This window comes from Schistocerca gregaria, unplaced genomic scaffold (genome assembly GCF_023897955.1).
Source record: "Schistocerca gregaria isolate iqSchGreg1 unplaced genomic scaffold, iqSchGreg1.2 ptg000198l, whole genome shotgun sequence".
Taxonomy (NCBI): domain Eukaryota; kingdom Metazoa; phylum Arthropoda; class Insecta; order Orthoptera; family Acrididae; genus Schistocerca; species Schistocerca gregaria.
In genome coordinates this window covers 1623907-1695995 of record NW_026061736.1, presented here as the reverse complement: position 1 = coordinate 1695995, position 72089 = coordinate 1623907, and positions in this window count along the sequence as shown.

Below are 72089 nucleotides of genomic sequence, written 5' to 3'. Positions count from 1 at the left end.
TCCTGCTCTGAACTCGGTCTGGTAGTCCTGTCACACTTCCTGTTGTCGGCTGTGTTTACATCGGACGCTGAGTGGCATAGTGTAGCCGGCAACATTAGAACGCTGTGAGGGGGAAGTGTTTACCTCCGACTAGTAGCTGTCCCCCCTACCCAGGTGAAGTAGCTTTACAGTTACCAAAGACATTTGAAATCAGCCTTTGCGACTGTATGCAGTCGACGGTTGTTAATCGTTTGTTTCAACCTGTTCCCAAATGCCTCGAGAAAACCGAAGCAACTTCTTCACTAATCGAGGCGACTGTCATATGAAAACGACCCGCAGACATTCTATAATTAGAAGTCAACGCCTAGCTTACACCAGATAATTCTGTCTGTTTCATCAGTTGTTTTAACAGTGCACGAAATACCACAGCATATTATTAATCCGTTGCAAATAAATTTCTGTGTGTGCAGTTCAGGTCTGGGCCGTAGAGTTTTCGTGAAAACGTCGGGATAAAATCGTAACATGTGTTTCATATTAATATGAAATTTAGTTAACAATATCTTTATTACAGTGGTAACACTCACAATTTTGGACTTTTCAGTGGCTGGGGTACGATATAGCCTTTGAGTACGTTATCGCGTTGCGCAATTTCTTCCTTTTTTTCCGACTCTGAGGGAGCTGTCACCTTCTCTCAGCGCTGCCCTATTTAGGCTTCTGGGAGGGCTTTTCTCACGTTTTCTGTAATTTAGAGCATATTTACAAGTCCAGAGACGAACTCTTCCTATGTGTCGTAGGTTTAAACTCAATATAGATTTTCGTTTACATTCCAGCGAATATTTTTATTTTCTGTTACTCCTAGCGGCGCTCCCTAAGCTGTTCATCGCAATGACACACAAATGAGAATCCTAGCTAACAGCTTCACCAGTTTATAATTTTACATAAAGATGATTCCTAACAATGACCCGCATATGCCAATACAGGCAATAAGTGACAACCACGTGGACTTAACCTTTGTTTGCGCACTGTCAGTCTCGTAATTAATAGTGATTCAAATCTGACGCCATTTTGTCACACAAGGAACTTCGACCACGGAGAAAGCAGACGTTTTTCACTTTAGGATATTTTCCAGGAAGTTTCCGACATTCGTAAAACAGAAACGAGTTTCGACGCTGTGGAATGCAACGAGAAGTAGCAGGTAACGAATTGTTTCGGGATTCCACCATCCAAGCTGCAAACGATCATCGAGCGGAAAGATAATGTTGCTCATAAGTATTAAAAAGCGGGAGCAAGCAGACCGGGCGAGACGAAAGTTTATAGTATTGCCTTACTCAATGCAGGGTACAAAAGGTATTTGTCGGAGGTTGTAGCTTAACGGAACGCTAAATCATTAACGGTTAGTCTGGGAACCGAAGTCTCAGATACAAATAAGAAGTGACACGCTAAATCCAAAGGCATAAGGTGGTTTATAAGAAATTTAGTTCACAAAATGCATCCATTCGTAACAGTTTGTTCAGTATTGAAAAATGAATGAAGCTGAATGTATGTATTTTCGAACATTTGTGTGTACCTTCCATTTCAAATACTAAAGCAAATAACATGTAAGAAAACTGGAAATACGTTAGTAAAAAGAAAATAAAAATTTTATTTCGATTTTTCCTGATTTCATCTAAAGTCGAGTTAAATAGAATTAATTATTCGAACTTCGAATTGTGCAGACTCGATTGTAACGGTCCCTTGCGCTTCGAATTTTCTAGAGTCAGGAGTAATGTCTAAAAAGTAAAAACAAATCTTTTTGTACTACTATCCACGTTGCAGTGGAAGCTGGTTTGGTTGTCCTTTTTAGTATATCAGTATGATCATAGAGTCATAATCTACGTACGCAACGCTGTTACGGCATAAACGTACGTTTATTTTTACCAAAATCGCGTAAGAATGCGCTTTTGCCATGCATCCCAACTCCCTAAATCCGCCATCAGGCAAAAGAAAGTGAATACTCTTTCCTTTGTTTTCACCCTTCATCGATGACAATTGATAATGACTTGGCAGCAGAGACCTGTTTAGCTTGAGTGAGTGCTTAAACGGAAGGCATTGACGAATAAAAATACAAAACAGATATATACGTAACGTCACGTAACCATGAAGAAAAGCAGACTTGGTTTATTTTACCATATAAGTTAATTCTTTTAGAATCTCATAAGTGGAATTAACAATTTCGGTCGCTTTCTACATCTAGGAACGTTCTTTATAATAGATAAGTCTCTGATATTCACTTACAGCATTGTTGTGTCTTTTCCCCTTGCATTTGTGAATTGTCTTCTCAGACTGCAGATTTCTGAGCAGCACTGGTGCCATTAGCCTAAATTTATGTTGGTCTACAGCGCTGAGGTTGATCCCTCACCTGTGGTCGAGTGAGAGATCATTCCAAAGTGTGGCAGGCAGCGAACGACTTTGCGAGGGGCTGATCGTAGGGCCTCCAGAGGAAGCTTCTTGGAACGCAAATTCTGGGCGTTCACAGAAGGTGAATTTGCTGGTAGTTCGGAACTCCAATAATAGGCGAGTAATTGGGCCCCCTTAATAACATGGCTGCCAAGGAGGGGAAGGACGGCAGTGTGCACAAGGTGAGGGAGTCATTCCTGATTTGTAAAGAGTGTTCCGGATGCCATGAAGAGTACAGGGCGCAGCCAATAGCAGGTGGTGGCCCCAGTCGGTTCCAATGGCGTGTGTCGCTTTGGATTGGAGGAGATTCTCTCTGGTTTTGTTTAGCGGATATGGTTAAGCGAGTTTAAGGCGGAGCTCACAATCTGCACCATCATCGACAGAACTGACTGTGGTCCTTCGGTGCAGAGCCGAGTGAAAGGTATGAACCATAGGCTCGGGTGGTTATCTTACTGTGTAGGCCTCAGAGTCCTTGACTTGTGCCATAGGGTAGTGGGTTTCTGGATTCCGCTTAATAGGTCAGGAGTCCACTACACACAGGCAGCGGGGGCGGATTTGTAGGTTAGAGGGTCTCAGGAAAACATAGAAATGTCGTCTGTCTAAAAGGGGGTAGGTAACACACAGTAAGGTGGTTGTAGAAACGATCGGTGTTGTAAATTATCGTAACTGTGTTGGGAAAGAACCAGAGCTCCAGGCCCTAATAGAAAGAACTGAAGCTCTCAAACAGTTATAGGTACGGAAAGCTGGCTAAAGCCGGAAATAAGTTAAGCCGAAATTTTTTCAAACGACCTAACAACGTTCAGAAGGGATAGATTAAACATAGTTGGTGCTGGAGTATTTATTGCTGTCAGAAGTAGTTTACCTTGTAGTGAAACTGAAGTAGATAGTTCCTGCGAAATAGTTTGGGTAGAGGCTGTACTTGTCAATCGGACTAAACTGGATCGTTTTACCGACCCCGACTGAGAGGATATGGTTGCTGAACAGTTCAAAGAAAACGTCAGTCTCATTTCAAAAGGTACCCCACTCACACAATTATAGTCGGTGGTGATTTCAATGTATCCTCGATATGGTGGAAAATTTACACGTTTAAAGCCGGCGGCAGGCTTAAAACGTCACCTGAAATAGTACTGAATGCTTTCTAAAAAAATTATTTTGAACAATTAGTTCGTGAGCCCACTCGAAGCATAAATGGTTACGAAAGCGTACTTGACCTCATAGCAGCAAATATTCCTGGATGAATAGGTAGTATCATGACGAATACAGGGATTAGCGACCACAAGTCAGTTGCCCGTACACTGAATAGTGTAACACCTACAACCATCAAAAAGAAACTTAAAGTACATCTGTTTAAAAAAAGCTGACAATGCTCTTAACGATTTTTAAGGAAACAGCCTCCACTCCTTCCGATCTGATCATGTAAGCGTAGAAAAGATGTGGAATGATTTCAGAGAAATAGTATCGATTGCAATTGAGAGATATATATACCACATAGATTAATAAGTGATGGTACTGATCCCCCATGGACAAAACGGGTGAAATCGCTGTTGCAGAAGTAACGAAAAAGCATGCCAAATCTAAAAGAATCCAAAATCCGGAAGACTGGCAATGTTTTGCAGAAGTTCTAAATATAGCGGTTACTACAGTGCGAGATGCTCTTGATAATTTCCGCAACAAAACTCTGTTTCGAAATCTGGCGAAAAACCCAGAGATTCTGTTCATGCATAGAGTACACCAGTGTCAAGACGCAATCCGTACCTTCACTGCGCGAAAGTAACGGTGGAGTTACTGATGACAGTGCCACTAAAGTAGAGTTAAGAAACGTGGTTTTCCGAAAGTCCTTCAGCAAAGAATACGAAGTAAGCCTTCCCGAAGCCCAGTCAACAGAAAGTGCCAAAATGAGAAGCATATGTCCTCGGTGTAGCAAAGCAGCTTAAATCACTTATTAAAGGCAAGGTTTCCGTTCCAGATTGTATATCAGTCAAGTTCCTCTGAGTGTGCTGATACAATAGCTCCATGTTTAGTAATTATATACAACCGCTCACAGAAAGATCCGTACCTAAAGACTGGAAAATTGCTCAGGCCACACCAATTTCTTAAAGTACTGCCTTTTGTGATGTTTAACAATACTGTTGGCAAGCGTACTTGTTATACAAATGGGCACGGCATAGGCTTACGGTCGTAAAATATATTTCAGCGTTAAACTGGAAATAGTTGTAGGAGAGTATCAGAAGTAATAACCTAATGACATCTTTAATTTCTTGTACATTAGGTTTTTGTCTTGGAGAAGATTCTCATCAGTAATTTTAATAGTCTCAAAAATGTGAATGTTAGCAAGTAAATTAACTACGTTAAAGGATACGAAATTACCATCATTAGGAATTGGAAATGTTTTTAATTTTAGCTGTTAGTTAAAGGGAATTTTTGACAGTGTAGTTTTCTTCAAAGACATAATACTCTTTAAATGGTGTATGAGATTTTTTGCCGATTTCATAGAAGCGCCGTCTGTATAGTTAACACTGTGGACAGGAAGCGAAGGCGGTGTGCAGTCGGAGGCGATGCTGGGTTCGTAGCGGTGGGCACCAATTGTCGGCTACGACGGGACTGCCCGGGAGGCACACTCACGTGGCCGCACGTGTCACGGTGGATGCAGCAGAAGGTCCATAGCAGCAGTGACCCTGTCGCGGATGCGTGCACCACCTGTTCTAGTGTCTCGTGTACACGAAGGACCTCTGCGGACCGAGCTGCAACTTTCTTAGCTCGCTGGACTGTGCAGTTACTGATATACAGGGGCTATGCTCTATGCAGCCTGCCTGGCAGAGGTGTGTTGCAGGGTGGCATTAGAGCCTGACGGCTTCCGCGACTGGACAAATGAACTGGCGATAAAAAAAAATCACAGCAACAAACGAACAAAAAATCATGTAGAGTAATGAAATTTCGGGAATACGTCTGTCTATGTAGGATATTTAAGTAATTAACATTGCAGCATCACAGGGCAACGTAAGCGCGAAATAAGCCGTTGCAAAAGTGACATGCTGGTAAGTTAATAACAGATGTAACGATCAGAATGTTGAATGCAAGCATTGAAACGGGCACGCATTGTGTTGTAATGGTGTGCGATGTCAGTTTTGTGTCGCAAATGCCGGTGGTTTGGGGGTCAGTGAAATGCATGCTACTGGGCGCCTTGGCTCGGGGCTGTCCCTGAAGTAATCGATTTTTAATCCGTTATGTCGCCGACTGCTGTTCGAATTGCTACTGCAGAAGAAATGTGATGTGCCAGAGACGTACGCCAGACACGACTGCCTTCCCTCTTGGTAGCGCCACGTGACCGGTCGGAGCTCGAGCTTTTTGCGACCGTACATTCTCGCGGTCACCGCTGCCAGTATACAGTGCTAAATTTCTGCCAAGTCTCCTGCGAAATCGCTGGAGGAACATCCAGCTTCTCGTGTCCCTATTACACGACCTCGTTCAAACTCATTAAGATGATCGTAATGGCGCCTCTGTCTCCTCAAAGGCATTCTTGGCTAAGATCAAACCATCACGTCCAATCTAGAAGGTAACTAACGCTCACAACCGCCACGGCGTGTATTTACAGTAGACCTGATCTGCACCCTCACAGTGCCCCTACTAACACCATTCTTATGCGACTGGCGCGAAATTTAAATCGACACCATTTTTAAATTGTAGAAACACGCCTACCAACTTTCGTTTATCTCTCACAACTGCTTGTGGTGTTGCGATTTTTTCCGTAGCTGTATGTTCAAGAATTCTGCAGCAAATGGATGTCAACGATATTGGACTGTAATTTTGCAGGTCCGTCCTATTACTGTTCTTATACACTACTGGCCATTAAAATTGCTACAGATGATTAACGGGTATTCATTGGACAAATATATTATACTAGAACTGACATGTGATTACATTTTCACGCAATTTGGGTCCATAGATCCAGAGAAATCAGTACCCAGAACAACCACCCCTGGCCGTAATAACGGCCTTGATACGCCTGGGCATTGAGTCAAACAGAGCTTGGATGGCGTGTACAGGTACAGCTGCCCATGCAGCTTCAACACGATACCACAGTTCATCAACAGTAGTGACTGGAGTATTGTGACGAGCCCGTTGCTCGGCTACCATTGACCAGGCCTTTTCAGTTGGTGAGAGATCTGGAGAATGTGCTGGCCAGGGCATCAGTCGAAAATTTTCTGTATCCAGAAAGGCCAGTACAGGACCTGTAACATGTGGTAACTATTTGCCTGAAATTCTTTACATTGTATGCTATAGCATACAACTGTAGCTATTGTTATTTTCCTGGTTACCTTACTCGCTCACCTACTCGGTTTAAACTGCCGAGAGAAATATCGCAATCACTATTATTGTAGTAATTCCTAACTTGTTGGCATTCTTCGTTAATTTTATAGCGAACTGCTTTTCGTCCCCTGACACATCGTATCTATTCTCGACGGCACCCCTTCACAACGAATACTCTCCGCTCCTCTCTACTCCGTACTGTAACTGGGTTTTCTCTGTTTGTGATGGTCATCTGTCAGGATGAGCACTACTGCAAAGGGCATTTGATTCTAAAGCATTATGTCAGGGTGAAGAACACTAAATAAATTACTTTTTCTCTCTTAACAACATTTTTGCAGGGTGGGTTCATCCTTGCCTCAGGTATGAGGTAGAATGAAACAGCAGTTTTACATAAGATAACTTTTATTCAAAGTTTTGTACAAGGGTTTCTGGCTGGGATACTGGCAACTGTGTCGTTTGCGAAGCCTTCTGCTTGCGTGAGCGGCGGCGTCTGATTACGCACGGCGGTGTGTATCTCGTGTCGCCGTTTCGCCCAGTTGACTGGAGACGCGCATCGCGAGGTGGTCCGTTTAATTATTGAGGAAGAAGTCGTGAATCGGACGGTGACGACTCGGATGTGCGCTGTCTCCTTCCCGTCCTCACGAGTCACTCGGGTACATAAAAATCTGGCCTCAATTACCTTCTGTCTTCTGGCGCCGAGGCTGCTGCTTGCTATTCCATTACAGCGGCGGACTCGGTGCTTCTGTGTACGATGTAGTATCTTCCTGCATGACGGTCTTGAGCACCGACTGTACCGGAACTGAACTGAAAGCTACTCCTGTCGGGCCCACTGCGTCTCGCGTACTTATTCACTTCACTTCACTGGAGGTGAACAACATCGCTGTCGTTGCCTCTTTTGTCACGTCGAAAAGCTTCGCGAAGAATCTTCTTAACGTCGGTCATTGGCTCTCGGAATGTAGGCGAGAGCCTTTGATCACGTGTGACAATTGAGGAACACGTGAGCCGGACGGGCGATGCCCTGACGGCTGAATCGACAGCTTCTGCTTACGTGGGGGAGGACGATAGCTTCTCCTGAATGTGCTGACTTCGCGGTCATTGCCTCTTCTGCTCTGCCCGTTGTTTGCCAGAGTGTAACTCTTCTAAGCTAAACGAAGTTTCTCATTAATTTTAAATTTCTACTTCACTTCACCTTGATTTCACTAATTTATTTCCCTATCTTAAGTACCACTCAACAGTATTTACGCCGATCTCCGTGCACTGTTTTAGGAAAGTGTAATGCCGTCACTACACGGACGGTGTTGTGAACGTCAGTCTTGAGCGTGCCAAGTTGAAAGTGCTGCCGAACGCTCTGACTTGTGCATACAGCATGTGCGTGTCAACGTGGTACACGCGACCGCAGCGGCAGCATCTGGGTCACACATCACCCGGTTGTCCGCCCCGGTAGCTGAGTGGTCAGCGTGACAGACGGGTTCGATTCCTGGCTGGGTTGGAGATTTTCTCTGCTCAGGGACTGGGTGTCGTGTTGTCCTAATCGTCATCATTTCATCTCCAACTACGCGCATGTCACCGAAGTGGCGTCAAGTCGAAAGACCTGCACCAGGCGAGCGGTCGGGAGGCCCTAGTCACACGTTTCTCTCTATCACCCACTTTACAAAATGCATGGGCGTAAAATTCTTAAGCTAGCGCTATTAAAACGCGCCTTTCCTCTCTTGTCCACGTGAGAGTCACGTTGTTCTGCGTGTAGTGTCCACGGACATGTTATAAGGCAGAAAGAGAAGCTCCGTAACAAATAGCGCGATTCAAAGTCTTACTTTATATTTGTTCCTATTCAGCAGCAGAATCTTCACAACATGTGAAATAAAAAAGAATTGTTTTACACTTTCTTGTTATATCTTACTGCATGTAGTGCAATCTGTCTTATAGATTAAACCATTCGAACAAACTCCATCCTCAGATGGAACGTACATATGTAACATCGAATATTAGAGAATATACTTTCTTTTCGGTGCAATAAAAGTATCAGATCCTAACAGAAAAAGCGAAGACTAGTAATAAAAATATTCGGATCCACTGAGGCGCAAACAAGAATCACATTACCAGCTACCTCATCATTTCGCTCTACCGACTGTGACTTTCGAATGGCCATACATTGAATCTGACCGACTGAAAGTTTTAATGGTAGATACGTTATTAACTGACACTGAAATATGACAGATTGTATCAACGACAATGCGTTTCTTATGGATCCTCACTGTGCCCGTTTACAGTCTGTCCCCACTCTGGCTACCCAGCCACGTCACCGGGCGCCTCCACAGGCTGTCTCACGACGCAGTACCGCCCTGCCTCGGCGCGCGCTTTAAATCGGCAGCGACGCCGTCTGCATACACGGCCCGGCAGCGTTAATTTTTAGACGAGTGTTTTAGTACCGTAAAGAATACAAAAGACGATAGCTTCTTCCGAAACATAACGCTATAGAGTAAATAATATTAACATATGAACGTAAGTCGGGATTTTACTACAAACATGGAACCGAATGCCTGTTCATGTGAATGTACGTTCCTCTACTTCTACCCCATAAAGCGCAATGAAACTGTAGAATTTAAGAATTATTCTCACTTTGTGTTTCTACTAAAGGATAGAAGTTTCCTTTGAAGGATTGCGTTGAAACTTAACAGGTCTTGCAACACGATGAATGTTTAAAAAGTAACAAGAAATTTACAATTTCTTGTGTTGTACTAGTCCGATTTGCACTACATTTTTTGTCACTGCCTTCGTAAACGTACGTGAAAAGTATGTGGACAATGTTATACGCATTGGCTATTTGCTCTATTATCAGCTGTCAAAAAGGATACATGTGTTTTGGTAGCATCAACGATTATTTGTTTTGTGTAAAAACAGATTAGAGAATCTTTCTTACATAAAGAGTATGGAATTTTAGAAAAGTTAAATATTCCTTTTGGCGAGCCTGTTACGAGTAAAACTGGAGTTTTTTGTTTCACGACAATTTGTAGTTTCCGTAATGTCGGCACTATTTTTTGGTTTAAGTAAAAGTCGTCCATCGTTTGTGGAAGGATCGATTTTATGAAATTGTCTACGACGACGGGTTTCCTCCCAAAATTACTAGTTTTCCTTCGTGGCGATCCCTGTAAACCACGCGGTTTATTTTTGCTTTCCTTCCTTAGGCGTGACAGACGTTTGCATAAATTGGAGCCCTTTGCTTGGAACGGGTAACAGTTCTTTTCGTGTCACCTCCTTAACACACGCTCGTTACATATACATCTACATCCATTCTCTGCAAGCTAGCTGACGGTGTGTGGCGGAGGGTACCTTGAGTATCTCTATCAGTTGTCCCTTCTATTCCAGTCTCGTATTGTTCGTGGAAAGAAGGATTGTCGGTGTGCCTCTGTGTGACCTCTAATCTCTCTGATTTTATCCTCATGTCTCTTCGCGAGACCTACGTAGGAGGGAGCAATATACTGCTTGACTCCTCGGTGAAGGTATGTTCTAGAAACTTCAACAGAAGCCCATACAGAGCTACTGAGCGTCTCCGTGCAGAGTCTTCGAGTTTATCTGTCATCTCTGTAACGCTTTCGCGATTACTAAATCGTCCTGTAACGAAGCGCGCGGCTCTCCGTTGGATCTTCTCTATCTCTTCTATCAACCCTATCTGGTGCGGATCCCACACTGCTGAGCAGTATTGAAGCAGTGGGCGAACAAGGGTACTGTAACCTACTTCCTTTGTTGTCGGATTGCATTTCCTTAGGATTCTTCCAATGAATTTCAGTCTGGCATCTGCTTTACCGACGATCAACTTCATATGATCATTGCATTTTAAATCACTCCTAATGCGTTCTCCCAGTTGCTGACCTGCTATATTGTAGCTAAATGATAAGGGATTTATCTTTCTATGTATTCGCAGCACATTACACTTGTCCACATTGAGATTCAATTGCCATTCCCTGCAACATGCGTCAATTCGTTGCAGATCCTCCTGCATTTCGGTACAATTTTCCATTGTTAAAACCTCTGGATATACTACAGCGTCATCCGCAAAAAGCCTCAGTGATCTTCCGATGATATCCACAAGGTCATTTATGTATATTGTCAATAGCAACGGTCCTATTACACTCCCCTGCGGCACACCTGAAATCACTCTTACTTCGGAAGACTTCTCTCCATTGAGAATGACATGCTGCGTTCTGTCATGTAGGAACTCTTCAATCCAATCACACAATTGGTCTGATAGTCCGTATGCTCTTACTTTGTTCATTAAACGATTGTGGGGAACTGTATCGAAAGCCTTGCGGAAGTCAAGAAACACGGCATCTACCTGTGAACCCGTGTCTATGCCCTTCTGAGTCTCATGGACGAATAGCGAGAGCTGGGTATCACACGACCGTCTTTTCCGAAACCCGTGCTGATTCCTACAGAGTAGATTTCTAGTCTCCAGAAAAGTCATTATACTCGAACATAATACGTGTTCCAAAATTCTACAACTGATTGACGTTAGAGATATAGGTCTATAGTTCTGCACATTTGTTTGAAGTCCCTTCTTGAAAACGTGGATGACCTGTGCCCTTTTCCAATCGTTCGGAACGCTACACTGCTTCAAGAAGGGGGCAAGTTCCTTCGCGTACTCTGTGTAAAATCGAACTGGTATCCCATAAGGTCCAGCGGCCTTTCCTCTTTTGAGCGATTTTAATTGTTTCTCTATCCCTCTGCCGTCTCTTGCGACATCTACTATTTTGTCATATGTGCGACAGTGTAGAGAAGGAACTACAGTGCAGTCTTCCTCTGTGAATTAGCCATTTAGTAGTTCGGCCTTCAGTCTGTTTCAGTACCATTTTGGTCACAGATTGTCTGAACATTTCGTTTTGCTCCACCTACTGCTTTGACATAAGACCAAAATTTCTTAGGGTTTTCTGCCAATCAGTACATAGAGCTTTACTTTCGAATTCATTGAATGCCTCTCGCATAGCCCTCCTCACATTACATTTCGCTTCGCGTAATTTTTGTTTGTCTGCAAGGCTTTGGCTATGTTCATGTTTGCTGTGAAGTTCCCTTTGCTTCCGCAGCAGTTTTCAAACTCGGTTGTTGTACCACGGTGGCTCTTTTCCATTTCTTGCGATCTTGCTTGGCACATACTCATCTAACGCATATTGTACGATGGTTTTGAACTTTGTCCACTGATCCTCAACACTATCTGTACTTGAGACAAAACTTTTGTGTTGAGCCGTCAGGTACACTGTAATCTGCTTTTTGTCACTTTTGCTAAACAGAAAAATCTTCCTACCTTCTTTAATATTTCTACTTACGGCTGTAATCAGTGATGCAGTAACCGCTTTATGATCGCTAATTCCGTGTTCTGCGTTAACTGTTTCGGGTCTGTTTGTCGCCAGAAGGTCCAATATGTTATCGCCACGAGTCGGTTCTCTGTTTAACTGCTCAAGGTAGTTTTTCAGATAAAGCCCTTTAAAAAAATTTCACTGGATTCTTTGTCCCTGCCACCCGTTATAAACGTTTGAGTCTCCCAGTCTAACGGGTGATCAAAAAGTCAGTATAAATTGGAAAAAGTGATAAACCATGGAATAATGTAGATAGAGAGGTAAAAATTGAGACACATGCTTGGAATGACATGGGGATTTATTAGAAAAAACAAATTAACAAAATGTCTGACAGATCTCTTATGCGCGTCGTTTGGTGATGATCGTGTGCTCAGCCGCCACTTTCGTCACGCTTGGCCTCCTAGGTCCCCAGACCTCAGTCCGTGCTATTATTGGCCTTGGGGTTACCTGAAGTCGCAAGTGTATCGTGATCGAGCGACATCTCTAGGGATGCTGAAAGACAACATCCAACGCCAATGCCTCACCACATACTCCGGACATGATTTACAGTTCTTTTCACAACATTATTCCTCGATTACAATTACTGTTGAGGAATGATGGTGGACATATTGAGCATTTCCTGTAACGAACATCATTTTAGCTTTGTCATGCTATTCTGATCTGATAAAGCGCCACCTGTCGGACATTTTTTCAGCTTTTGTATTTTTTTTTTTTTTTAATTCTAATCAAATCCCATGTCATTCCAAGCATGTGTGTCAATTTGTACCTCCCTATCTACATTATTCCGTGATTTATTCAGTTTTCAAATTTATACTGACTTCTTGGTCACCTGGTGTATCTGGCAAATTAAAATCTCCACCCAAAACTAGAACATGGTGGGGAAATGTACTCCGCAAATAGCTCCTCTTCGTCTTCTGCAATTTTCTTGCAATGCGACGCTGTTATCCAGCACTTCCAGATACCGAAGTATGTCAGTGACTGATGCTGGCAACAAGGATCTCACGAACAGAAACGACGTATTGTACACCACTGCACGCCGATCTACGCCGCTAGACAAGTAACAGGCAACTGATTTTGGGTGCCCCTGTAGGCCAGTGGCAGGGTTCTCCCGGAAAAGGCCGCTTCCCCCACCAAAAGCGCTGCTCGCTCTTGAGTTTACAGACAGACTATACCTTGAAACCAACACCAACTGAAAGCCAGTATGGTGTATGGCGAGTCTGTACTGAAGAAAGATGGCGTGCATATGGCGTACAAGGCGTTCTTCCATCTCTTTGGTCAATGTTCGAACACACTTTCAGAATATCTGTCTTGCTTGATATTGCGCTGCACGTTTGGAAAGACTCCCCAGCGTGCGTTTTCCATGCTATGACGATATAAACTCGGCCTTCTCAAAGCTCTACGTTCGAATGAACAGTCCGGGTGCCGATGGCATAACCGACACGTGCCCTTAGCGCCAGGATGTCACCCAGAACAAGTCCGGCCCAAAGGGCCTCCCCTAAACAGCCGCCAGTTCCGCAAACTGGAAGCTGTATCAAAGTTGTTACCGTATCGTCACAGTCCAACACATGTTAGACTGTGTTGAAATTCAAGTTTTTCTGGATATTAATATAATATGAATGTGCTTGAAGGTCTCTCGGGCATGCAGCTGTAGGCAGTATCTATCTTACCCCTGGTGAGACAAGACTCTACATCCTTACATTTGTCCTCTATCCATCCCTGCTTAGCCATTTTGTACTTCCTGTCGATTTCATTTTTGAGACGTTTGTATTCCTTTTTGCCTGCTTCACTTACTGTATTTTCATATTTTCTCCTTTCTTCAGTTAGATTCAATATCTCTTCTGTTACCCAAGGATTTCTACTAGCCCTCGTCTTTTTACCTACTTGATCCTCTGCTGCCTTCACTATTTCATCTCTGAAAGCTACCCATTCTTCTTCTACTGTATTTCTTTCCCCCATTACTGTCAATTGTTCCTTTATGCTCTCACTGAAACTCTGTACAACCTCTTGTTCTTTCTCTTTATCCAGGTCCCATCTCCTTAAATTCCCACCTGTTTGCAATTTTAATCTACTGGTCATAACCAATAGATTGTGGTCAGAGTCCACATTTGCCCCTGGAAATGTCTTACAATTTAAAACCTGGTTCCTTAATCTCTGCCTTACCATTATATAATCTATCTGATACCTTTTAGTATCTCCAGGGTTCTTCCATGTATACAACCTCCTTTCATGATTCTGAAACCAAGTGTTAGCTACGATTAAGTTGTGCTGTGTGCAAAATTCTACCAGGCAGCTTCCTCTTTCATTTCTTAACCCCAATCCATATTCACCTACTACGTTTCCTTCTCTTCCTTTTCCCACTATCGTGTTCCAGTCACGGCGTAGCGTGCCATCATCATCAGATTACTCCTGTTGACTGACGTCCTATGCCGGCGGGCGGTGTGGTATATATACCTGTCGCCTCTCCCCTCCAACGACTCCGCGTATGGACCGAGGGATGTGCAGGCCGCGGTGGTCTTTCAAATTTCAACGCTTTTTTCATCAAAAGTGCAACAATGCTATTTGCTATTAAAGGTTTGAAAGCTACTGGAGTATGGCCCACGGACCAGTCCGTATTCACCGATGCAGATTTCCTGCCGGAAGACAAAACTGACATCGGAATTGAGAGGCCGTCAGATAAAGAGGTTATTGTATCTGGAGCTGAACAGGTAAAAAAGACGACGCCAACAGGTTGGGTGATCAAGCTGGCAGGTTTCAGCGAATTGTAACTATGAACTGCCGCCTAAGAATGACGAAGTTATTGAGGCTAATTGTTCTAGTCCTGCAACTGCTAGATCGTACATTTATGGGTGCACTTAAGACTCACTACAGCGAGAATATTTGGCAGTGGATGCTCCATGAAAGCAAACTTGTTGGATCCTATGATATAGTGTGTTTCTTTGGCAAGGGAAGGAAATACAGTAGAAGGATGAAGTAGTGAAGGCAGCAGAGGATCAAATAGGTAAAAAGACGAGGGCTATTAGAAATCCTTGGATAACAGAAGAGATATTGAATTTAATTGATGAAGGGAGAAAATATAAAAATGCAATAAATGAAGCAGCCAACAAGGTACACAGACGTCTCAAAAATGAGATCGACAGGAAGCGCAAAATGGCTAAGCAGACATGGATGGCTAGAGGACAAATGTAAGGATGTAGAAGCTTATCTCACTAGGGGGTCTTTGGCAAAGTTCTTTTCCTCTCTTTTCTTTAATAATGACTTCTAACTCTTTTTTGTACAGCAAATCAGTTGAAACAATGGTCTTTCCCCTCATCCATTCTCGGGAATACGAACATCAGGGCAACATAAGAACCTCCTGCACTCAGCAAACAGACGACCATTACTAGAGACCCACACTCAGCAGCAGTCAGAGAACAAATTTGGCGTTTACCTCTGCTTGCAGTATCAGTCTGAACTACACTAAGGCCTGTTTCCTCAACGTTCCATACACGATCTTCTGGATATTTATGTTTCCAGAATTCAGCTTATAGCAAGTCGTAGAATGAGTTAACTCTCTCATGCGAAAAGCGTTTTGCTCGAGCATATGATGTTCCAGTTGGCTTTCTAATCGAAAGCTTATCTTGATGACGTCGAAGAAAATGGCCAAGACAAGCCCTTCCATTCACAACTGCAAGTTGGTAGGCCATTTTTCTAACATCCATACTAGTAAAAGCATAGAATTTGGCCTCCATATAGTGTATGTAAACCACTAGTTCTCTTTCCAGGGCAGCTGGTTTTCTTCCAAACTTTTTAGTTTCAACATCTGTCAGGTATTAGCCTCATACACATACTGGCACAGAGTTGTTTTTGGGACAGCGCAATGTTTGCTTTTTTAACTCCCATGATTTTTACTACAACAGCAGACACTGCCTCTCGCATTTTGTTTTTATCCCACACCTGCCTTTTACGGGTTCATTTAGGTGCCAGATTAGTCCTAGGCATCTGAAAACAGAAATAAAAACATTTTACGGTCTGCTTATAATATGGACCCTGAGGTCCACATTACAGTCACTTACACCTTGTAAACTAGTGTAGACAGCTTAAAAATGCAATAATACCATACTTTTAATCTATTTGAAACTGTTGCCAATACTTAGATGCAACCTACTAAGTATTAACCAATAATGGTATGTTAATACACTACTAGAGTTCAGCTAAATATTATTAAGATATTAAGGGGGGGGGGTGCATATTACCACCACTTACTCTACATGGTAGTGCAAAGCAGGTGAAACATTTGGATAAAGGTGTACTTGCATTCACGTTGCTTGTAACAGCAAATCTGTTTGACAGGCTCATTGTCATTGTGAAAGAAAAACTAATAAGCAAAATGAAAACATCCACCATAAGCACGAATCCAGTATTTTGATGAATAAGGACTCAACTAGAAAGGTAGGCAGAGGTTGGAAATCACTTGAAGTTTACCTTGTGGAAGAAAATATTATCCACTGTAACTCCAAATTAGTGTGCACTGACTGTAAAGTAAGAATTCATAGATATTACTATGCATGTATTGATTATAGCACTAAGTTAAATACGTGCAAGCATATACATAATGTTTATGAAGTAGAGAGTATAGAAGAAAAACCGTTTGAAATTTCTGAATTTCCAGATGTACTACTTATGAATGTTGGAGAGGAAAATTCTGAAGCCAGTTTGTTCCTGTGACACAGAGGTACTGGCAGAAATTGTTTCTGGTATTTCAGTTACTGAAGTTTAGCTGGCCAACAAAATGGTAACTTCACTGAAGGCTAGTGTAGGTGCTGTTCATGCCAGTAGTGGCGTCTCTTTCAATAGCCCACAAAGGAGTCACAAGAGAAAACTTGCAGTACAGAGGAGACTGTTTTGAGCAAAGAAAACAAATTCCTCAAGCTGCATACTCATGGCAGTTCCTGATACAGAAGGAACTGTGAACACTTCTGGATGAAGGTTTACACCACATTAGCTAGTGTGTTGATCTCACATTCAGGAACATGATGGCTTTATTCCGTGTCCTGCGATCCAGTTTTAGGTTTTCCATTATTTCCCTAGATCAATCAAGGCAAATTCTGGGATGGTTCCTTTGAAAGGCCAAGGCCAATTTTCTCCCCCATCCTTGAAACAGTCAGAGCTTATGCTCTGTCTCTGACGGCCTCACTGTTGACAGAATGTCAGATGTCGATATTCCTTCCTTCTTCACTGGCCTCTGGTGCGGCAGTTCTGCTGACACATGGGACCACCAGAAACTGCTGCGGCTTGTGCCAGCAGCCTAGAATGCTGGCATCACTGGGTCAGCCCCCTCCCAAGCCGTGCTGGGCAGTGATGACTGTGACTGAGGCTCAGCGCACTGCTGGTGATGGCCACACATTTGACAACTGTCCCAACGTGACAACAGAGTGAGTTGCAATCGTCAACTTGTAATATATATTTATTTTTGATCTAGCTAGATGGGTAACACTAGTGCAACTGTTAAACAGATTAAATATTTTCATATTCTAGCAAGGAATACACTAACATCTGATTGTGAACAATCAATTTTCCTGATAATGTAACTCATTTACCAAAAAATAAATTTGGTGAATAAATAATAATTTCAATATCAGTACAAACACATGCAGTTGGAATTAGGAATGAGTAATTATGAATTAGCAATATAACCCAACTGAAAGCCTTTCACGTTCCAATTTGCAGTATAATTTTACTTTTTAAAAAGTTATCTGTAACCAAATAACTCATATTCCAGAATTTTCTGTTTTTAGCGGGCCATTATTTCCTAAATTTAAGCATATAATTTTGTAGTTCTAATTTACCAGGGCACAAAAGTGGCTGTTTTTATTTGGAAACAAGTAATAATTTCAAACTTGTCATTAATGCTAGTAACACCCTGACACAGATGCTAAGAGAGCAGATACCAAGTCTCACTGCTTGCCTGCTGGCTGCAGATGTTGATTGATTGTCTGAATGAGGAGAGGAACGAAACAGTGACATCATTTGTCCCAAGATCCAAAGTGGCAGAGACTGTGGGAGCAGCAAACCAACAGCACAATCTATTTGATGGCGAAGCAAAACAGGCAAATGAAGATGGAACACTGGGGTGGCAGGAAGATTAAAGAACTGGAGGGAGGAAGGGGGAGATCATAAGACACCCCAATGGTGCTATGTGTGACATGGTGCTGGAATCACTGCTAACCCACCCCAGTTCCCACTTCATACCATGATTGCGACACAATGGGGGATGACACAAGAAGAGGGGGTGGTGATGAAACAGCACAAAATGGAGAGGAAAACCTGACCAGCATGAAAGCAATGATGAAAGCCTTCAATTGTGGAAGACAATTCAGGTACTTAAATCCATGGAACAAACCACTTTTATGATGAAAACCAAGGACAGATGTAACTATGTAAGGTTGTATGCTACCATCTGTGATAATGGAGAATGGAAGAGTGTGTTTAGTGCAAAAGGCCAAATGGTAGGGGAGTCTCATAAAATGTGGGGGTTACAGATCATTATGGAGTAAGAGGCTTAGATTCAACCTTGTATGACCAATACGAAGTTCGCAGAGGATGGTAGATCCCCAGTGGGCCATGTGGCAAGAGTCCCCTTATCGCAATAAGTTTATTAGGCAGGGGGTTGGCCTCCAAGAGTCAGCTCAAGGCTGAGCAAAAAGGAATTGGACATGAGGCTGCAAACCCAGCACCAGAGAGGTCACACAAAAGGGGCACACCCTCCAGCCACAGGATCAGCAGTTCATTACCTGGGATACCCACATGAGTGGGAACCCAAAGAAAGTCAACTGAACAACCAGCATGGTCAAGATTGGTAAGGTGGTCTTAGATGTCATAGACCAAGAAGAGGGAGGGAAAACCACTGCCTGATAGCCTCAAGGGCAGTTATCGAGTCTGCACATAACGTGGGTGGGAGAGGACTGTTAAACATACTAAAGAACCTGGTAAATGGCCATTAGCTATGCAGTACACATGCTACATGGGGCAGGTAAGAGATGGTGTTACTTGCCAGCAGAAGGCACATTCCTTCTAATTAGCAGATTTAGAGCCTAGAGCCATTCCATTAAAACACAACAGCAGCCTGAAACTCCCATAAAAGCTGGCAGAACAAACAATGAAACACAGACCCCTCTGAATCTGGGATCAAGGAACTAACCAAGGGGGAGGAGGTTTTTGGAGAGAACGGGGAACAGGACAAAGAGGGAAGATAAAAATCATGGCAAAGGACTGCAAGCTGGAGCCCAACTGTTAAACTCACCTGAAGAGCGAGCAATTTCCTGCTGCTAAAGTATAAAATATAAGGGATGTGTGGGGAAAGAGAAGATGGTGATGGCATAGGAAACAGGAAGCTTAGACTGTTGTACCAAAAGGGCAGTGAGTGGGGGACAACCCCAGCTTCAACCAGGAAACAATACGGCTAGTGCAAAAGGTACTGATGATCAGATAGATACCACAATGGTGGACCTGCTCCAAGAGGATCAGTATGGAAGGAGCAACTGAGCCCTAAATTTGGCTACCATGCCCCCCTCCCCCTCCCCACACACACACACACACACACACACAAGTAAATGTCATAAGACGACCCAAGAAATGGAAGTGGTGGACCACAATCAGAAATTGGGTCTCGAGATAGAGCTCCAGTAGGTATCGTACACAATATGGTGACAGAAATGCACCACCCACAATTTAAGAGGAGAAAACTGAAAACTGAAAACTGTGTGAGAAGGTCCATGCAGAAGCATACCACATGGCACCCTGGAACTGTCACTTCACAAAAGCCACCAAGTGTTTGAGTTATTTAACACAGAAGTCATCCACATGCAGAGCAGGGGTGACCAACAACAGTTTGACGGAGGTCACAAGTCCTTTAATAGTGATGAGGAAAAGGATACTTAACACTGAACCCTATGGAATGCCATCCTCCTCAGCAATGGAGTGTCCTCATCCCAGGACTTATGTCCCTTCTTCTCTTTCATAAGTAGAGGAGGACACACGCTAGACGCCAGAGAGGTAAGGGGGGAGAGAGGCTTCTGCTAGTTCTATAAAGAGAGACCAGGCAACCTTGGGGATGCTAGAGCTGACGGTTCCATGGCCAATGTGTACCAGCAGACTCTTGGACTGAGAGGAGGCCCTAATGGCAGCAGACACCAGAGAAGAGGCACTTCTCTGGTGGATGAAAGGAGCAACAGTTGGAGGGGAGGAAGATGTAAGTTGAGGGGAGAGGGAGAGAAGAGTGAGGCATCACTGGGATAAGGTGGGGGAAAGGATGTAACAGAGTCAATAGTAGATTTTTGTAGACACAAGGCGAAGCTGATCGTAAACCCCAATATATTCTTTCCTTCTTACAAACCAGCGACAGTTGTGACAATGAATACATGTGGTCAGTAGAACAAAGGCACACCTGGGCATCCTCATTCATTGCATACAGGATTAATACATGTGTACAAATCATAAACAACAAAAACATTTTAGCAGTGGCAGGACATACACCACAGTGCACAGTGATAAGCCATAACCTTGACCTTGTCTTGGGGGTATCCACTTCAAAGACCAGAATAAAGTGGTCATTATCAGTGTGGTTGTCCTTAGTGCCTTTCTGAATATGCTGAACAAAATGAATGCCTTGCCACTCCAGACTGGCCCACGCTTCACCAGTTTGGAAGATGAGGTCTCTATGAAAAAGACACCCTGAAGCATATTCAAAGGCTAGTGAGGAGTAATGGTTTGCCAAACTTGTCTTTGATAGTTTCTACAAAAATAATGGGTTCATGGTGGGAAGGTGTCCTTGTCAGTCTTGATGCAGACCAGATAATGGGGAAAAGATTTGACCCCAAGCAAGCGAGTCTGACCCTCCTCCCATGAGGGGATAGTTGTAAGTTGAAAAGTCGTTCCTGACTAAAGGTCCGCCAAAGACGGCCGGTTTTTTAAGTCTGATACGTTTGATACACAAAGTGTAGACCCTAATAACACCAAAACCAATCAGGGGCTCTCCCCTTGTGCACTACTCAGCCACACCAAGGGCCAATGCCATAGGGGCTGTTGCTGGGAGTTCCAATGCTCCAGAATGACAAGCCACTACTCATAGGCATACACAGGGAGGTAGCAGCTCGTGTATCAGAACTGTCATCCCTGTTTTCAGAGGACTCCATCAAAAGAGTACATAACACCCCAAGCACACGAAATGACTACTGTGCTAGTGGTACAGCACAAAAAGGACAATGGCTTCAGGTAAAAAGTGGAAGAGGTGGTAAGCCCACATGCCAAAGACTTCATGTATGGTGTTGTTCCACAGCTGGCTCACACCATGGAGACAAAATTTAGAGTAGTTCAATCCCCAAAGAGGGACCAAAAATTCCAAAAAGGGAATTGTAAAGCAAGAGGAATGATAGTGTAAGGGATAGCAACGAAAAAAAGATAGCCAGGCCAATGTAAGCAAGGGAAAGGATTGAGGACAGGGATGGATGAGCACGGGAAAGTTAATGCAATTTTGAAAAGTAGAAAGGATCCAATTACTAGCAGCCTCATGTGCACAAAATAATTGTGACCCCCTTCCACTGGGGAATGGGGATGGAGCAGATATAGAAACATGATTCTGTGATGTTAAAGATAAACGAATCTTCATATGTGAGTATTACTGGATTTGCTCCAAGTACCCACTGGCCAACATGCAATCATGTAGTACTGACGTCAGATTGGCCATTGTGACAGCTCTATTTCTCATGCAGTGAAGTAGACAACACTACCCAGTGCTGTTGGCACTGTTGCAGTCGCATGTTGTATTGCCATGCTAGGTGACACGACAACTCACCATACTGCACACAACTACACACTGCTTACTCTAGAGCCCTTCAAATTAATATTAAACCGACTGAGCATATACAAATTAAGAGATGACTCACAATTCAATAATGTGCATATCAGAGAATCAGTTTCATACCTAGCGTGAAATGAAATGACAGTATGGCATTTCTGGCCGGGAGATCGTATGCAGGAGAAATCGGCTGCCTACTGCAAGTCTACATCAGTTGATACTGCTTATTTTTGCATCTAAAACCTCTGAGAGGATAAATTCTCAAATTGGCCAGGAATTGCACCTGGAGCCCCTGCACAGCTGTTGGTCTCTCTATCCGACAGCCACAGTGATGGACAGAGCTGGCCTCCAACACACTCATTTACTGACAGTCCTGTAAGGCATTGTGTATCGGAAGAGGAAAGCAACATTGGGCATATGAATATAGGGATGACTCACAAGGCATTTCAGTATTGTGCTTACACACAATCAGTTGCATATATGGTGTGCTGTTTGGATGCTCTTGCTGCCATGGTATGCCAAAAGCTTATCCCTCACACCCAATGACAGGTCCTGTAAGCAAATAAGTAAACACTAAATCAGAATGCAGGCATTGTGTATTGAAACAGGAAAGTAACATTGAGCATATTTGAATTTATAGACGTCTCACAAGGCATTTCAGTATAGTGCATATTACATAATTAATCTCATACCTGGTGTGCTCTGTGGAATCTCCAGCTACCTTTTTTAAGCCAAAAGCTTACCCTTCACGCCCAGTAAGTAAACAAACATTAAAACAGACAGGAAGACAAGATGTCCAGCGAGTGAGATCACAGGTGTTTTCTTCGTCCACTAAAAGAACTTATTTGAGAGGAAATAGTGTCAAATTTAAATTTCCTTTGTTTTGTATATTTGCTGTAGTGTCCATTCTTGTCACAAAACTGAATATTTGCGTCCCCATAGAGATTATTCTTGAAAAAAAAAAAAAAAAAAACAACTTTGTGTAATCTGAAGTCACGATAATTGTGACATAATGCGAAATTTTGCATTCCAAAACACAAAAAATTCTATTCAAATTTTCCTGATAGCGGAAAATTCGTTTAAGAAAGGCAGCTACTAGTTTCATCAGTGCCTATTGTTACAATAAAAGTATAATTAAAAGTTTTTTAAATTGTATTTAACTAACACATTTCATATTGTTCACTAGTTAGAGGCGATCTAGGCATAAATTTAAAACCTGACCAAACACTAAAGTAAATTCTCTAAAAGCAAAGTAATTACTAATTCACTCTCCTGTCATTGTATCTCTAAATCAGTACAAAAACAACAACAATGGCATGTAAGACCTCCATGTCATTTTTGCATACATATAGCCAATCTCGTGTCCTGGACAAATTTAAAACTTAATTATTCTTTTGAAACTGATCATGAGTGGGAAATGTGGAAGCTGTTATAGCATTGTGGGTAGAGGGATTTGTTGCTAACCTTGTAGGAAATATTTTCACTGGGGGAGGGAGAATCTTGGGAGAACAGAAGAGGCTCTCTCCTGGAACTGCAGAGTATGCAGTAGGAACATTTTGGTTGGGGTACAGGAAAGGAAAATCTGTGCCCTTGTGGCACAGTTGAAGGAAGCAAGGAAGGAACTGATAAGGATCAAGAGAGATAGGGAGGAGGAGGGTGGTTGTGAACTGGCAGCTTGTAGGAGGGTAGGAAGAAAGAGAACATGATCTGATGTTTTTGGCGTTGATGATAAAACTGTGTGTCTACCACTGCCAGATCCTCTGGTAGAACACGGAGCAAGAAATGTGCAGCACACTTCAACTGAGGCCAAGAAGCTTAGAAATATACAAAATGTTAGGAAGAAGAAAGTGCTGCTGCTAGGTATTAGGCATGGGTGAGTTGTAGGCCCCGAGTTACAGGAATGTTTAGGGGCAACATACCAGGCCACCAGTATGTTCCAGCCAAATGCAGGGCTAAGTCATGTGATAGAGGACTTAAGGTCTTTACAAAAGAAGACCATGTAGTGATAGTGGGTGGGGCAGGAAACAGTTTACACAGGGATAGGGCACATGAAATAGGTGGTGACCTGGGCAAGATAGCTTCCCTGACTTGTGGCAGTACACTTTGTTGAGCTGTTCCGGTGTCACGATTGGCCAAACCTTGATGGAGATGTGAGGCGAATCAATTTGGGGTTAGGGAAGCCAACTTTGCTCACATGCCCGTCGGGACTATCGACAGATGGGGTTTCACTGGGTGTGGCCTATACCTAAACAGGACTGGCAAAGGAAGATTGGTACAGCTGATTCGTGAAAGTATAGGGGGTGGATCTCGGGCCACACATGGTCAAATACCTGTTGTCATCAGTATGAGAAGTAGGTCTTTTTTAGGATAAATCCAGACAACAGGTTCCCCTGCCTAAAGAGTGTCTCCAGCAGTTTGAATTAACAGGGCTTGATATCACCAAGATATTAATAATTTTGTGTTTGTATGGATCTCCCAGAGATAGTGTGGACACGGTTTTTCAATAAATTAACAGAATTTCTATATAAAGTCTCAAGTACAAAGCTCAGCACAATTCTGTGTGGGGACATTAAAATCAACATGAATATCATAAATGAATCCAGCAGCACCTTCATAAATATACTTCAAAGTTTTGGCCTCTCCCTATTGGTCAATAGTGCAACAAGGGTTGCTACAATGACTTCATCAGTAATTGACCATGTTGCCACAAATATGGGCAGGGAAAAATGTGATGTAGCTGTAAAAGATCTCGGATTATCAGACCATCTCAGTCAAACAACAACAGTAATATGAGACATGAAATCATCCCATAAACTACAAGCCTACAAATGACATCCATTGGAAATGAAAATAAAAGATTTTTCAAAGGAACTAGCAAAAAAAAAAAAAAAAAAAAAAACGCTGGGATGAAGTGTATAGGGAAACCAATGTGAATAAGAATCCACATTATTTAAATTTAACTTTGAAAAGGCATTTCCAAAAAGTATGCATGTCTGTATCAACGTCACACAAAAGTAGATGGATAACAGCAGGTACTAAGAAGTCCTCCCAAACAATTAAATACCTCACTTCCATGGAAAAGAGTCACAATGATCCATAGGAAGGTGCTGATAGCTGCAACAAAATCGTTTAATGACACAGTAATATATAATGCAGGGAATAAAAGCAAAGCAGTCTGGGATGTTATAAAAACGGGAACGGGAACAGGAACGGGAACAGGGAGAGGCAAAGAAAGACAGACAGAATAACATATTCCTAAGGGAGGAGGATAAGGTAATAAATAAGCCACAACACTTATCAAAGTATGTAAATGAGCATTTTTCAAGTATTTTAGGGAAGTTACGGCAAGAATTCCCCAAAACAAATATAACCCCTGTAAAAAATGTTGCGCTAAATACAATGATGTTACTTCAAATCACAGATAATGAAGCCAGTAAAACTGTTGAAAAACTAAAAAGCCAGTAGGCTTATATGAAGTATCAATGTGCGTACTAAAACAATGCATAGAGGTTGTACAAGGTCCCTTAACACACATAATAAATGAATCCTGTACACCAGGGACATTTCCACAGCAGTTAAAACAGGCAAGAGTTGTGCCTTTGTTTAAGAAAGGTAATGCAGAAAATTACAAGCTGTCACCATTCTCAAAAATAATAGAAGCAATTATGAAAAACAGATTAATGAATTACCTGAATAAATACAATCTTTTAAGTGAATCACAGTTTTGTTTGTGATGTGGCAAAAATACGGAGTCAGCTGTCGTAGAATGCACAAAAGTTGTACTTGATGCTCTTGATAAAGAAGAGTCTGTCAGAGGGTTCCTTTATGATCTTTCTAAGCCCTTTGATGCAGTCGACCACAAGATTCAATTAAATCAATTAGAAGCATTAGGAGAAAGAGTGGTAGCTAAGGACTGGTTTTGATCATACCTAGCAGATAGGGTACAAAGAATAGTGATAACACATACTTCAAATAGAGCTTAACATTTAGTAAAACACTTACCCGAACAAATGTAAGCACATAACACACATCCATGCCCGAGGCAGGATTTCAACCTGCGACCGTAGCAGTCGTGCGGTTCTGGACTGAACTGCTCGGCCACCACGGCCGGCGAAAAATACATTAATATGGGGTTTCCGCAAGGTATCAAATGAGGACCAATAGTATTCCTGATGTACATCAATGACTTTCCCAGTAGTGTTACTCATGGTGAAAAAATTCTTTTCACTGATGACAGCAATATTATAGTCAGTGAGAAAACAAGAGAACTCCTCTAAGAGAAAGCAAATGAAACTCTCAAGGAAGTCTACAATTGATTGATTTTTATTGTTGTAGAGACCTCAGAGGCATTACAAAACAGAGAAACTTCTGGTACAAATTGATATTGCATAGTAAATTTAGCCAATTACAGACGTACTCATGTATAGAAGCATGTAAAAACTGATCACAAAGTGTGGTCATACCATATTCTTTGCCACCCTTCAAAATTCATCCGTTTCATAAATGTTGAGTTCAAGAAGAAATTCTTTTACTTTTTTTTTTATTGGAAGATCTGTGATATGTTGGGGTATGGCATTAAAAAATTTTATGGGCTTGTATAAAGAGCACTTTTGTGTTTTTTTATAGTTACATCAGAAAGAAACTAGGTCTTGCTTGTTTCTTGTGTTATAATTATGCCACATGTCATACTGTTGATACTTCGGATAGATTTCCTTGATATGCATTACACACTATGGTATAAATATTGACAGCAGGGTCATAATCTGTAATTTTTTAAAGCTTGGTCTACAGTGAGCTCTGGGTGCCAAGCTACATATCAGTCTTATTGCCTTATTTTGTAGTTTGAAGACATTAGCTGCCTTGCTTTGATGTCCCCACAGTAAATGTGACTGTGGTTTCTTTTGCTTTAAGTACTGGCACATTTAGACAAAGACACAGCTTCCTTGGAGAAAATATTCCTTTGCTAATGCTGCTTCCCACCTTTTTGAATCAACTGAGATTCCTAGGAAATCAACAGCATTTGAGCTCTGCTCAAGTTCAGTGTTATTATTCCACGATACATGCAGGTCTTGATTTTTTTTTTTTTTTTTTGACACAAAGGGAATTAGCTTTACACCAGTTTTCAACTTTGACAGTGCACTGGTCTGCTTAATATTTGACCTTCTGTGCTGTTTCTGCAGTTATACAGACTGCAAGATCATCTGCAAATAAGTAACTCCTAGCTGATGGCCCAACTATGTTACATGATAAGTCATATATATAAATAATAAATAGGACTGGGCCAAGTACAGAACATGCCCACAAGTAAGTAATCTGATTCTGTACCATTAAAAACCACCTTCTGCACTCTATTACTTAGATAGGATTTTATCAATTCCCGAGCACTTCGTGTAAAGCCATAGAATTGCACTTTGTTCAATAAGATTTCATGAGACACAGTGTCAAAAGCTTTTCATAAATCACAGAGTCTATTATGAACCATGAGCTTGCTTTCTAGTTGCTTCACACACTGTGTTAAAAGTGATAAGGCAGATTTAACAGTTCCTAACCCTGATCTGAAGCCAAATTGTCTATCACTGAAGATATAGTTTCCTTCAAAGTATTTTACTATTTAATATAGCTTCTATCACTTTAGACAAGACTGGCACAATTGAAACAGGCCTAAAATTATCACAACTTTGGAGGCTGCCTTTTTTGTGTTTTCGAGTGACTTTACTGCCCTGGGGAACTGAGCCTCCAAAATACATGTATTTACTACATGTGTTATCAATTCTGGCAGCTGAACTGAATCACATTTAACATGGCTGAACGTAAACCATAAACGTCATTACTAAAACTGTTCTTCATTTTCCTCAGTATATAGGTAACATCCTGTACCTTGACAAATTTAAAGCTAAATGTACTTCCAGGTTTTGTGGTGTTTCTCAGGCAGTATTTATGGTCAGTGACTATATTGTAAGTGCCAATCACCTTCTCAGTGAAGGATGTATTTAACTGTGCAGCATTCAGATTGCTGCCTTCAGCCTGTGAAGTCATTTTCCTGTTGCATTGACTGTTAATGATATTATTTTCTGATGTTAGTATTATATCTTCATTTTTTCATACACCTAGCTTCCTTTAAGGCCTGTCTTAATCTTTCCTTTTTCACTGTGAGCATGTCTTTAAATACTTGAGAACCTGTACTTTTGTACAGGCATAATATTGATCACACTCCCTCTTGATCTCCAACACCTTTTCACCCTTGACCTTATTTACTCTTAGTGCCTTTTTATTATTTGGTACGTTAATGGGAAACGACATCTTAGCATATACAGAAAGAGTAGATATGAGTTCTTCCACCTTTCTACCTATTGCATGTTCTCGATAAACTTGCAACCAATAACTTTTATCAATATTAGACTTAAACATATTTAGATTATCATAATTGACCACACATACACTCTTTCCTGCCATGTGCACTGAGTCAGTGGCCAGATACCCAGGTCTTAATTACGTCTGACTTCAGATGCACTAACTCATTTGATACAAATATATTGTCAATACATGTACCAGTACCTTTATAATGAAGCCTTGTTATTTCAGTGGTTGTAATATAAAGACCAAATGAATTTAATAAATTAATTGCATATGAGTTACAGATAGTGGACAACTGAAAATTCAAATTGAAATCTCCACAGACTGTCAGTATTGCCTCACATGTTCCAATATTTCTACGGAATCCAAACTGACCTTCCCCAAGGTCGGCTTCAACTAGTTTTTCCATTTGTCTGTAAAGAATTCACATTAGTATTTTGCAGCAGTGACTTATTAAACTGATAGTTTGGTAATTTTCTCATCTGTCAACGCTTGCTCTCTTTGGGATTGGAATTATTATACTCTTCTTGAGGTCTGTGGGTATTCCGCCTGTCTCATACACCTTGCTCACCAGATGGTAGAGTTCTGTCAGGACTGGCTCTCCCAAGGCCGTCAGTAGTTCTAATGTAATGTTGTCTACTCCTGGGGCCCTGGTTCGACTCAGGTCTTTCAGTGCTCTGTCAAACTCTTCACACAGTATCATATCTCTTACTTCATTTTCATCTACATTCTCTTCCATTTCCATAATATTGTCCTCAAGTACATTGGCCTTGTATAGACCCTCTATATACTCCTTCCACCTTTCTGCTTAGAACTGGGTTTCCATCTGAGCTCTTGATGTTCATACAAGTGGTTCTCTTTTCTTCAAAGGTCTCTCAAATTTTCCTGTAGGCAGTATCTATCTTACCCCTAGTGAGATCAGCCCCTACAGCCTTACATTTGTCCTCTAGCCATCTTGCACTTCCTGACAATCACATTTTTGAGACGTTTGTATTCCTTTTTGCCTGCATTTTTATGTTTTTTCCTTTCATCAATTAAATTCAATATTTCTTCTGTTACCCAACGGTTTCTACTAGACCTCTTCTTTTTACATATTTGATCTTCTGCTGCCTTTACTGTTTCATCCCTCAATGCTACCCATTCTTCTTCTACTGTATTTCTTTCCCCCATTGGTTCCCTTATGCTCTCCCTGAAACTCTGTACCACCTCTGGTTCTTTCAGTTTATCCAGGTCCCATCTCCTTAAATTCCCACCTTTTTGCAGTTTCTTCAGTTTTAATCTACAGGTCCTAACCAATAGATTGTGGTCAGAGTCCACATCTGCCCCTGGAAATGTCTTACAATGTTTCCTTTCCTCCCTACCGAATTCCATTCACCCATGACTATTAAATTTTCGTCTCCCTTCACTACCTGAATAATTTCTTTTACCTCATCATACATTTTATCAATTTCTTCATCATGTGCAGAGCTAGTTGGCATATAAACTTGTACTACTGTAGTAGCGTTCACTATGCTGTTTGTAGTAGCTTACCCGCATTCCTACTTTCCTATTCATTATTAAACCTACTCCTGCATTACCCCTATTTGATTTTGTGTTTATAACCCTGTATTCAACTCACCAAAAGTCTTGTTCCTTTTGCCACCAAACTTTACTAATTCTCACTATATCTAACTTTAGCCTATCCATTTCTCTTTTTAAATTTTCTTACCTATCTGCCCGATTAAGGGATCTGACATTACACGTTGCGATCCGTAGAATGCCAGTTTTCTTTCTCCTGATAATGACATCCTCGAGTAGGCCCCTCCTGGAGATTATAATGGGGGACTATTTTACCCAAGAAGACACCATCATTTAACCATACAGTAAAGCTGCATGCCCTCAGGAAAAATTATGGCTGTAGTTTCCCCTTGCTTTCAACTGTTCGCAGTACCAAGACAGCAGGGCCATTTTGATTAGTGTTTCAAGGCCAGATCATTCAATCATCCAGACTGTTGCTCCTGCAACTACTGAAAAGGCTGCTGCCCCTCTTCAGGAACCACACGTTTGTCGGACCTCTCAACAGATACCCCTCCGTTGTGGTTGCTCCTACAGTACGGCTATCTGTATCGCTGAGGCACGCAAGCCTCCACACCAATGGCAAGGTCCATGTTTCTTGGGGTGGGGGGGGGGGGGTGTACTTTTCATTAATAATCCAAATTATTAGCATTGAGATTGTTGTGTCTTAACGTATTATTATAATACATTATTAATGTTAGTGTTATTATTATTTTGTTTTCTGTGTAATATTGTTCCTGGTCATGTGTAAGTTAGCGCCTGAAGCATCTAATCTAGTCAGGGTAAATAAGCCATAAATAAATAAGTTTGGGAATTTTGTTGCAAAAACTACAACAGTTAACTGATAAAATTTGTCAAAGTTTCTTCACTCTGAATGCTGTCTGATTTTGTTATCTGTATGTCAACTGCTTTGTGTTCATCAGAGTATCTCAGACTACCATGTAGGCTAAAAACCACCATGTGCACCCCCCAAGTACTTACCTAACTGAGTAGCTGCTTCCTTTGTGTAGTGTACCCTGACCTGTCTAGGAGAGTCCTACAATTATCCACCCAATAATGGAGGTCCAGCCAAGACTGTCAGACTCAACAAAGCCTCTGGCCGAGATTGTCCACTCGGTTCCAGACCTTAGGACCCCAGTCAACTCTGGAAACTGTGCTGCAAATCGTGAGCTGTTCTTGCACTCGATATGAGAGGCCAGCAGCCTCCACCAGTCATCTGAATGAACTGAGGATGACCTCGGAAACCTCGCAAAAGGCACTGTCAGAACTGATGCCACTCCTCGGAGATGACTGCACCCTGGAAGCTCGATAGCCACAGGCAAAGATGCCCCATCTCGGATGAGGCTCCCTGACAGACCTACTGAGTGCATATTGGCTATCTTTCTGGCTCTGAACAATATTTCCCTAATGTGTCCAACACTTGTGAACCCCTCCTCCAGTGAGCTCACTCAGATGCCGTCGGAGGAGTGACTCACAGACGAGTGGGCGTGGCCGGACAGCCAGCCTCCACATGCCTAACCTAGTAGTGTAGTTAGTCGTTCAAGAGAAATGACGACTGTGCTACACACTACTTGAATTTCCACTTTAAAGTTACAAAAATGTGAGACTACACCTCTTAAATACAAGAAAACTCATGGAATTTAAGAATTAATCTATGAAGAAAACAGAAAAATCTAAAGACATAACTAGCTGTTGTCCACATCTGGAACCAGTGTGTAACTCAGCTTTACTTGTTTCTTGTCAAGACAAGATTTAAAAAAGATTGTGCTCTGGGTTGATCTATATTTATTTTTGTCGTTATGAAATTTTGAACTTTATTTATAAGCCAGTCAGTGCCCCATTGTGAATTTACGGAAAAGCTGAATAATGCAGCAATACTGAGCATTAGCTGAAGTTTAGATATATTAGGAACCTGTGCATACTGTCAGTCTTTTAGCCTCCTTCTTTTAGAGAGTCTTTGTACATATGATGGACTACAAGCACACTTTTATAACAACAGCTTAATAATCATATATTTTACTCTTCCATAAAAAAAAAAAAATTAAATAACAATCAGTACTTTTCAGCCATGACTAGAACCCCCCCCCCAAAAAAAGATCTATGCAAAGAGGCATCGGACGTCTCAACAGTGATGACTGACAACTGTGTCACCCTCAGCTAACCAAATTAATTGGAGGGGCACGTGGTCAGCACACCTCTGTCCCGGACCTTGCCAGTTTTTGGCAACGGCGATGCTACTTCTCAGTCGAGTAGCTCCTCAGTTGGCCTTACAAGGACTGCGTGCACCCTTATTGAACCTTGCCCACACAGCACAGTCCAGAGAGCTTCACTCACAATGTTTCATCGAGATGTGCGTCGTTTAAAATCACACGTGGTTTCTTACAGGGCTCAGAATTTTGCTGCCAAGCTGGATAACAGACATGTCTAATCCCACAACCATAGTTTTTTATTACAGTCCCAATGTATTTGACTAAATTGCTCGCTAACAAATGAATACTTCACTTACAGGCTTTGTGAAAATTGGCTACATCTTTCAACAGAACTTGCCCACTTCATCATAGCTTGATGTGAGGAGTAAGAATATTGTGGTCAAAATTTTGTGTTTGCTTCCAATAACAGTATGCTATTAATCACTTAACTTAAACCATATGCTAGTACATTTGTATGTCATCCTGATACCAAGTTCCCACCATATATTTCATTCCCTTGAGAATCAGCTAGCAAATCTCCTTACACTCTATTCGTGCATGGTACGACGTATGACCAGCTGTCTGCTATCCTGAATGGACTCTTCCAAACTGTGACCAACAACCACCTAAACTGACTCGTGTGATGGAATGGGGCATTTACACAACATTTTAAAATATTTCACATTCCAAGCTAAAATTTCAATTGAAACAGGAACTTTCTTTCTGTGGCCATAAAATGATGTAGACCTACCTATGAAGCTATTATATTCGTTACAGGACAACTTTTCAACACTGTCATACAACATACACAAGTTCTTGTGAGTTCATAGTAGAGATCCACCTTGAGCCGTGCAATTAATTACGAATGAAGCACGGTATTGATATTAAATGTCTGAGTGATAGTCAGTTTAGAGAGTAATTTAAAACAGATTTGTACAATAGCTGGGAATAAGGGGATCTGGCTGAGCTCGTCTGGAAAGCGGCGGTGAGGGGAAACTTTCACTGTGGCAGCCTGGCCCAGTAAGTGTCTTTGTGATCCCTAATGGCACCACCGTGCAGATGGACAAGAGTCAAGACATTCTGCATTGTTCACTCACACAAATATTTTACGTGTTGGAGTGAGAAGTAATGTTTGTGAAAGATGCAATTGACTGCCAAATGCAGAAAATCTGGCTTTGGGATGTGTGCCAGAGATTGCTGTCTTACAGGTGAACTCCCAGCTAGGCCTTTTAAATGCCACCAAACACATAACTCTTACAAAAATTTTGTTTAGGGATTTAAGACCTTTGGACAGTGGTTCATCTTGATGTTTTTCAGAGTGACAGAGAGCTAAAAGGAAGCTGCCTCACTGACACGGGAGAGAGATACGAATAGTGAGGCATGACTTTTTCCAAGGGGTATAGCAGAAATGGAAGCAATGGTTGCCCGAGTAAAACATAGCCCAGGGAAGGGGAGTTGTGCTCTCTGAGGAGCATTTTTCCCAGTCAGAGCTTGGAAGATCCAGAGCACAGCCAGTAAAATTAAGCACATATAGAAAAATTTGGCAATTTGAGGTTTCTCTCCTCACAGTTGCTACACTGATGTGTAAGGAGACTTGTCAAATATTTGGCCAGCCACAGAAGTGGTCTGCTGCTACTGAATGGTATCAAGGGAACTTCAAGTCATCTTGTAAATACAATCTCAGAGATTCATTCGGAATATTTGTATTGCAAAGTCGTTAACACTCTGCTTCTAAAATCCACAAAAAGTGTGACAAATTACCTCCAATAACTTATTAGTTTCAGTAGTTCTATTCTGTGCTCATAAACCAACTAATCACAATACATGTTCCACAGTCGTAAAACACTCCTTCCCACCCAAACACACAACCTCTCAAAGCTTCCAGAATGAAATTTTCTCTCTGCAGTAAAGTGTACACAGATTTAAAACTATGTGCTGTACTGAGACTCTATCTCAGTACCTTTGCCTTCTGTGGGAAAGTGCTCTACCAACTGAGCCACCTAAGCATGACTCATGACCCATCCTCACAGCTTTACTTCCTCCAGTACCTCATCTCCTACCATCCAAACTTCAGAGAAGCTGTCCTGCAATGCTGGAAGAAAGGATATAGCAAAGACATGGCTTGTCACAGCGTGGGGGATGTTTACAGAATGAAATTTTCACTCTGCAGTGGAATGTGTGCTGATGTGAAACTTCCTGGCAGATTAAAACTGAGACTCAAACTCAGATCCTTTGCCTTTAGCAGGCAAGTGCTCTCAAAGCTTGTCACACTTTGGAGCTACCATGTACACAAAGCCATTGCTGCTAATTTTGGCTAACAATAAAAGACAAGCTGCTCCATTACACTCAGTCCAATACATTATTGATAGAGTAGTTTGTATTAGGAAACCTGCAATAAAGTTCTATGCATGCACACGGATTAGCATTTTACTTAAGTGTCAGTGTACACCATTTTCCCAAAACTGCGAAAAAGAGAATAATGTATCATGTAATAAAATGTACTGTAGCCTGTTTGATGCATCAGTCCATTTGTCACAAGCAACTGGAGTTGAGTAAAATAGTGTTAAAAGCAGGATAAGTGCTAAGTGTGAAATGGTATATTGAAACTTACTTAACATACTTGTAGACAGAGTGTCAGGGACACAGATTATTAATAACAACTTTTTCATTTATGGTCTTGTGCTGGTATGAACTACCAATTTTCTTTTGGTTCCAGCTGTATGGAATTGAATTCTCACAAGCTTTTTGTTGAGTACTCGTAAACCGATGTCAGATGGTAGCTGACTCTCATACCAAACACGACCTCATCCACAGCCATGTTGCCAGCACTATCATGAAGATGGCTGCAGTATAATTGGATAAATAAGATGATCTACTCACCACACTGGTGGCAGCAGAAACTATATGCAAAGGATATAGAAATGTGGAAGCCTTCAGAGCCAATGGCTCTTCCTTCTAGCAGAAGATTTGAAGGGAAAGAAAGAAGACTGGCAAGACTTAAGAAAGGGAGAGAGTTATGGAAAAGTTGCCCAAAACCATAGGTCAGAGGAGACTTACCAGACAGGATGAGAAGGAAAGACTGATCCTTGGTGCCTGCGCTGGATGAGATTTGAAAACCTGAGAGCTTAACGATGGAAGATGCGGTAATCAGCAAGACACAATTTACTGGAAAAAAAAGGTCATTTGGAGTCAATATGAGCTGAAAGCTAACTGCATTGTACATGACAGGCATATATGGGGAGGGGGAAGATGGTGGAGATGTTTGTGTGTGTGTGGGGGGGGGATAGACGGACTGCAAAATGAAAGGGGAGCAAAGAAAAGGAATAGTTACTGAGAATAAATTCTGACAACACTATGATGCAATTTTACTTTTTTAAGCTGATGTTTCTCATTGATTGTGTAAACAAAACAAACGGATCACATACTTTTGGACATATAAATACAGACTGATTATTGGCTCCAGTGTCCAAGGTTGTTGAATAAGTCAGTTTGCAGTCTGCTTGTTTCTATTAAATCATTGTCCACCCACGTTAGCTGAGTGGTGAGTGTGACATACTGTCGATCTTAAGGGCCTGCATTTGATCCCCAGCTGGATAAGAGATTTTCTCCACTCAGGGACTGGGTGTTGTGTTGTCCAGATAATCACCTATTCATCCCCATCCAAGCACAATTCGCCAAAGTGGTGTGAAATTAATTAGTTTGTTTATTTTCATTCATTTTAGAAAAACATCTGTCTGTCTCTGATTTGATTGTCTTGGCCATGGTTTCTAAATCTGCCTCTACTTGTGTGACACGCCTCGTGATGTCATCATGAGGGGTAACGCACTTTCCTACTTTTGTCATTATGTGCTACTTAAAGGTTTGACATTGATTTCATTATGTTTTGCTAAAACTGTTAGTTTTGAAAACTAGGTGGCCATTTGAGTGATCCTTTTGTTCAAGTCAGTACCAATTTTGGTTAATTTAGCGTCATTACTGTCAAGTTTTTTCTTTATTTCCTGAAATTATTCCGTAAACAGTTTCTCATTGTTCTGTAAACTTGTATTCATCTGCTGAAATTGTTGCATGATGGCACTGATAAATTGTGAGAAATTTACTGTTTGAACATTATCTGCTCCCGGTAAATCGTGAGAATTTACTGCTTGTGATCCACTTTCCATATCTTGCAACTCTATGTTGCTGTCGGTTCCTACGGCTAGATTATTTAGGTTCTGTATTTCATTTACTGTTTCACTTGTTTGAGCAAGTGTAATTTAATTCTATGCTGCTTCATTGGATATGGAACTTGCAGTAGGCAAACTGTTTATGTTATCCATTCTGTGAGTCATGACCGTATCAATAGTAATAAGATTTTTTTTTTTAAACTCGTCTCTACAATGTTTAGCTTGTATGTAATGTTATTCAAACAATGCATAGAGTTGATCTATTATTGACAATGTCTCTACACGCCATGTTGTCTCCACTGAGCTGTGTATCGGCCATTTTGCAGTAATTGTTGTCGTACTTTGAAAAAAACAAAAAATATACACTCAGCAGTAAAAATCACTTTTTAACTTTAGCAAAACTTCGCTATATATCGTGAGTTAATGAAAGATTGTGCCAACAAACAGCCCAAGATGCTATGGGGCAATGTATCACAGGATGGCATTTGGCACCTTTATGTGTCAGAATATACACCTGCATTGCCATCAGAGAGTGGTATGCATTGTAGTGATGTGACAGGACACCCTTCACTGTGACACGTGTTCCATTTGACCTGAATTACAGCGATGTCACATCGTATGACAAAAATGACCATTTCCTTGAGGGTGTTGCAGTTTCTTCTTTCAGCAGAGTAAATGGTATGCATTTCATTGTAACCTTTCTAGTTTAGTAAATAAATCACCTTCCTTGACAAGGATCTCAATATCTGTTTATTGTTGTTACTAAGTATATACTACAGGTCAAAATTATTCGATCACCTATGAAAAAAGCTGTGCACTTTATTTTAATAGACAACTACACTCTTCAAACTAAATAGGCTAACAATACAAATATTTTCTCTCTCTCTATCATTAAGTACCCTTCGTGCTAAGAACAGCTGCGCAGACTGTTGGCATTATGGAGATAATATTTTTGCAGAGATTACAGTCCCATGCATCTGTAATCCATAGATTTTCAACATTAGATGACGCCAGTTCTCTGATCTCTCTGCCATGTTCATCCCAGTGGGTGAGGTGGAGCAGTGGTTAGCACACTGGACTTGCATTCGGGAGGACAACGGTTCAAACCCATGTCCAGCCATCTTGATTTAGGTTTTCTGTGATATCCCTAAATCACTTCAGGCCAATGCCGTGATGGTTCTTGTGAAAGGGCAGAGTGGACTTCCCTCCCCATCCTTCCCTAATCCAAGCTTGTGCTCCGTCTCTAATAACCTTGTTTTCAATGGGACATTAGTGTTTAATCTCCCTTCCTCAAGTTCATCCCGTAAGTATTCGATGGGATTTAAGTGAGGCGGCTGACTTCACCAGACCATATTCTTCAGTTTCCCAAATTTCTTTCCTCTATTGACTTACTATTGGCACAATTTAGAAGTCTGTCTGAGATCATTGTCTTGCTGCAGATCAACCCACAACTAATATGCCTCTTGGCAGATTGAACTGAATTGTTGATCAGTACTGACTTCATACGTTCTCCACGATGTCAATGAGTAAACATTCAGTGAAGGCTTACAAATTTAAAACTCGATTAATCCTTGGACCATTGCAATCAATTCAACTTCTCTCTATCCATCCATGTAAGTCATGGTCACACAAATGGCATTGCTCTGCTGAGACAAAGGTTGGAGCTTCTCACATATTGTTTACTTTATTATTAATTATAGGTGCAGGAGGATTCTTCACATTTACTCTGTACACATAGGAACTAATCTTTGCTTTACCGTGTTACTCAGGGTCTTCCAGATTGTCAAACACTTGAGCTGGCACCAGAGCAATGTATACACTACTGTAGGCTTGGTTAGGCCAAAATTTGTTACTATTGCCTTGCTAGAATAGCCTTTGTGATGCAGAGCTACAATTACAGCACTTTTTTCAATTCCGACCTCCTCCTTCCATCTTGTTAGGATGCAATACAGCATGAACTTGAACAAGTATAGAAACTCACTTCTAGGTACACACAGTGTACAAAGGCAGCAAAAGAAATGAGACCTATTTAAATGGAACCCTCTTAGGTAAAGGCCACCAGTGTTGTGGAGACTCACCAGCACCACTCTGGGTGAAGAATGAGCTTAGTTTTTGCATGTTTTACTATCAAAACAGGTTTATGGTGCAATACTCAAAGTTAAATCCCTGTGTTAACGCAAATCAATAGCTGTGACTGAAAACTTTTCTTCACTTTAGCATCTAAAATTCGCAGACAATGTGTGTGATCATCTGGACCACAGCCCTTGGACACCCAAAAAGATCAAAATGCATCTGACAGCAAGCCATCCGAGTCATTGGCACATCTCAAGGGCCCAAGTAGCATGTACGTGGTTTTATTGTGATCCCAACATAAACTGCTTCCAAACCTCAGAAATGGAATTCTGTGATTGAAATTCAACCTTTGTAAGAGATTAGAATGTATGCCACTTACTACTAGCACAGACATACTGCTATTTTAAGTGTTCTCTCTGTCAAGGTAACTGTAACTGAATTGGCAGAGAAGTGACTAAACACAGGAATGATATTGAGTTGCTACAACAAAATCAGGGATCTTCTCTTTATAACAGTATCTAATTTTGTAATATGTTTCTGCTGTTGAATCGTGTTCCATCTGTGTATTACAGTGCCTATGTAGCACCAAAATGTTCCATCTTCAAAATTTGAATTCAGAATATTTTCATGTGCTTTTGGAAGGTGTGAAATGTCACAACTCGTATCCCTAGAAGTGTTGGTATTATAATTGCCAGCTCAGAGACATGGTTATTCATTACAAATGATGGGGGGAAAAAGCCTCCAATTGAATACAAAGCTGATATATAAATGAGTGAGTGAACGTACAATTGCTCATTGGATTACACTGTGTCTGTTATTGTTATATTTCCAATTCTTAATTTTCTGCATTCAGCTACAGTTATCATTGTACAGCTTGCTACATTGAAGCATGGAAATCACCCCAAGACAGTGAAGATCACATGGAACATGGAATGAGTGTCTGAACTGAAATGATTCCAAGCAAGCTACCCTGGGAATTGATTAATACTAAAAGTGTGTACTGCTTGGAGTATCTGACAAATTGTGCAGGGTCAAAAACACATACAATTTACAGAAAAAGTACAAGATGTGGTGAACATTCTGTCTGCAGTCTGGTATAGTGAACTGCTATGGGTGAAACAGAGTACAGTACTGCTCAAAGTAGAGGTGCTAGTTCTTGGAGTGCATTTACAGTAACCAGGATGAAATGTTTGTGGCTTTGCTTGCCTGTGTGAGAAGGACTGTTGCTAAAGAAAAAATCCATTTTATTTTGCCAAATGTGTTTAAAAGTAAAAAATAATACATATATTGACTGAATTATAAAGGTAACTAATGATAATGGTGTTTCAGACATTCCAGACTACATCTTGGGTACAGTTACAACAATTATCAGGTGCTGTGAAAAATGGTATTGGCTGCTAAACATTTAAATGTAATGCTGTGGTAATTTAGGATCAAGAAAGTGCCTTGAAAAAAATGTTTGTCTCCTTTTTCGTATATTTTTTAAGTTGAAGTGACTGTACATCATGTGGCAATAGCTGAAACAAATTGGCAACAAATTTAAATGAAATGTATACAATTTTTACGGTTCATATAGAAGATAACATGTTTAATAAACAATGCTGTTTTTAACAATAGTATAATGAATACTATGCCTTATCTTACGATAACATTAGAATAATATTTAAATACCTAAATTTGGGAGTTGTTATAGCCAGTAGTGTCTGCAACACATCAAACAGAGCTTTTCGTTAGCTACCATTGTATGTTTCAGCACCATGTTAACAAGCCTGCCACTCCTATCATACTTTATGTACACCCTATATAAAGTCCAGGAACACTTTCAAGTAATTACTGCACAAGAACTAAACATTGTACAGATATCATACATATTGCAATTTGAAGCGAAACTGTAAAAAAACTTCCAAACAAACGGGGCACTGCTTCATCATGTGGTAGAGGCAGTACATACACCAGATCTTTAATGCGTCCCCACAGAAAAAAGTCACATGGAGTGAGATGTGGTGATTGGGGAACCATTTAGTGAAACACCTGTCCTCTTCTGTAGCAAGGCCGATCCATCGATGCAGCAGCTCTGTGTTCAGACACCCACAAACTTCACGATGAAAATGGGTTGGAGCTCCATCCTGCTGAAAAATGAATGAAGGGTCCAGTTGCATTTGAGGTATCAGCCATTGCTGCAACACATCCAAGTAGGAATATCCAGTAACAGTGCTGTCAGTGAAGAAGAATTGCCTGTACTGTTTTTGGTACGACAAGGCACAAAAAACATTTACTTTTGGGGACTCATGCTCAAATTCAATGCATTCGTGTGGATGCTTTGTACCCCCAGATATGACAATTATGCCTGTTCACTTTCCCATTAGTGTGAAAAGTGGCTTCCCTGCTAAATATTATGTAATCAAAGCCATTACCATCCCCATTCAGTTTTTGCAACTCTGAACAAAACTCAAAGAGAAGCGTTTTGTCATCATCATTGAGTTCCTGCACTAGCTCCAGTTTGAATGATTTCATTGACACCTTCTGTAGCAGGACTTTTCACTATGTCATTGGAGCTATTTTGAGATCATGGGATGCACGACGCACAGATTTTCTCGGACTCCTTATAGATGACTCTCGTATGCACTCCTCATTCACTTCACTCACACTGGGACGTCTGCTTCTCTTTCCCGGGCACAAGCAACCCATCATAACAAATTTGTTGTGCCAGTGGTAAATGGCCTTCCTTGTTGGTGGCTCCTTACCACACTAGTTTTTGTTGGACGCCAACACACCACGTTTGTGACTTTTGGTGACTATCCTCAAGTTACGAAACTACACTGTGGTGGTATACATTAAAAAAAAACTTTCAGTGTCTCTTTGAAATGACACATGTATGATAGGTGCACACTGTTTGGTTCTTGTGCAATAAATAATTGAAAGTGTTTGTGGTCTTTATGTACGCCTCATATTTTTTTATACATGGCAAAATCATGATATTCTCAACATTAGAAATGTTCATAATGTAACCATATGCATAAATTAATTTGCAAATGAATGTAAAATGACTCATTCCTCATCATTATGATCCATAGAACATGTATCCTACTAACTAAATTGGATTAGATGATGATGCATCACTATTAAATCATTTGCCTGTATTCTCTCTGTCGCCAAAAAGTGTATTATTAAGGGAGATAAGACTATTAGTTTGTTCTTTCAGTTGTCACTTGAAACTGAAAATAACATTGATATGAATGATCATCAAAAAGAAAAGAAACTTTATGGTTCCATGGACCTTTACAAGTCTCAACCAACTATGCAGTATACATGTAGACTGAAGAGATGAATGAAAATTTTGAACCCAGATCCTCTGCTCACTGGGCAGATGCACGAACCACTACACCACCCTGGCACAGTGGCTCTGCACTGTTTGCCCCAGCATGCCTCCCTCCTCAGTCCACTTATTTCCCCAAAACACAAAGAGCACCACAGAGGATGTCAAACTGTCATGGAATAGCACCTCAGTTTTGAATGAAATGGGGATTCCTCTCTGGAACCATATAGTTTCATTTAATGAAAGCAGCTATACCTGGGTCTCAGGCAGGACCTCCTGTTTCGTTTGATTCTGAGGTACTATTCCAATACTGTTGGACATGTTCCACACCCAGGAGGATACCCTCTTTTGTGGGTCTGTGGAATAAATAATTAATGTAATCTAGTCTGAGATCCCCTCCTCTTGTGGCAGTTAATTGTATATCACACCATTCCCATTTTCTGGAATGGTTGCAAGGCAAATGCACTTACTTGCAGGCCTTTATTATGGATAACAATCTGTTGAAGCATTAAAGAACACAGTTAACATTTCTGAATTGTGACACACTTTATAGACCAGAATTGTCTTCTCTAGGTCTCAACATGAATTTGATGAAGGGTAATTGCCTGAAACTTTACTGATAAAGGCAAAATAGTTCTCTTAATTCACCTCAAAAGCACGATAACCGACCTCGATATCAGATGGAGCAATAAATGAAATATTCGAAAGTGTCATTCATTGGTTCTCAATAAATGGTCTAGCACATCATTTACAAAGAAAAGGCATCTTATTCAGTTTTGTACAAGGAAAGACAAATCATCACTAATAATGAAGCATTACGGAAAAGAAATATGTGAAGACTGATTGTTAAAAATACTTGGGGGTACATAGTGATGAGAACAAGAATTATAAAACTGAGTGCAGCAACATTTGCTCTAAATTTGATTGCCATAAGTGGCCATGACATCACTAGAAAATTTAACTTCCTTCTTTCATTGATGTCATATTTAGAATGGGGGCCTCTGACCCCTCCCCCTACACACACGCACAGTGCCTATCCTCAAACTTCACATAGATAAAGAAATTAGGTAGCCTCACAACACATACACTCTTACAAAGTTTGTTTTGAAGGATCAGCACAATTTGAAAATAATACTAGCATTCATAAATACAATACTAGGAGGAAAACAGTGGGACTTAATCTTGTTGTAGCACAGAAAGAAGCATATCATGCAGCCATAAAAATATTTGACAACCTCCCTTTAATTAACAAGGTGCTGGCTGATAATGAAAGTTGACAAGTGCTATTCCATAGATGAATTTCTGAGAAGGAAACAACAGGTTACCCACGAGCACTGATGTGCTGCTTCCTGGACTTGGGTAGGCGCGCCGGCCCCGGACTGAATCAGCCCAGCAGGTTAACAACGAGGGACGGCATGCCTGAATGTGGTTTTTAGGCAGTTTTCCACATCCCACATGGTAAATACTGGGCTGGTCCCCATGTACCACCTCAGTTACACAACTTACAGACATCTGAAAAACATTCGCACTATTTCATGGCTTACACTAGACGCAGACAGCTAGGGTACATTACTTCTGTCCTGGGGGGTACATGATGGTGACAAGAAGGGCATCTGGCAACAACACTCTGTGACACTAACATTGCCAACTCTATAGTAACAGGGTCAACCCCGTGTTGAAGCGGGGCAAAGGCCCAAGCAAATTATGAGAAGGTGACATCCAAAAATGAACATATCTACTAAATGCAATTTATCACAGTCAACATGAAACTTATTTTGGGCATACATAAGAATGAAAATAGCATACTGCAGTGTGAATGCCTTTTACTTTTAGGCCAAAAGGCAGTTCATATCTGTAAATCAAATCTACAATGAAAATATTCCTTTAAAAAGCACATTTAAATATGGACATGTTCTCATTACATGAACCATGAGCGATTTTCAAAACTAAAAATCTTCTTCTTTCTTTCAAAATAACTTACCTCTTATTGTATAATGCTTGTTATACCATATCATTTCACACATTTTTATAGTGTAGTATATGATACCATAGAAAAAACTGTAAAGTGGCCACTATAGTACCAATATTCGTTTTCAATATTTTATTCAAATTTCAGGTTTATTATTACATCACAATTATTTAAAATGTTTCAGATCACCATGCCAGAATAAAATGACATAACTGTGGCATTAACTATCTTTAGAAGTATTCTTTGACGTAAATGTTACATGCAAAAAAGAATAATTTTCTTAACAGTCACAAGCAACATGGAAATATCATCGGTGATGGTTGTGTTCCAACTTAAGTACTAGTGATTTTGGCAGGCTTCTTAAAAATTAGTTTACTGTAAACCATCAACATCTTTTTTCCTATTATCTTAGACTGGATGGCTGAAAAGTACTTGGGCTTTTGTCCAAGGAAAGGGTTTTGTAGTGGTTCATCTGCTCTTTTACATCTAGTTGGGACTTCTAGAATGCATTTGTCTCAACATCAGTATTTGTGTTTCCCATCTCTTTGTACTTGTGTATGGAAATGCATTTTATTTCACATATTTAATGTGAAATCCCTATCTAAGGACCTACAAGATATACATCGGCGAGCAAGGTTTCTTAGCTGAGTCACTGATTGTAGATCTCATTGTATTCCTCTTTTGTTACAATTGTTGGCCTTTTTCTTAGAAGTTTTCCTATTCTATCAAAAGTGGAGTCAGTGCATAAGTAACTTTGTCCTTTTAATAATAATAAAAAGTAGTGCTATGCAACATATTATGAGGGAGCGCGGAAGCACAAACAGTTGCTCTGCATTAGAGAAACAGTGTGACTGGAATGGAAATCACTCGACTGGATGTAATGGATTAGTTATCCTTCACACAAAATGTGTATGTGGACACAGATGTATTTTCCTAGGCTTGTATCTTGGCAAATGTTTGATTTCACTTAAATTGTACGATTATCTAGGTTCTGCTTATCCTGTTTGTTTTGTTCCATTCTGTGTCTCATTTATTTTAAATTCCTGACATGTTTGCTTTTGTGTGTAAGCTCCTCATATAAAATTTTGTTGAGGATTAAGGCAGCAACAAAGTTCAGTAAATAGTCAGCATGAACTAATTCTGTGCAATGGGAACCCCAGAAAAGCAGATGATAAAAGCTCTCAGGTTACAATTGCCTTCCTCATCTTCCAGAAAACACGCTACTTTTGATTTTTGGGTCATGACAAATGTTGACCATCTTGATGAGATCAGTCTCATTGACTGGGTGCACATTTGTCAAACATGGATTTCATGAGCTGGGGACTTGTTAACACGAACAGTCGATTGCTACTCTAAGCTCTGGACATACTTTTGCCTACCATCCAATGACACAGTAATGGAACATTGTACGTCATAGTGCATGGGATTTTGATCTTATTGGCTGAACTGTGAACATTGTAGGAGAAAAATAATTTTGAAAATGCACCATTTGTCAATAAGGGTTGAGGGGAGTGAAACAATCATTACTGAGTAACTGCTATGGAATATGCTGTACTGGGGCAAGCAGGGTTCTGTTTGGGTGGGCCCCAAATAGGCTTGTGATTATCTCACTGTATAAATTTCCAGAGGGTTATTGGTTGACCCTACCACCCCATCAGCAAACAAACATTTAACAGTAAAAATGTGATAGTAACACAGTATCAGGAGAATTATTAAATAATGTTGCACTAGTTACAGAACACAGATTTGAACCGTTGCCTCATGACTCACACACATGAATGTATCTTCTTCTGCTTCTACACAATGAGCACTGATCCAAAGGAATTGCTGAAGAAATGGTCTTGGATGGTTATTGATTCATTCAAGAGACATACTTGAGGTATAGGGACTTCTGAAATTAAGTTACGCAACAGGCTCGGCACCCTTTCAGAAGAGTGGGCATATTACCAATTTCCTGAGAGACAATTCTGCTGCAGTACGGACAACAGGTTCATCACATTGTGGGAGTGAAATGGCTCTCCAAAGTTGAGGTACAAGGAACAGTAAGTTTCTTGTTAGCCAAACATACAAATTGCACACAAATTCGCCATGGAATTCTTGCAGTGTATGGTGCAATGCAATGTAGAATCCAGTCGTAGTGAAACAGTGCCAACAATTTGATGAAGACCATTCAGTCTTTCCAGCAAGCTCAGTGGATATTTGACAGGAAAGAGATTTTCCATCAAAGAGGAAATTCACACAGCAATCCTCAAATTGTTCCATGACTGAGGCACACGTTTATATTTTCAAGAAACTGAACAGTTTGTGGGATGTTACAATTGTTGTTTACAGGTTTTAGTGACTGTAGTGAAAAGTAGTATCTGCATCACTTTGAATTGTATTGCAGCATACAGTAAAAGTTACTCAGTCTGCCATAGTAACAGGTAACTTTCTTTCTGAAGTCTCATAGTTTCCTGCTGCTTCCACACCTTTCTTTGACAATCATCAGATGTCAGGTTACTCCTGGATGCATCAGTGAATGGAATCCTACTCTGCTGACTGAGTACCCATTCTGTGTTTTCCCATACCCAACTCCACAGACCAATGCTTTGGGGGAGGGATGCTAGTGCTATCTGAGGCCACATTGATAATGTGGAGACTTGGATTCTGTCTTGACCATAGTTGCCTGATATCCCAGATATCTGGTTGGAAACCCAACTCCCAACTGTACTTTGTTGGGATAGATAAAATTCCTGGTTACATAAAAATGGACAACATTATATAAAATGATGTGGTCTTCACTTCAAATTGCTCATTACCAATTTCTAATGAGGGGCAGTCTTGTATGAGTTACTGACTTAAACTCCTCCTTTTATTAACAGCGCTAAGTGGCCATACTTGACTAAATAGCCATTGTTTTCGAGTAGTGCATCAGAGGTCAATCGTGACAGTGCTTTGTAATTCTCTGCTGAAAAAATTGAATAGGGTTGTGCAGTTTCCTTCCCCTGTGGCAGCCTTAGTCGTCATGATGATCTTATCAAAACATTCGAAAGAGAAATTGTGACGAAGGAAGCTGGGATAATTTTTTAATTTTTACTTCCCCCTTGTTTTGCAATATGCCTCCTTCAAATTTGTTTCTTCACTTTCAACTAATTACCATTAACATATGTGAATTGTAATCTGCATTTTCATAAAAGAGAAAGGCAGCCCCCTCAGGTTGAATTTTGTCTGTGTAATTCATTTTCTAATTTATATTGAGTATTCCTAGCTAGTATCTTTTATTATAGGGCAAAATCAGTCATTTTTGTGTAACTTTAATTCCGATGTTGACTTATAAACAAATATAAATGGGAAGTTGTGCACTGGCCATACATAACTGTGTATTTTTGGGAGGATGTGAAAAGTGAAAGTAGAAGACTGTGAAACGCAAGTGTGCATCTGTCGGCTACATCATTTACAGTAGACAGTACTGCACACCCCTATGTTTTCAGCCAGTATGTAGACACCGAGGACAACAAAGGAACAAAGTAGGCAAACCACAACAAAATGGCAGTTTACTTGCAGCACAGTCTAAACTATGTTGAAAAATGATTTGACTTTGAAGAAAGTGTCTACAGGACTTTCAAACCATTTTCACTGACAGTGAAACAGAGCTCAGTTTCAGAATATCTAGAAGTTATTTCTTGCAGATGGGGATTTGATGTTTGAAGAATGTGTGCAGTTAAAGAACTTTCTCAAGGATGAAGAGAAGAACTTTTCAAGCTGAAATCTGATTAGTGGAAGGAATTTTTTTTCATTGTTATGAAAACTATGACAACTTCTTAAAACTTTTCCGTCTTGTTTCAGATGATGGTGAACACTTGGTGAGCTGAGAGGAACCTTTTCCCAGCAGCAACATTAGAAGCTGAAATAATAATAATAATAATGAAGATGGTTTAGTGATTTACATGTCTCCAGTTTTATTGAGGAAGAAGAGAAGATTCTATGAAGGAGATTGAAAAGTGAGCAAAAATCTCAATAAGGTAAAAAAAAAAAACATTGAATTGTAGCCTGTGTGTGTTTAGTCTTGGTTTTTAAAAAAATATCCCGATTTAGTTCAGAAAAAACTTGGTGTCTGGTCTGTACTAATACAGCTGCCTTCTAAATGGGCAGTGCACAGCTCTTTTGCATTTTCTTGTGGGTGCCTATGAGCCACAACTCTTATGCTCTAAACAGGTTGTCGACTCCAGGCTACCACTGGAAGATGGTTTGTCTCACAGTAGTGGTTCTCTGTTTGAATGATGTCACTGTGGTGTATGACAAATTGACAGGCAACTTATCATGCTGCTATACACTCACAATGTAGATAAGCCTGAAATGATCCTTCAGAGCATGTTTACAGACAACACAGTTGAAGATTTTAATGAATCTGTCTCACAGACACTTCTGTTCAATAGTAGATTATGATAAATATTCTGGCCAACAAAGTATCTGATTCCATTAAATTTTCAGCTATGTTTTTTCAATAATTGCAAATCTGCTGTTCAAAAATGGAAGCCTTTTGGATTGATATTTTGTTTGAAATTTCTTTCTGTTTCTTTGATGTTTGAGATTATAAATTTCATGTGTTTCAAATTATTTGGTTATGAAAATGCCTCATAGCACTTCTGTGTCAAATAGAAACTGTTATAATTTTTCATAACCACTAGAACAGTTCCTGAAGTTAATATTGTAAAAATGTACCTTTGATGCTTTGCACCCGTGAGTTGAGTTGTGCTATCGTTGTTAACTTTCTCAATAGTTTTAGTGAGGTTACTGAATGAGAGTAGTTGTCTTGGACTTGATGTCACATGGAACCAAGTGCAGTTTTATCTGTTGGACTGAGTAATGTGAACTCAGTGTATATCATGAACTGTAATTTGCTTTTATACTTCTGCAACTTTGAAATCAGTGACTCTTTTTTAGCCAGTTGCCAAAGCTTTAGAAATGTGGTTTAGCTGTTGATTACATTTGGAGAATTGGGCTTATCAAAAGCTACAATGTTGTTTCATCAGCAAGTCAAGATATTAACTGAAACTATATGACCTAGAGCCCACATGAATTGTACTTCTAAATATATTTGGATGGTGAGCTGAGCCACAAAATACTTCAAATCATGTCGATGATTGTTGATACTGTTTTATGCAACAAATGTCATTGGAACTCTATCCTACAGTGTCATATCCCAACATTACACTTCAGACAGTTCTGACAAACAAGTGTTACATCGTTTCAATATTTTCTTGTTGTTTGGAGTGAGTAACGGGACTCTTATAATACACAGGAAGAGAGAAGAAATAAAGCTCTTGATATCAGAGGCAGGAAGGGTCTTGGAAGATAAATTGAATGGAATGGAATGGAAGGGATAAAAATCAGAAATTTTTGACATTCCTACCTGGAATTTCCGTTGGTTGTTTTAAAAATGCTAAAATTCCACCAACCGACATATTGCCCCCTGCCAGTGGTGTGGTGTGATGTGATGTGATGCAACATGGAGGGGCAGCTGGTCAGCACACCTCTGTCCTAGGATTTTTTTTACTGTGAAACCACTACTACTCGGTCAAGCAGCTCCTCACAAGACTGACTGCATTTTGTACCAGTCACAGTCTCCCCCCCCCCCCCCGAGGAAAAATCGCTGGCAGTTAGTCGAATGGCACAGCTAAGGAGGCAGACAGTGGAATGGGTAGTGTGTTAAAGAGCAGTTCTAAGATGAACATAAGACAAGAATAATGGAATGTAGTCAGGTTGAATCAGGAGATGCGGAATGAATAACGAGGGATGATCAGCGAGTTTGCATTTGAAAGCTGTACGAGGAGGGGTGAAAAAGCTTCTACCCTAACAAATAAAGAGTGAAAGAAATTTCATAATATAAATTTATTTGTATATATAATACCTATGTACACCAATACACTTGGAGGCATGCTCAGATAACTTCTGCAAACCATTCAAAGAAAAGATCTTTGATTTCAATTGCAACAAAGCATCATCATCATCCTTTGAGGTATTTTTTTCGGTTTGGGAAAAGGAAAAAGTCTGACCCAGTCAGATCTGCAGAATATGGCAGGTGACACGTTCCACATCATTACGAAAGAATCGTGTTCATGATCCATGGAACAACTAATATAACTAACTAGAATTGGAAGTTTTTCATTGTCCATTATACGAGGTTTGTCCGGAAAATACGTATAAAGGTTGAATAATGTCTTTATGTTACAGGTTGCAGTCACCATCAGGTGAGACTACTGCTGTAATCAATCAAATCAATGCTCAGTTCGAGTCCGAGCACTCTGCGTGAAGGTGGGAGTGTGCAGCAGATTGTGTTCTTAAAGACCGTGGATTGACAGAATGATTGCTGACAAGCTGTCAACCCTCAAAACAATTGTTCACAAACACTTGAAATGAAGAAATTGTACCGAAGCTCTTGACACCAGAACAGAAAGCAAAGAGGGTTGAGTGCTGTAGGGATTGGTTGGAAGCAGAGGAATGAGGTGACTTTCTCAACCGAGTCATCACTGAAGACGTGTCCTGGTATTAGAAATTCGATGTGGAGCTCAAAGCAAGGAATGGAAACTAGCAGGAGAACCGAGAACAAAAGAGTCACGAAAATCAAGGTCCAATGTGATGACAGTGTTGATTCTTGGAGCATTGTTCACAAGGAATTTGTCCCTCCCAGCAAGAGAGTGAACGGAAATTTTTACGTTGAAGTTCTGACACGTCTCGGAGCTCTTGTGGCAAGAGTTTGACCCTTCATCACAAGAATGCGCCCGCACACATGTCGCTCGTTGTGTTTTTGGCCCGAAGCTCAATCACCACTGGATTTAATCCCGTGTGAGTTCTTCATGTTCCCAAAAATGCGTAATGGTGTGGCATTGGGAGATGTGGAAACGACATGGCAACTAAACAACATCACAACTGAAGATTTTCAGCAATGTTATCAACAGTGGAAATGGCGTTGGCAGAAGTGTATCACGTCTCAGGGTGAGCACTTTGAAGGAGACCATATTGTAATACCTGAATAATTGTAAAATAAAGTTATTATGCAACTTTTATATGTATTTTTCGGACAAACCTCGCAGATTAGGAAATGAGACACTGAAGATAATAGAAGTGTTTTGTTATTTGGGTAACAAAATAATTGATTTTGGCTGACACAGAGAGGATATAAAATGCAGGCTTCACTGTATATCTGAGAAAGAGGAATATGTTAGGAGTGGATGTAAATGTTACGGAGTCTTTTCTGGAGGTATCTGCGTGAAGTGTAGCCTTGCTCCGAAACGAGATGTGAACAACAAGCAGTTGAAGCTAGAAAAGGATGGTATCTTTAAAAATGTGTTTCTAGGAAGAAATTTTGATGATTTCGTGGATAAAACATAAGGTAAACTCTGTCCATCGGTACTGGCCGACCACCGTGTCATCGTTTACCAATGACGTCCAGCACACCACTATCCTGCCTGTGTCAGTTTTCTTGTCCTCGAGTTCCTCAGTTGGCATCACAAGGGTGAATGTACACTTTCCCAATCCTCTCACCCAGAAAAATCCCTGGCAGTACAGGGAATCTAAACCTGCGTCCTCGCCATGATAGGCAGCAGCAGTGAACACTAAGTTACAGAGGTAGTCAATAAGTGGATAGATGACTACTACTGGCACTCGACACCCTCTGCACTGCACCTAGAGGTGGCTAATGGAATAATTATGCAGTTGTAAATCAAATTACCAGGGACATAGTATTGAAAGAAATTTTCAGCACAACATGAGTAAAAGAAGGAACTGGTTGATAAGACATACCCTGATGCATCGAGGAATCATCAATTTGGTGTTGGTGGGATTTGAGTGAGAGGAGGAAAAACTGTTTTAAGGGGAAATACAGTAAGCAGGTTCAAATAGATGTAGGCTTGCATAGAGAGCTGCATCAAACCAGTCTTTGGACTGAAGACCACAACAACAAAAACAGTTGGCTGTGTGTAGGAATTTTCTGTGGTCAGGAAAGCAATGAGAAATGATTTTCTGATTAAGAAAAGTGCAAACACTATACATTAATGTGGTGTAAAATGTTTCTTGAGCTGTTTATGAAGCCAGAGAAATCTTATATTAGTTCTTTTGGCATGATAAACCTGTACACGATGATTAAACTACACCTACCCATGGGTTTTATGCAACTTGCAATGCCTACAAATGTCATGGGCAAGATTTTCATTTCTCTCACCCACTACATGCAAATTACTAGTCCTACATAAAAAAATGAACAGGATCTTTTTGTGGGAAATTTAATGTAGTCATTTCTTTTTGGGAGGGGAGGGGATACATTTTTACTAGAAGCCATAGTTTTTGAATTATTTAACAAAAAGTACAAGACAGGCATTCAAATGCCTTTTTTCTTGAATGCCACAGAAAGTGTGGTGTCCAACAAAGTACAAAATGTAATGTAGTTAATTTTGATACAAAAAGGTTCTGTTCATTGTTTTTGCAGGACTAACAGTGAGCATGTAGGGAGGAGAGAAGATTAAAATCATGGGTGTGGTTCTTGAAGATGTTGCAGGTTCCATAAAACTTTATGGCAGGGGCAGCTGAATAACCCTGTGTATGATCCACAAGATTCAACAACATGCTGATCAAACCTCATGGTCAAACATGGCTGCTGATAGAAAATAGGTGGTTCATATTGGCTTGAGTATCCCCATTATGTGACTGCTGTAAAGAAGAGGATGTGGGGTGTTCTTCGTCAGCTTTTATACCCACACTGGTATGCCAAAAGGCATTAAAATATACAAGGCATGCCAGAAAAGTAAGTACCATTGTGGGAAAGGACTCATGAAAACATTTCTTCAGACCGTAACAGCCACCACTGTTCAGACATTTGTCATAGCAGTAATCCAACTTTTCTATGCCCTTTTCATAGAAAGATAATACCAGTTAAGACCTCCAATACTGATCACACTTGCTTACATCATCATAGGTGTTCAAGCACCTTCATCCTGACTGGTGATGAAGTAAAAGTGGTAGTCCGAAGATGTGAGATCAGCACTGATTGGCAGGTGGTCTCACTGTTCCCAAGTGAATTGTTTAGTAAGGATTTCAGTGCCACCAGCAGAAATGAAGCATCATAATGATTCGATTGAGAGTTTTGCATCTTTTGTTTTGAATAGTGTGATGGAGTTCTCTCGGTGTTTTGCAGTATCATACCGCTTTCATGGTTTCAGCTCTGAGAAGGAACTCAACAAGCAGAATGCCTTGTTGGTCGCAGAATCCATTTCACCTGACTTTTTGCACTTGCAACTTCATTATGATTTCTTTTTTGGGGGTGGTGGAGGATTGTCGGACTGTCAGTTCCTTCACTCCATAGATTGTTGATTTTATTTTGGAGTGTCATGAAGACCCCAAGTTTCATCACCAGTCACGATTCTATTTAAGAACTCATCTTCCTCATCACTGTATTCAGTGCTGAAATGTCAAAACTCTGCCAAGGTACATAATTTTGAAAGCATTTTTCAAACGCAATTTATGACTGAGTCATGCAAAACAGTTTTTGAAATACATTCTTATTGTGAACCATGTGTTTTCTCACCCATACCATCAGTGACAACAGAAGGCTGTCCAACACATGCTTCGTCATGAGTGTTTCTTCAACTGTCTCATCCACTTTCTCACCGTAAATGTCTACAAGTTGATGAATTTCAGGTGGCTTAATGTTCTGTGTGTTGGAACTAAACATAACAGAGCACACTTCACAGTCACTGGGCTCAGAGGTTGTCCTAAAGATTTTGACTGATCACTAACAAATATAAATACCACAAAATTGAGCTGCAGTGTCAAGACAATGAACCAGAGAAATGTGTGAACCTACAACACAAGTGCTGCAGTGGCAGTAGAATGATTTGGCAATTACTTTCAGGATGCACCTCATACTTAGGACTTCAATGGAAGTGCCTGTCGCCTTTTAATGTACATTTTTGCTTATGATGGTAACTATGTTTAAGCAGTGTGTGTGTGTGTGTGTGTGGCAAGGGGGTAATTAACAGTTGAACTATCTTTGTTTTGTTTATCTCTCTCTAGTCATGACAGGTAATGTGAATCAAGGACAAAGGTACTTTCTGAGTTACCTTAGTCAAGCTCCAACCCTTCTGTCCTGTACAGCTACTTGCTTTTATCCTGAGGTTGTCACTCTCTGGTCAGCAGGTGCTCCTAAAAAAGTTGCATACATTGTGTACAAAAATCTACATTTACAAAGAATTTGTGGGGCCAGACATGTTAGTAATGCTCAAGATATGGTGTGACTATTGGTATAGGGGCAATTCAGAAAATATCACCTGTCTACATTATGGCGCAACTGGAATATGCTTGCTCAAATAGTGACAATGCATTCAGCTGAACTGGTAACCAGTGCTTCATATACCAACATCGTCTCCCCCTATAAAAAAAGAAATTTAGAGGCAGTCACATAAAAAAAAGCTTCTTTTCCTCTCCTAAACACTCGAAAATTGTGTGTATGTAGTTTGTTTTCATATACAGGGTGTATTAAAAGAGCTGTCACCATTACCTACACTGCTTGCATGGTGTTAATTTGCACACAGATTTCTGGTTGTTCCACTGGAAAGCTTACCAAGACATTTACAGCATAAAACTGATACCTGCTTGTATTTTAAAAAATGTACACAGCTCAAAGGTAGTGCAACTGCAGCTCTGTAGAATTACCATGCCTTTCATGCAGTACAACATTTTTAACCTCTGGGATTTGCTATGAAGTAATTACTCGATGCCATACGAAAAAACAAAACAGCCTCACTGCTAATATTTCTCACATACGTAATAGGTGATGGGAACAATGGAACCAACAAAATTAAGAAGACCATTAGCATTTTTTTTAAATTCATCTATCTTTTACAGTAAATTTCAACCATAAATGTTTCGTAGGCACATTACAACATTAACAAACACTGCATTATAAATATAATTTGGGACTTCAGTGTGCAACTATATACATGACCATTTTTATTACTTAAGGGTTAATTTTATCAACTTACAGAAACAGTTAGTTTAAGAAACATTTAATCATGCCGATGGTCACCTGTTATCTCACTGCTACATAGTGTTAAACCATAAGCTAGGTGGAAGACTCACTGGACGAAAAATTGTTAGAACTACCTACATACATTGGTAAAAAGCACTTCTGCTGGTCTCAAAATACTTTATTGTGCGCTTCTGTTCCAAATGACAACTTCACAGCTACAGTAATTTCACCAATAAGGTGGGCTACAAATAGGTTGTAATATTCTGACCTGAGTAGCTCTTCAGCAAATAGAGCTACATAATATGTGCTACTGTTTTTACATGACCACTAATGCTAGTCATGTTTACAATAGAAACAATAATTAGGCCCAATACATTTAAAATTGTATGCCTACAGCCAGAATGTACTACTTGTTGGAAATGAAAATTCATCAAAATACTTGTAGTACACACTGAAATACCTTGCATCCATTCTCTCTTGCTGCAATAAAGCTAAATCTCATAGCCAAAGGCAGTTGTACATTGTTGAGGGGAACTAGAACAGCTAGTAAATGTAACTAAATAATATCTGTATTCATTTGAGTTTGTTTCACCAAGATCCAGATTATGTTGTCACTTATGTCCCCTTGTTCTCACATTAACCGATTAGTTTTCAATTTTGGCCAATTGATACAAGACAGACTTATAACTCCTTCATGTTCATTGTTATTGGCAATAACTTTATTAGCTCTGATGACAATACAATCTGTGCCAGCACTTACCTCTTTCAAATTTTGTTTACATTCAGTGCTATTCATTTTGTTCTAAGGCTTGTGTTTAGTATAAATAACCAATGGTGCATCTGTAGGCCATACCAGGTCCAATATTAAAACTGCCTCAATTTGATCCCATAGATTGCCACTTTACTGATGTGGCATTTAATAAATTAAAAAGAGCATCTCTCTTGAAATATTTACAAACTGAATACTGCTGAACAAGATGTACGTACATTTTGACACAGTTATACAATTGAAAACGTTGACAGATGCTCCAAAAATTTCTTTTGCAACCTGAATACTGAAACATGTTCTAGGAACTACTTTAAAATGTTAAAATTCTTCACTGGAAGACACTCTGTTTCATTTTTATATTACTGCAGAAGGGCAGGAGCAAGATAAGGTACTTTCAGGTTCCAGTACTGACCATGGTCTTACTGTCATCCAGTTAGAAACATTCACACAATGTTAGTCATAGCAAAAGCACTTCCACTACAATGGTTGTGACAAGTATGCTCCTAAACCCTATTATTCTCATTTACTTTTTTGTGGTTTACATTGTTCACTGATAAACAATGGCATCCTAGCAGACACTGTAGAAATAAACTTCTTTGGACCAAATACATGTTAAATGTTTATTAGTATTTCTGTCACAACAATAGAAGGTAAGTAAGGTTGCTCCACACCAAAATTATAAAATTTTTTACTGCCAACACCAGTTGTTCTGCTCCAAAATCAAACTAAATTTTCAGGTCTTCTGTGTGGTCTGCAAGTTCCTTTATGTTGGGAGCATATGTTTTACTTAATAGACAAGTTTTCTAGAACTTGTGATTTAGTAGAAAGCAAAGAAAAAACTAAAAGGCGATGAAATGAGAAATTAGAATGTGTGAGAATCACTCCAATTAGGCCAGTGGCTATATAATCTTGGTGGTGCACGGAACTGGGTTCTCAAGGCTGAGAAGAGACAGAAAAATGAAGTGAGATGTTTATGTTCCTTTGAAAGATCTAGAGACACTAGGAAGGATTATGTATGCCAATCAAGGACTATTTAAGACCATGACAGTTGGTCCTCTTGACTAGGGGTGTGAGAGAACAAACCACCACAGAAGAAAGGGAAAAATATTGTGAACTGCTATGCCAGATAGACAAATGTGTAAATTCATTAACTGAACACATAACAGGTATTGACTAGTAATAAGTTTCGCCAAAGCCAGTTGTCATTGGTTGGGTCAATACATGCCTAAGATGTCATTTTTCATGAGTAACACTGTGTGAACAAAGAACAGCTCTCAAGCATACTAAACATCAATGACCCGCTGCCTACTGGAATAACAAAGTTTCTTTATGGACCACATTTTGATTACTTGGCAGAAGCAATCTCTAGTTTATAGTGGGCTGTAATGATATCAAGCATAATATCTCACATCACCTCATAACTTTGGCATTCTGCTGTTTTTAGGGCAGTGCTTAACAAATCAAAGAAGTTTGCCAAGATATGGCACCGTTTTTTATAATACCTGCCACTCTGCTTGTGTCATGTTAATGGAAACTGACAATCATAGCACCCACAATGGTTCAATTTTCACTTTCACAAAAAGAAAACCAGACTGTCTGTGGGTTTGGTGTTCAGCAGGGGGCAAAACCTTGTTAGTGGTCTCGCTGCGAGACTCAAAAGCATTCTAATGCCCGTGCTTACATCACAGGGTTTTGAGAGAACTGTCGGAAGGCAGCAGTGTTATTCTTGGCAGGTCCTGGCAAAAATTACTATTGGGACAGCAAATGCATTAAATCACTAGAAACTGCTGTCAGGTAGAACCACTGTACTCAATAACGACCAGAATAATTTCTATAAGTATCGCATATGAGTGCAGCTTATGGAAACTATATGGACATGAGTTCAAAATCCCTTTCTTATCTGCAGGAATTTACACTAGATTATCACACAACAGCTGTAGGGACCTAGAATAAGTTTATTCATTGAGAATACAGAAAATTGCGACACTCTCATTTCGTTATTTTCAACAGAACAACCAAAGGAAATGGAAAATCTAGCTGAAGAAATTAATAAATTACACCACAAAATTCAATTCATTTCATGTCACTGTAGGAATGAAACATTAACAAAACTTTTTATATAAAATTCTGAAATTTCCAGGAAGCCAACAATTACCAGGGTTACCATCCATATCAATATAAAAATGTGTTCTTCAGAAGAATGTTTAATCACATGCGTAATGATCCAATGGATACAAGTGAAATATAAAAAGAAACACAAATTGTAAAATCAGCTGCCTCCAGTTATGAATACATTCCCACTGTAATACATAAATTAAACCAACCACCCACAAACAGGAAGACCATCTTTGTAATAAGCTGACCTTCCTCAAGGAAGATTTCATGCCAACCTCTTCAAGTTGTATGACATAAAAATAAGCTTCTTCACAAGCAACACAATACTGAAAGCACTAAGCAAGAATATCACAAGTCAGGTATGTCCAAACTTCTGCAATAAACAAACTGGTAGAAGCACAGGGATGCACTCTGTCTTAACATCCAAAACAAATCTGACTTTGCAGAATGAGTTACTGGGCAAGAATTGTGGCAATCAGTGTAGAAAAGAACCAGGCAAGAAATCTGACTTTCTTGAAGGAACTGAAATATCTTTCAACAGAGATACAGCACCAGTCTACTTGCTCAATGACAAATCTTGCCTTCACAACTATGAAGGCTTTATATTTCAAAAATAATTAAATTAAAAAAAAACCTGCCCCCCTATCTCTCTTTACATCTTACCTACATTAATATCACTATAAATAATCTTGCATGATATATCTAAGCCTTCTACTCTTGTTTTTAAAAGTAAACTTCATCTACATAGCAAGAGCTGCAAATATTGGAACTTAACTCTATTTTTGGGCATTCATGTTCAGTTTTGATAAAAGTATTTACCCACACACTTTTATTGTCTCTGAGCAAAGTATGTTATATCTTCATAACACGCATCAGTTGTACAGTGCTGGCTAAGTTTAGTAATCAATTGTGCCTCATGGGCATGACTATTGTCTGAAGTAGTGATGGAAGGAATTGACACTTTGAATGCTGCATAGAGGGCTATGTGAGTGTCTTTTCTGAGCAGCACATTGCAAATCATACCAGATAAGCTCAATGTTCAAATCTGGGGAGTTTAGTGGCCAGTGGAAGTGTTTAAATTTAGAAGAGTGTTCCAGGAACCACTTTGTAGCAATTCTGGACCTGCCAACTGTATCATTGTCCTGCTGGAATTGACCGAGTCCATCAGAATTCCCAATGGACAGGATGCTTATGTATGTGTCACCTTTCAGGGTCATACCTAGCCATATACTCCAACTGCATGCCTCCTACATCATTACAGAGCCTCCACCAGCTACAACTGTCCCCTACTGACATGCAGTGTCCATAGATTCAAGAGGTTGTCTCCATGCCTGTACGTGTCCAACTGCACGACACAGTTTGAAATGAGACTTGTCCGACCAGGCAATGCGTTTCCACTCATCAACAGTCAAATATCGGTGTTGATGGACCCAGGTGAGGCATAAGGCTTTGTGTCGTTCAGTCATCAAGGGTACACAAGTGGACCTTCCGCTACAAAAGTTCATATCGGTGATGGTTCACACTCTGACACTTGTCCATGGCCCAGCATTGAAATATGCAGAAGGGTTGCACTTCTGTCACTTTGAATGATTCTCTTCAGTTGTTGGTCCTGTTTTTGCAGGATCTTTCTTTGGCTGCAACGATGTCGGAGATCTTATGTTTTACTAGATTCCGGATATTCACTGAATGCTCATGAAAATAACCACTTCATTCTTACGTTGGAGATGCTTTGTCCCATTGCTCATATGCCAACTATAACACCACATTCAAATTCACGTAAATCTTGATAAGCTGCCATTGTAGCAGCACTAAGCAATCTAGCATCTGTGCCAGAAAAATGTTGTCTTATATAGGCATTGCCGACTGCAGTGCCATAATCTGTATGTTTACAAATCCCTGTATTTGAATATGCACGCCAAAGCCAGTTTTGTTGGCAATTCAGAGTATATACATATCCTGTGAGAAGATAATGATATGTTACCAATCCACATACTGTGATGGAAGAGGTACATGGCAGGGAATGTGTTGTGTTGTTTGATGGTTGATGGTATTCTGGGACCATTTTATCCTCAGAAAAAAAACCTCTTACCTTGATATGCTCAGGCTGTTACTATGACTGGCTGACTCCCGAGACACAGTCTTTTTCCAGCAATATGGTGCACTGTGGCAGATGTTGCGGACCAGGTGTTACGAGGTATGCTGAAATGGCAGGGGTGGTCCTATTCCCTGGTGTTCTAGGCCAACAGGCATTAGAAACGTGGGCTTGTTTCTGTGAGCACATACCAAGGACAGAGTCTAACAAGCAGCTGTCAACCACATCAAAAATTTAATGAACAAAATCATTTCTGTCCTTGCCACAGGTGATGCAGATATAATGTGCTCAATGTGGATCGATCCTGATAACAGACTGGAAATTGTGCCCACCACCACTGGTGCACACATGTTGAAATTGATTAAACTGCATAAAACTTTGTGACAATACCTTAGGTCTAATTTGTTTGCATTCTGTTACACAACATAAGTGTTCTGTAACTTTTGAGACACTCTGTTTATCCTCTGCCCATGGCAGGTTAAAAACCTTATTGTGCTGTCAGAGCCCTTGATATGTTCTCAGAAAGAGGCTAAACCACCACACATTTCAAGTCACCTGCTGTCCAGTTTATGTGGTGTTTGCTCCACTGACAACATATACATTTTTATGCCTCAATAGTCTTCTGCAAGAGTCCCACTGCATGCAACTTGCCATCACATTATTTGGTTGAAAACTAGTAGACATGGGTCTGCAGTGATTCCTGTTGTGTTTGAGACTGACTGTCAATGGCAACTTACAATGTTCATCTCGATGACTAACTACGAGTTAGGATCTTAATGTGGCCACATTGTGTGGTACAACATTCCTTGTAGACAAGCATTTGGGAGAGAATAATCCCATACGAGGAGGGTTGAGGAAAGAGCATGTAAAAGGCACATTATAAAATATGTGATGAGGGGAGGAAAATAACATGGAGTAGCATCTATCGACTCACTTCACTGAGTGGTCAGCATATCTGACTGCCATGCAGTTCATTTCCAGTCATGTCACACCTTCTCTCTGCTCAGGGAGTGGGTGATATGTTGTCCTTATTATTGATTCATCATCACCAGCATGAAAGTCACCCACCGTGGTGTCAACAGAAAAGACCTGCAACTTGTCAGCGAAACTTACCCAGCAAGTGACTCCCAGGTATCAATGTCCATATGACCACTTCATTCCACCTAGAGCATTAGAAAGGGAAACGTACCAAAGAGGAACAGTGACCAAATATGCTAAATGTGTTGGGCTATAAACAAACAAGGATACTATTTCAAAATTTAAAAGCTTTTGTCTACCTTGGTCACCAAAGTCTGAACATTATGGCCTTTCCTCAGAAACATACAGTGATCACAAGTCCAAAGTAGCAACCGAAAAGATATCTTATCAGTGTACTATCAGATATGAGGCTCCTCTGAAATTGTCTATGGAGGTTTTTTACTTTCTCCTACATAAAGGGAGAGATGAACTCCACTGATAAAATTCAATTGGTGGTTCAAAGATGTTTTATGAGTATTTTGGTGCAATGGATCTTGGTCTCCTGTGGCTCACTGCAAAGTAATAATGTAATTATGATTTATTTAGTTTGTTACCTTCATTTCTTCTGAAAATACACTGTCCAGCAGACACGTTAATGTGACTACCCGTCAAGACCTCGAATAACCTCTTTTTGCAGTGCACACCGTTGCGAGACATGCAGGAGGAGATTCATGGAAATGATCATATGGCATTAATGACTGGCAGACCCCATCCAGGCTCGATCAGTTGCCTACTGCAATTCTTTTCATTTTACGCTGCTTTTGAGACATGCCTGTTGATGACAAGAACAACACAATGCCCACTTTCCAAGGACACAAAAATCCCGTATCAAACTGGGCTCCCCCACGTGGCTGTGAGGTTCTGTATTAACAGGGGTGTGGAGCCATTACGATTTCATTGCCAAGTCCAGGTGTTCTAGTTTTCTCATGTGAGGATCCACGGACAATACACCCTGGCAGGGGGGTTCCCACAGATTCTCAGTTGGTTTATATCTGAGGACTTTGGTGGTTAGAGGCATGTGATAAACTCGTCCTGTTGCTGTTTGAACCACACATGAGCTGCGAGCTGTGTTGCATTGTACTGCTGGTAAATGTCACTATGCTGAATAAAAACAAACGGTGTGTACGGGTATACACGGCCCTCGAGGACAGACGGATACATCTGTTGATCCTTTGTGCCTCCCAGAATATCATCACCACCCAGGGAATGCCACAGACTCCCTCCCCTGCCGTGCCCCATTCTGACAGTTGTTGCAGTGTGTTTTGCTTTCAGACATTTAACAAAGTGCATTCCAATAGCCATCTGTCATTTGAAATGCCTCTCAGTTCATTTGGGTGGTCAGTTGTTTAACAGATGCACGCCTCTGCAGCTGACATTCACCCCTGTCATCTGTGGCCCACGACTACACCACAGTATCCTCGGCACCAATTCTGAATAGCGCAATTTTGCTGAGCACAGTATACTTTAACCACAGTGACATGCAAACAGTTTACAGACTTAGTCATTCCCAAATGCTTCCACCCTTTCCCCAAAAGCCAATGACAGTGCACATTTTGTCTCCTCCTTACAGTGACAACTGCACTGTTTTCTGTGGCTCCCAACATGCTTTGTATACCCTTCACTGCTAGTGGTGTTGTCTGTGAGTGGTTACTGCATGTCGATTTTGATTGCAGGCAGTGGTCACATTAATATTATGGACCAGACCGTGTATCTACACAATAAAGAAAAAAACCCAGTGTAGCATATCAACTGTATTTTGTCAAATAATATGCAAGTTTTTTCCACAGAAACGGAAAATTTCTAAATTCGTTCCCCTGTTGAAAAAGAGTGATAATCTTGAAACAGAAAACTGCAGACCTGTCTCACTTCTCCCAACTTTCTCTAAGGTTTTGGCGATACTAATCAAATATAGAGTGACACATTATCTTAATTATGGAATCTGATAAACAGTAATCAGCATGGATTTCTAGCTGGGAGTAGTAGCGAAACAGCTGTACTGGAAAAAAACCCAAAGGAAATAATTAGTAAATTGGGAGAGGGAAAAAGTGTTGTCAGGATAAATCTAGAGCTTTCAAAAGCCTTTGACACTGTTGACCACAGCATATGTTTGGAAAGCTTGAAGCTATAGGTATCAGAGGACCGGAGCAAAAAGTGGCTTGAGTGGTATCTGGAAAAGAGGATGCAGGTGGTTGGAATTACAGCACCAAAAGAAGTCTATTAGGCCCCTTGCTGTTCCCCATTTACATTAATTATATTCATGTGCCAGAGAGAAAAGCTAGAATCAAGTTGTTTTGCTGAAGATACTAGTTTAATTGTTTGTTTTATGAAGCAGTCATTGCACACTATTGTGGACCATGTCCTACAAGATACACAAAAATGGCTCAGTGCTAACACTGAATGCAAAAAAAACTAATTATGTGCAATATGTAAGAATAAGTGAACATGACGACCTACATCTCACTATGGAGGGAAACAACTTGAAAGAGTTCAGTGAGCAAAATTCCTGGGTATGCACATTGATGAGAAGATAAACTGGAAGGACCATGTGGTGAGCTTAGCACTAAAACCCAATTCAGCATGTTTTGTACTTGGAATAATTTCAAGAGTTTGTAGTAATGACTGTACCAGATTAGTATATTTTGGCTATTTCCAGTCAATTGATGCCTATGGGATAGTATCCTTGAGGAAAAACAAATTGTTGTTTAAATGAGATTTTCAAATTACAAAAACACCCTATTCAGATAATGACCCAGAGCCCACATCAAACACGTTGTGGGCCACTTTTTAAAGCATTGGAAATTTTTGCAATTCCATCATTATACATTCTGAAATGTCTGTCGGTGATCAAACAAAATCGCGACAAAATGAAAAACCAATACAGGTTACCATACACGGCAATGTAAAAATCTCCACTTACAGGCTGTAATAAGGACCCAAAGTCAGAAACATGTATGTAATCAAGGAATCAAAATTTTTAATGCACTACCAAAACATATCAAAGAGCTGGAAAATTAGGATAAATTTAAAACTGTTATAAAGAACAACATGCTTGACAAATGTTATTACAGCATAAGTGAATAGCTGTGCACAAATGTATAAGGATTTAATTTCATGTGATGAACAAAATTTCATCAGTGAATGTGTCTGGCAAGCCCATAAGAAGATCAATAACCACATGCTTAACAAATGTCACTAAAGTATAAATGAATAGCTCTGCTCAACTGTAGAAAAATATATGATGTGGCAAATGAAATCACAACTTCAAGGAATAGGTCTGTCCAGCACATAATTTCTTGTGTCATAAAAACAGTTATTTGTTGTATATTGTATTAAAAATGAGATAAATTAATATGAATACAGCACAAATTTGATCATTGGGATGTTGTGGTCTTAAGTCCTGATACTGGTTTGATGCAGCTCTCCATGCTACTCTATCCTGTGCAAGCTGCTTCCTCTCCCAGTACCTACTGCAACCTACATCCTTCTGAATCTGTTTACTGTATTCCTCTCTTGGTCTTCCTCTACGTTTTTACCTTCCCTGCTGCCCTCCAATACTAAATTGGTGATGTCTGAGAACATGTCCTACCAACCGATCCCTTCTTCTACTCAAGTTGTGCCACAAACTCGCCTTCTCCCGAATCGTATCCAATACCTCCTCATTAGTTATATGATCTACCCATCTAATCTTCAGCATTCTTCTGTAGCACCACATTTCGAAAGCTTCTATTCTCTTATTGTCCATGTTTCACTTCCATACCAGGCTACACTCCATACAAATACTTTCAGAAACGACTTCCTGACACATAAATCTATACTCGATGTGAACAAATTTCTCTTCTTCAGAAACTCCTTCCTTGCCAGTCTACATTTTATATCCTCTCTACTTCTCATCAGTTATTTTGCTCCCCAAATAGCAAAACTCATTTACTACTTTAAGTGTCTCATTTCCTAATATAATTCCCTCAGTATCACCTGACTTAATTCGACTACATTCCATTATCCTTGTTTTGCTTTTGTTGATGTTCACCTTATATCCTCCTTTCAAGACACTATTCATTCCGTTCAACTGCTCTTCTAGGTCCTTTGCTGTCTCTGACAGAATTACCACGTCACTGGTGAACCTCAAAGTTTTTATTTCTTCTCCGTGGATTTTAATACCTACTCCGAACTTTTCTTTTACTGCTTGCACAATATACAGACTGAATAACATCGGGGAGAGGCTACAATCCTGTCTCATTCCCTTCCCAACCACTGCTTCCCTTTCATGTCCCTTGACTCTTATAACTGCCATCTTGTTTCTGTACAAACTGTAAATAGCCTTTTGCTCACTGTATTTTACCCCTGCCACCTTTACAATTTGAAAGAGAGTATTCCAGTCAACATTGTCAAAAGATTTCTCTAAGTCTACAAATGTTAGAAACGTAGGTTTGCCTTTCCTTAATCTACTTTATAAGGTAAGTTGTAGGGTCAGTATTGCCTCATGTGTTCCAATATTTCTACGGAATCCAAACTGATCTTCCCCGAGGTTGGCTTCTAGTTTTTCCATTCATCTGTAAAGAATTTGCGTTAGTACTTTGCAGCTGTGACTTATTAAACTTATAGTTTGGTAATTTTCTCATCTGTCAACGCTTGCTCTCTTTGGGATTGGAATTATTATACTCTTCTTGAGGTCTGAGGGTATTTCGCCTGTCTCATACACCTTGCTCACCAGATGGTAGAGTTTTGTCAGGACTGGCTCTCCCAAGGCTGTCAGTAGTTCTAATGGAAGGTTTTCGACTCAGGTCTTTCACTGCTCTGTCAAACTCTTCATGCAGTATCATATCTCCCATTTCATCTTCATCTACATCGTCTTCCATTTCCACAATATTGTCCTCAAGTACATCACCCTTGTATAGATCCTCTATATACTCCTTCCAACTTTCAGCTTTCCCTTCTTTGCTTAGAACTGAGTTTCCATCTGAGCTCTTGATATTCATACAAGTGGTTCTCTTTAATTTTCCTGTAGGCAGTATCTATATTACCCCTGGTGAGACAAGCCTCTACATCCTTACATTTGTCCTCTACCCATCTCTGCTTAGCCATTTTGCACATCCTGTCGATCTCATTTTTGAGACATTTGTATACCTATTTGCCTTCTTCATTTACTGCATTTTTATATTTTCTCCTTTCATCAGTTAGGTTCAATAACTCTTCTGTTACCCAAGGATTTCTAGCAGCCCTCATCTTTTTTCCTACTTTATCCTCTGCTGCCTTCACTACTTCATTTCTCAAAGCTACCCATTCTTCTTCTACTGTATTACTTTCCCCCATTCCTGTCATTTGTTCCCTTACGGTCTCCTTGAAGCTCTGTACAACCACTGGTTCTTTCAGTTTATCCAGGTCCCATCTCCTTAAATTCCCACCTTTTTGCAGTTTCTACAGGTCATAACCAATAGATTGTGGCCAGAGTCCACATTTGCCCCTGGAAATGTCTTACAATTTAAAACCTGTTTCCTAAATCTCTGTCTTACCATTATATAATGTGAAATATTGCAGTATCTCCAGGTCTCTTCCACATATACAACCTTCTTTCATGATTCTTGAACCCAGTGTTAATCATAGCTAAGTTATGATCCGTGCAAAATTCTACCAGATGGCTTCCTCTTTCATTTCTCCCCCCCCCCCCCCCCCTCCCCAATCCATATTCACCTACCACGTTTCCTTATTTCCCTTTTCCTGCTACCGAATTGCAGTCACCAATGACTATTAAATTTTCGTCTCCTTTCACTATCTGAATAATTTCTTTTACTTCATCATACATTTCTTCGTCATCTACAGAGCTAGTTGGCATATAAAGTTCTACTACTGTGGTAGGCGTGGGCTTCGTGTCTATCTTGGCCACAATAATGCGTTTACTATGCTGTTTGTAGTAGCTTACCCACACTCCTTTTTTTTTTATTCATTATTTAACCTACTCCTGGTTACCCCTCATTGATTTCGTGTTTATAACCCTGTAGTCACCTGACCAAAAGTCTTGTTCCTCCTGCCACCGAACTTCACCAATTCCCGCTATATCTTACTTTAACTTATCCATTTCCCTTTTTAAATTTTCTAACCTATCTGCCCGATTAAGGGATCTGAAATTCCACGCTCCGTTTCGTAGAACGTCAGTTTTCTTTCTCCTGATAACGACATCCTACTGAGTAGAGCTCGCCCAGAGATCCGAATGGGGGATTATTTTACCCCCGAAATGTTTTACCGAAGAGGACGCCATCATCATTTAACCATACAGTAAATGTGCATGCCCTCGGGAAAAATTTCTGCCATAGTTTCCCCTCGCTTTCAGCCATTCGCAGTACCAGCACAGCAGGGCCGTTTCGGTTCGTGTTACAAGGGCAGATCAGTCAATCATCCATAATGTTGCCCTGCAACTACTAAAAAGGCTGCTGCCCCTCTTTAGGAATCACACCTTTGTCTGGCCTCTCAACAGATACTCCTCCGTTTTGGTTGCCCTATGGTACGTCTATTTGTATCACTGAGGCAAGCAAGCCTCCCCACCAACGGCAAGGTCCATGGTTCATGGTTCATTGGGATGATGATAAATAAAAGTGGCGAGTGGATGAGTGTGTTATGCATTGCAAGGCAAAACACAGCCAACTGGGCACGGTATAGCAAGAGCCAACGCTGCAGCACACTACTGGAACAGAAACCTTTCATCATTTTCCACTATGGAAGTGTTTAGAGAACGTGAGCTTAAGTCCTAAACGAACATAGTGTGGATGTGTAAGCCCTCAGCCTTCGTGCACTAAATTCTTCTCATCTCAGTACCACAGCCTTCGCCATCGGCGTAACCGTGGAATGCAGTAAGGGGTTGGCTGTTCGACCACAAGAAGCAGCAGCCTGCCCTGAGTTACAAGGGGCTAGCGGAAATTCGCGGGGATTGTCAGCTGCACTGTTTTGCTGCTTTACCTACAACTCAGACTATTGTGGTCGTGACATTTCTTGTACCTATTAAGTGTTGCAACAATGTATTTGTATGATTTCAGCTGTTACAACTGCGACTCTTTGGCATCACGGTAATAGGGTACGGCATTTTTTCGCCTGTTTAACTGCACAGTTTTATTTTTCGCTATCGATTTGTTGTAGTACCTTAGAACATATTCTGAGGTCAAACAGAACGACCTCAACGCGAGCCAGCATGAATTTCGAGAATATAGATCATGCAAAACCCAATTCACTTAAAAAGCACAGTTGTCCTGGTGAGTGAAATGCGTTTCGGAAATCAGTAAACACCGTTTTCCCCTGTCTGCCTTGATCTCTGGTTTTCAGACTGTCGTTCGAGTCGGGTTGCACGTAGTCGATGTTTTCGGAATCCATGCTGCTTAGCAGGGGGGAGCTCATTCAGTCTGAGGTAACTCGTTACGCCTGAGTTCAGAATTATAAATTTTCTGCTTGACCAAGATTTCGTGCCACCGTGAAGACCAGCCTAGACTTCAGGGTGGCTCTAATGCCACTCTTGATTCCTTGTGGATAGCTTGGAAGTTAATGCTGATAATCTCTGAGAACTGTACACAGTCGTATGCGTGAATACAAGGTGCGCTGATAAAAAGTAAAACATTTATTAACTGTCGGCTGCTACTTGGTAATCAGCAAGTGATTACCGACGCAAAAGGTAATACAGAGTTTGACAGTAGGCGTACAAAAAATATCTCGTGACCAAAGACGTAAGCGTAGTTATGGCGATTCGCTTCTTAAAAGTTTACACAAGTACAGATGGAAATTGTGCTCGAATATCTGATACAAATAAAGCAATATACTGATGTGAGTTGGGCGTTTTACTGCTCTGTAACTGGCAACAGGATCGCGTTTACGTGTATGTTATCTGGGCGTCACAACCAATTAAAATAAATCCTTCCCCCCCCCCCCCCCCCCCATAAGCATAAAAAAGCAAATGTCGGGCTTGGTAGTCTAGCGATAATGAGCGTGCAGGAACAGTAGAAGTCGCTAGTTCGAATCTCGGTGCCTTTCTTTTTTGTATTTTTAAGTGCAGTGTGCCATGTTTTTGGCTAAATATACCACTTAATCTTTTACCCTTGTTTTCGTCTGTCTGTTGCAGATCCTTTGCTTCGGGAACGGGGAGATGTATCAAGTTGAAATTTTTTTCACATACAGAGGTCGTGTTCCCTTCACGGTGTAAAATATACAGACCTAGAGGGCACTTTCTGTTGACCTACACTAATGAAAATTAGCAAGGAGCAAGGTTTTACAGTACACGTAAAGGAAAAATCCGAAAACTGGCAATTTGTTATTATATCACACGGAAATTGTTATCCAACATCGAACTTCAAATTACAACATCAGTAGTTCTGCGTTCATGTTGACTGGGTCCCAATACTAAACGTCAAATATCGCGCAAGAAATGACAGTATTGTGTTTCGGAATGTAGCCGTCATCAGATATCCATATGCGATTACTGCATGTGCATATGTCGTTCAAAGTTGCATGTGAAGCAAAATTTCGCAGAATAGACGCAGTTAGCCTCAATGCAAAACTTCTAATTACTCTAATAACAGTAATACTTAAATATCTTCAACATTTCGCGGTCCTGTCACCAACTGTATAAACATTAATTTTAATAATGAACAGTCTCAGTTGCACCGTTTATCTAGAATTTACCTGTGTTTCAGTCGGGATAACCCAACCTTCTTCACAATAACATATCTACTGGCTGTCCATAGTGGACATCGCCAAGTTAATACTACTAATTCATAAACTATCGCCAGACTGTAAAACTTATCTGGCACTGCCTCGGCCCCACTTCGCGACCGCGATACGGCAGCCACGAGTGCTGTACTGGATCTCCACTATGAACACACAGTAAACACTGTTATTCTGAAGAAGGTTGAGTTATCCCTACTGAAACCTGGGTAAAGTCTAGGTAAGCGGTGCAACAGAGGCTGTTCATTATTAAAATAATAATACTGGTCGCCTGCTTCCTGCATGACTTTGTCACATTTATACTATTAAAATGAAAACATTTTCGAAAATCTTTTAATCCGTGGGATCGGTATCTTGCCAGGATCAATGTCGATAACAGGTGAAAATAGTCGAGATTCTCTACTCCCGGAACGTATGAACTGTCTACATACATAATTAAGTTTGTATAACATCCTCACCGAGCGAGTCCATTTTTTCGTTTTTTTTTTTTTTGTATATTATGCAATGTACCTTTTTTCTCTTTTGAAAATGTGTCTTAATGACGTGTAAGATTTGGCAGTTCATGGATGACTGACATGCAATGATTCAAACCCATTACATTCTTATGCCTTGTCTTAAATAACAATGCTGCAATGAGACTGAAAATTGAAACCTATTACAGGGTTGCCACAACTTTCCCCCAAGTGAAAGACCTAAATTGTAAAAAAAAAAGTAATGACCTCTGTGTTTCTGAACGTGTGAACAAAAATCTTAAGTACTAACATCAAAATGTTGTGTAATGAACTGCTTGTAGATGGAGAAAGGAAGCCCAATGGTAGATATGTTTAATTAAGATCACTGATTTTATTTTCATAAAGCGAAACCTATTTGGTGACGAAAATATGCATTTTCTTGGAGTTGCGAGACACATTCCTGAAAGCAGTGATGGTATTTAAAATAATCTCAGAAAAAAAGTAGGCCTCTCGAAATAAATGTACAAGGTGGGGAAGAGGTGTGTCAACCAACACTGTAGGTGACTGCTAATAAAATTATGCTTCTATGTTCGTAATTGTCGGTTATTACTCACTGAGTTATGTCTATTATCTACAGGTATTGTGTGATTCTTTTTCTTTCAATAAATACATGACTTCATAGTGTACAAACTGCCTGCGATTGCCACAATTTTTTTTTTCTTATCGTCCATTCTTTCAAATATATAAACTACTTTCGAAGTGCCAAAATATACTATAATAAATAAATTTTGTATCAAACGCCGCACTGTACAATGTACTTGCTGTGAGACAGTCACGATTCCCGAAATACATCGCCTGGGGCCGAGGAGGGGCACCACAGTCCTAGGTCCATGGTAGTACCCGCACGTTAGTGGCAAACTATGGGCTTTGGATCGGCAGGCCCGATCCGTTAGAGAGACCCACAGAAATGGCCTGCAATTTTGGCCCGCCACGAAAGTCCATTCATGTGGCCAGCCATTCACATGTCACAGTCACCACGTCGATGAAATGAGACCGCGGCGATAACACACGCAACGGGTAACTCGAGCAAATACTCTGAGAGTAGTCAGCAACTCACCGTAAGGATGATCGCTCAGGCACATAGAAAAGACCATCAAACTCTATAACTAAATTTTTGGCTATAGCCTTTGTCAGAAAACGAAAGTAGTTGTGACTTTTTTTTACCGCCAGTTCATTCGTCCAGTTGCGGAAGCTGTCAGGCGCTGACGCCACGCTGCAACACACTACTGCCAGGCGGGCTGCATCGGGCACAGCCCCTGTAAATTAGCAACTGCACAGTCCAGCGAGCTAAGAAAGTTGCAACTCGGTCTGCAGAGGTCCTTGGTGCACACGAGACACTAGAACAGGTGGTGCACACAACCGCGACAGTATCACTGCTGCTGCGGACCTTTCGCTGCATCCACCGTGACTCATGCGGCCACTGGAGTGTAAGTGTGCCTCCCGGGCAGTCCCGTCGTAGCCGACAATTGGAGCCCAGCATCGACTCCGACTGCACGCCGCCTTCGCTTCCTGTCCACAGTGTTAACTATACAGACGGCGCTTCTACGAAATCGGCAAAAAATTATATACACAATTTAAAGAATATTATGTTTTTGAAGAAAACTACACTGTCAAAAATTCCCTTTAACTAACAGCTAAAATTAAAAACTTTTCCATTTCTGATGATGGTAATTCTGTATCCTTTAACGTAGTTAATTTACTTGTTAACATTCACATTTATGAGACTATTAAAATTACTGATGAGAATCTTCTCCAACACAAAAACCTAATGTACAAGAAATTAAAGATGTCATTAGGTTATTACTTCTGATACTCTCCTACAACTATTTCCAGTTTAACGCTGAAATTTTTTTTACGACCTTTAGCCTTTGCCGTGCCCATTTGTATAACAAGTACGCTTGCCAACAGTTTTGTTAAACATCACAAAAGGCAGTACTTTAAGAAATTGGTGTGACCTGAGCAATTTTCCAGTCTTTAGTTACGGATCTTTCTGTGAGCGGTTGTATATAATTACTAAACATGGAGCTATTATATCAGCACACTCAGAGGAACTTGACTGGTATACAATCTGGAACGGAAACCTTGCCTTTAATAAGTGATTTAAGCTGCTTTGCTACACCGAGGATATATGCTTCTCATTTTGGCACTTTCTGTTGACTGGGCTTCGGGAATACTTGCTTCGTATTCTTTGCTGAAGGAGTTTCGGAAAACCACGTTTCTTAACTCTACTTTAGTAGCACTGTCATCAGTGACTCCACCGTTACTTTCGCGCAGTGAAGGTACTGATGGCGTCTTGACACTGGTGTACTTCATGCATGACCAGAATCTCTTTGGGTTTTTCGCCAGATTTCGAAACAGAGTTTTGTT